This window comes from Capra hircus, assembly GCF_001704415.2.
Source record: "Capra hircus breed San Clemente chromosome X unlocalized genomic scaffold, ASM170441v1, whole genome shotgun sequence".
Classification (NCBI taxonomy): domain Eukaryota; kingdom Metazoa; phylum Chordata; class Mammalia; order Artiodactyla; family Bovidae; genus Capra; species Capra hircus.
The window spans coordinates 13,394,887-13,457,696 of record NW_017189517.1 but is presented as its reverse complement, the minus strand read 5'-3'; the positions used below and the strand labels follow the sequence as shown (position 1 = coordinate 13,457,696).

General features: G+C 41.5%; 2 protein-coding genes across 3 annotated transcripts; one reads left to right on the top strand and one right to left on the bottom strand.

Moving 5' to 3' along the window:
• Window positions 1-2,692: 2,692 nt before the first annotated feature.
• Window positions 2,693-18,884, top strand: TMEM255A (transmembrane protein 255A; the record flags this gene model as incomplete). Its single annotated transcript, XM_018044172.1, is given in 3 exon segments — window positions 2,693-2,855; window positions 9,535-9,678; window positions 16,538-18,884. Coding segments are annotated over 3 exon segments (466 nt in total), but the record flags the coding sequence as incomplete, so codon positions are not given.
• Window positions 18,885-19,144: 260 nt separating this feature from the next.
• On the bottom strand, window positions 19,145-36,163 carry ZBTB33 (zinc finger and BTB domain containing 33). Of its 2 annotated transcripts, none has more exons than XM_005700334.2 (2): window positions 36,094-36,163; window positions 19,145-24,282 (listed from the first exon to the last, which is right to left on the bottom strand). In XM_005700334.2, exons 1-2 carry the CDS (start codon window positions 36,122-36,124, stop codon window positions 22,283-22,285), a joined length of 2,031 nt encoding a protein of 676 aa, XP_005700391.2. In that variant the 5' UTR covers window positions 36,125-36,163; the 3' UTR covers window positions 19,145-22,282. The 2 variants fall into 2 exon arrangements, with proteins under 2 accessions (XP_005700391.2, XP_017899660.1); XM_018044171.1 differs by lacking the exon at window positions 36,094-36,163 and adding an exon at window positions 26,625-27,241.
• Between the last annotated feature and the right edge of the window lie 26,647 nt (window positions 36,164-62,810).

Sequence of the window (62,810 nt, the reverse complement as noted above, 5' to 3'; positions counted from 1 at the left end):
GATAAACCAATGAATCATGAATCTCAAACAGAAAAAAACACATTAATTTGCTAAACCCTTAACCAGATCTAGTATTAATGTTCTTTTGCTTCATGGCTCTGTAAAAATAACATAGTAGCTGCTGAACACACTCAAACTGAAACCAAACATATATTCTCTACAATTATTGAATATTTTTCAACGAACTACTAACCAAGCCCCATGTTGTGGTCTGCGTCCTTAAAGCATCACTACTTTTAAGAACACAATTCAGGGGTTTGAATCATTTTGCCAGAGGCTGGCTCTTGGAAGGGAAAAAAAAGAGCTACGTGTTCAGGTGGGAGAGTACTGCTAGAGTACTTATATTGTGCTGGAATACTACTTTCGTGCATTCACTTGTGAAATTCCCCAGGCTCAGAGAGGTTAAGAAAGTTGCTCATGGTCAGACAGCAAATAAGTGACAGAGCCAGGGTTCAAGTGCAGTCTGACTCCAGAGTCTGCTCACTGTACTGCCCATCTATATATCTACAGGTGTTACCAGCCTGCCCTTGGTGCATTAGGATGTAAGCCCTTCACTACTTTCAAAGATAACTTGGGAGAAGTCAGAAGCTGATTCTTAAACCTCCCCTGCGTCCCTACAACCCTACACTCACCATTATACACAGGGCTCCCCTGTAAAGGGGAGCATCCTTGTAGAGCAGTGCCTTTTTGAGCAGTAAGTCATCTGTGTATCTTCCTTGTCCCATCCCCAGGCCTGAGTACTGTGCCCACTAATAGGAGGCGCTCAGTGTATGCTTCCAGGCGGTGTCCAGCTATGTTCCCCCAAATCCTGAAATCCAGGTCAAATTCTGATGAACTGAAACACTGTTAAAATTCCACTGTGGAAGCTTACTATTTAACACACTGGGTCTCAAAGATCAATGAACTCAGTTAACACAAATCCCAGAGCCTCACCCCCAGTGGCGGGGCCTCAGAGTCTGCATGTTTAACCATCTTTCTCAAAGATGCATGCACACACACAGAGACGCACAGAGACACCCACGAATAACACACTGACACACACAGGCTGGCACACAGACATACAAACACAGATGATTTTGACACAGGCTGTCCCATAACCACACTGGTTTCAATTCTTTAGAGATACACTGGTTTTACAGAATTCTAAGATAATTCATCTGTAAAGTTTAAAAGCCTTGTGTGAATAATCTCTCCCTGATTCATTTTGGAGGTTAACCTTTAATTTTGTTTTGGTCATTTTTGGTGTTCTTATAGCAGGAGAGTCGCATGTAACAACCATCCTGATGCCAGGGTGTTTGATTGTAAGTTTAAGAATCACAGTGTTTGAGATTCGTTATTGATTCCAGTGGCCAAGTTGTAAACTAATTTGCAATGTCCAGAAAGACAGGAACTTTTGTTTAATTAATTTAACAGGTAACACCTTCCCTCAGTGTGTGCAAATGTGTGGAGAGATTTCTCTTCCTCTTTTTGTAAAAGCCTCCAATCCCATCGGATTAGGACCCCACCCTTAGATCTTAGGGGCTTCCCAGGTGGCGCTAGTAGTAAAGAACCCGCCTGCCAATGCAGGAGATGCAAGAGACTCAGATTTGATCCCTGGGTCAGGAAAATCCCCTGGAGAAGGGAATGGCAACCCACTCCAGTATTCTTGCCTGGAGAATTCCATGAACAGAGGAACCTGGTGGGCTACAGTTCATGGGGTTGCAAAGGGTCAGACACAACTGAGCACTTAACAGTATCCTGTACCTTAGACCTTATGATCTAACCTTAATTTATTATCTCCTAAAAAGCCCTTCTCCAAATACAGTCACTTTGGGAGTTAGGGTTTCAATATATGAGTTTCAGAGGGGGACACAATTCAGTTCATAGAAAGTAGTGGGCTAGAGAATGATGGGGCTGGATGGGGGATTATCTTTGGACAGAGTGGTCAGGGAAGGTCTCTCTGAGGAGGCGCTATTCAGATTTTGTGCAGGAACTCAGCTTTAGTACTTTATTGGGACGTTGTTTGTTAGCATTTCGTTTTGTTTTGAGAAAGGACATACTGAAATCATTGAAGCCTGAATTCAGATCCCAGCTCTACTGCTTACAATTTGAGGAAGTTCCTAACCTCTCTGTGCTTCAGTTTCCTCATCTGTATAATGGGAATGGGGGCTAATACTTATGTCATAAATATTGTAAGGATTCACAGTGCTGTCTAATAGAACTTTCTGTGATGACAGAAATGCTCTGTCCAGTATAGTAACCAGCCACTAGCATGACCCTTAAAAGTGTGGCTGTTGAGCATTTAACCTGTGCCTGGTGAGACGGAAGAACTGAATTTTTAACTTAATCTTAATAGACACCTGTTAACTAGGAGCTGCCATAGTAGCACAGATGTGATGAATCCATGTCTGTAAAATGCTTAGCTCCACGCCTGCACACAGCAGGTATTAATAATTGTCATTTAGGATTAACATTAGCGATGGTAACGAGTATTTCTCTGGCAGATAGGAGGGGTTTGGGGGAGGGGGATAAACAGAAGTGACACTTTGATTCGTTATACTATCTTGATCCCCAAGTGCATTCTTGGCTTCCGTGTCTGTTATGATAGTGCCCCACGTGACCCCCTGTCTTTTCACTGGGCTGTGTGGTAGCCAAAGCCCTGGGGGACTGCCTGCTCCCTGGCGACTGACTGGGTGCCCTTCTCCCCTTCCAGCCGGGTAGAAATCACCGGTGGCTACTACGAGTACATCGACGTCAGCAGCTGCCAGGATATCATCCACCTCTACCACCTGCTCTGGTCTGCCACCATCCTCAACATCGTTGGCCTCTTCCTGGGCATCATCACTGCCGCTGTCCTGGGGGGCTTTAAGGACATGGTAAGAAAGGAAGTGACTTTGAATTTCCACAGAGGCCCCTCTTCCTGTAAAGGGTGGGGCAAGGCTCAGCGGGTGGGGCTATGGGGACCCACGTTTTGAAGGGAGGAACAGAAACCATTGCTTCAAGAATGTAGCTGCCTTAGAGGGGGCGGGAGGGCGGGATTTTCTGGTGGTCCAGTGATTAGGACTCTGAGCTTTCACTGTCCAGGACACCGGTTCAATCCCCGGTCCAGAAAGTGAGGTTCCACAAGCCACATGGCATGTGGCACAGCCAAAGGAAAAAAAAATGTAGCTGCCTTCAAACATCTTAAGTCAAAGGAGCCAGGTCTTGTCCTCAGACTGCAAACATGTCTTGTTAACATGAGACATTACCTGTGTTTTTGATGCACATTCTGGGGACAGGTGGGGTTCATGCTGGTTATGTAAACATAGCCTGTCATTACCCCCACTCAACCCACACACACTTCTGGTAGAAAATCTTTTGGGGTAGTTTTTCCTGTTACAGACTTTGGGAGAGCTGGAAGGAAAGACGTTTTTAGCTACAGGTAAGAAGTATGGCTGTCTTTCCCTCCCCAGGAATTTCCTCCTGCAGTTTCTCCAGAAAGAGTGAAAGTGAAAGCCCAGCCTCAGGCTGAGCTGCTTGTCCATATTCACGTGGCTGTGAATGTGCACCCAGGAAGTCCTCCATAGTCCTGGGGGCCTTCCCTCTTTTGCTTTTAAAGCATTTCAAAGCTTTTGTTTGTTTATTTAATAAACCTTGATCTCTAATTATCTCTATTTTGGAGATAATAGCTTTAGAGCTCTGGTTCTCAATCTGGCCTCCTATTAGAATACAATCACCTGCTGCTGCTGCTGCTGCTGCTGCGTCGCTTCAGTCGAGTCCGACTCTGTGCGACCCCATAGACGGCAGCAAAACCTGCCGGCCTGGGCCACTCCTCCAGAATGCCAATTTAATGGGTCTAAATTGAAGCTCAGGCAGCAGTACTTTAAAAAAAGCCCTCCTGGTGATTCCAGTCTGTGGCTACACTGCGTGCGTGCTCTGTCACTCAGCTGTGTCTGACTTTTTGCGACTCCATGGACTGTAGCCCGCCAGGTTCCTCTCCAGGCAAGAATACTGGAGTGGGTTGCCATCCCCTCTTCCAGAGGATCTTCCCAACCCATGGGATCGAAGCCACATCTCCTGCGCATCTCTTGCATTGCCTATGGAGTCTTTACTGCTGAGTCACCAGGGAAGCCCCAAGGTTGAGTAGGGTTGCTTTAAAGGAACGTCCCACCCATGTCTAGGAAATTATTTTGTGTCTTAAAAGGGCTTCCTTTGACCCCAGGAATGACACAGATAACCCTAGGCCCTTGGCTGTTTCTGTCCCATTTGCGGGGTGGCTGAGGAACAGGAGGCTTAAAGTCAGTTTGTAGTTTGGGCCTGGATTGTCAAAAGGATGAATAATGGAAACTGAAAGGTGGAAAAGGACCGCGGAAGAGAAAAAAACTGTAGTTTGTGGCAATAAGTTCCCAGTAGAACTGGGCTGACTGGTAGTATTGAGTGTTCCTGCTGTTGACCCTATGGCCAGAGAGTCTTCCCTGCTCCTATCCAGCCTGTCTGTCTGTCTTTTTCCCCTCCCTCTCTCATGCATGAGGCTTCCCAGGTGGTTCAGTGGTAAAGAATCCACCTGCCAAGGCAGAAGATGCAAGAAACGCAGATTCGATCCCTGGGCCGGGAAGATCCCTTGGAGGAGGGCACGGCAACCCACTCCGATATTCTTGCCTGGAGAATGCCATGGACAGAGGAGCCTGGAGGGCTACAGGTCATGGGGTCGTGAAGAGCAGTTGTGGCTGAGCACACACGCATACACGCATTTATTATTTCCACACCCCTTCTCCTAGTCAGGAGAGCTCAAGCCCTAGGCTTGGTGGAGGCATGGGGCTAGGGTGGGAGCGGCTTGGAGGGAGAAGGCTGTCCTCTCAGTTCGAGCCTGACGGAGCTTTGGCATGAGAGAGTCTTCAGAAAAGCTGTTTCTGGGTTTGAGCTTCTTTGGAGAAAAGAATGCACGTTATCCTTTTCTTTAAAACTTGTATTGGAGTATAGTTGCTTTACGAGGTTATGTTACTTTCTACTGTGCAGCAGAGTGAATCAGCTATACATATACATATATCCCCTCTTTTTTTGGATTTCCTTCCCATTCAGGTCACCATGGAGCACCAAGTAGAGTTTTCCCCAGGGGACAGACGAAGAGAAGCTTCTGGTTGGGGTTGGCGAGTTGAGATGGGACATCCGACGGGTGTTAAGGGTTCTCTGAATTTTCTCTGAGCTCTGAGACGTGGACAGCCAAGCACCCTGAGGCACAGAGTGACTGGCGGCCACCTGCTAGGCTCTGTGGGGCTCCTGCAAGGACCCCTGTCACAACTCAGTTGACCGTTGATGTATAGATTTATTTCTGAACTCTTTTTAAAAAAATCGTTGAGGTATAGTTGACTTTACTATAGCATATTAGTTTCAGGTGTACCATGTGGACTGTTCATTTCACTGTGACCCTTGATCTCTAGGGGAGTAAGGGGTTTGTTGACAGTCAGTCCTGAGAGGTGGCAGTAATGGCCCCTTTCCTCTCTATAAAGGGCTTTTGCACAATCCCTTTCTCTGCTCCTCCCCCACTACTACTACCTCATGAAGTATAACTCCCACCATTAACGGTTGAGGAAAGAGGCCCACAGGAAGTCAAGTGACCTGCCCAGGGCTAAATAGCAGAGCCGGGAGTGGAGCCCAGGTGTGTCAAATGCCAGAGCCTTTGCTCCTACCGCTCCCTCACAGCTGCCCCTGAGGAGCATTCGGCCAGCCCTTTCTGGTTCCATAGGTGTTTTAACAGACATCACCTCCTTTGTTTAGTTTCTTTAATTTTCAAAATTAAAAGCCAGTTGTTTCCAACTGTTGGGAGCTTCTCTGAGAAATGAGGAGAGTGAGGGAAGACCTGAGCCTCATCCAGTGCCAGGCCTGGGAACCCAATCGAGGGCCAGTGGGGAAAACAGAAGATGAAGGCAAAGAGCAGAGGCAGGAGATTTGATTCATGACAAGAGAGGGCAAATATGAGCTATATGTTACGACAGGGCACCAAAGAGGAACCATTGTTTTGATAGCTTTAGGAAAATGAGACATGGTGTAGAAAATCCTGGAACATCTACCAGAAAATCTCTGGCCTATGTCCAGACATGCTTGATGCCTCGTGGTGTTGTGTCTCCACCCTGAGTAGAATGCCTTGGGGGCCTCAGGGAGGCCCAGAGGTGCTGGCTGATGAAAGGCATTCCTGAGGAGTGAGGCCAGGAGCCAAAGGCTGTGAGCTGGCAGCCTTCAATGGGATCAACTCGGAGCACTGTTTCCAGAGTTGTGGGAGCCTGAAAGGAAAAAGAACGTCTTCATTCCCTTGGCTTCGTGCCAAGGATCTTAAAGAAATGTTGGATGACCACAGTGTTTGTGGCTCAAAAATATGAGAACTTGAGATGAATCATAGGAAGTAATACTATCTTGCCATTTGTTGCTATTTAGTGTCTCTGGTGTAAAGTAGGGAGAAATCAAAGTGGTCTTCTTTCCAAAGTCCACAATCATTGTCTTTGAAAGGACTCAGTTCTGTCCTGGTGAGATGGATTTGACCATTTCCTGTGCCTGGAGGAGGAAATGGCTACCCACTCCAGTATTCTTGTCTGGAGAAACCCATGGACAGAGGAGCCTGGCGGGCTACAGTCCATGGGGTCGGAAAGAGTCAGACACAACTGAAGCAGCTTAGCACAGCACAGCACATTTCCAGTGCTTGCGAATCACCGTTTGTTTCACTGGAGCTCAGAATGCTACTCATCAGAAGTGGGGATCTCATAACTTAAGCCCCAGAATTATTGGTGCAGAAACACACATTCCTATATACACACACGAATAGAAACAGAGCCCAGATTTATTGTAAAATCAGAATTATGAATTTAAACCTGTACCCAGACCATGCTCTGGGGCAATCCATTTTGCTCCTTCCCTGCCCCACTCCCAACTTCACCCCCCTTGACACTTTCAGCCTCTGTTGTTACCTTGTCCATTTTCTCTACATCCTCCGCACCTCTCATCTGTGGCTCTCCTGTGCTTATTTCATCTTTCCCCTGTGTTTCTTTCTCTATAATATTCAACTTCCTTTCAAAGAGGATCCTGGACCCCCAGCCTTGCTACACACCAAACACCTTTTCTAGATAGTTTATATTCCCCAATTGCTTCTCTGTGGTTGCGTGTGTGTGCTCAGTCATGTCCCACTCTTTGTGACCCTACAGACTGTAGCCTGCCAGGCTCCTCTGTCCATGGGATTCTCCAGGCAAGAACACTGGAGTGGGTTGTCATTTCCTCCTCTAGGGGATCTTCCCGACCCAGGGATTGAACCTGCGTCCCTTGCACCTCTTGCACTGGCAGGTGGGTTCTTTACCACTGAGCCACCTGGGAAGCCTTCTCTTTGCATAGAAGAGCTGGTTTCGTTTTGCAAGAGTTGGAGGGTGTGGTTTTAACTGGCACAAGGCCAAGGGAACATGATTTCTGGGACTTCCTCAGAAGTGACATTTCTTCTTGGAATCCTGGTGGAGAGGTAAGGGCATTGCTGAACGCTCTGCTTCTGTAATGCGAGCCAGCCCTTGGAATGGTCAAGACCTCAGCCCTCTCCCACACATGAGAGAGGCTGAGAAACATTTCTGTGGTTGTCTGTGAGCAGCATCATAATGACTGAGGTTTGTAGCTCTTCAAACCTCCTAGAGATGTAAACAGTAACCCACTCCAAGGAAGAGAGCAACAGACTGTGTTGAAACTTGCTCTACGGGAGTTTCCTCTGCCAACACCCCAACATGGTTGCCTGTGCCATTGCCAAAGCCTGCCCACACATTTTCATCACTTGAGAGGAAGCTTCTGCTCGCCGTTAACGCAGAGTAGATACAACTAGAAACAAGACACATGGACTTTGTGGACAGCTCTACATTATACGCACGAACAGAGGGGGTGTCAATGACATGGACCATGGAAAGGACATTTCTCCCACACCTTGGGCCATGTGGCACTCATTAGGCACAGTCCTGCTTGGGAACTCATGAGCAGTGCTGACTTCCTCTGGCAGTGTTTTGGCCTTACTGAAATCCAGACTCTCATCCTAGACAAGATTGGCTTTAACCCTTGAAGGGCTACACACACCACCATGTTATAAAAAGGGTATTCAATTCTTTCTGCATTGTTTTATTTTCCCAAAAATATGTGTGTGTGGTGGTGGTGGGGGAGGTATTAATATACTCTACTTGGTCTTTCTTGGTTTCTATGCTAAGGTTTTGCCTCCAGCCCATAGGGCTGAGGCAAAGTGAATACCTTCATGTGTGCCTGCGAGCTCCTTAGCGAGGTTGGAGTCTGCAAGAATCCTTACAGTTTTTCCAAACTCTTCATGATAATCATATTTTAGTCACAGAGAGAGCAGTAGTCTTGTTGGTTTGACATTTTGTATTGGGGGGGGGGTCTTTGTGTTTTTGAAAGTCAAAGATTTCGACTATTGGTTTGAATTTTTCAAAACAGTCAGTGTGGGGAAATGACACAAGTGATACATAGTAGTTGTGAAAACTTTGGCTGTATAATTGAGAATAAAGAGTCCCCATTTACTTCCTAATACCGCTGCCCTCCCCAGAGACAGCCATAGCTAACAGTTTGTTGTGAATCTTTTCAGATTAATTTCATTGACAAGTGTATATTCATATATAATTGTTTGGGTCTTTACATAAACTGGGATTATGCTATAGTAATAGAACATGGTGACTTTTTAAAAGATTTTATTTTTAGAGCAATTTTAGATTCACAACAAAACTGAGATGAAGGTAGAGAGATTTCTCATAAACTTTCTTCCCCAACACACAGCCTTCCCTATTATCAGCCTCCCCTGTTATCAACATCCCCCACAGAGTGGTACATTTGTTGGCAAGGATGAAATCTATACCGACGCATCATAATTACCCAAAGTCCATAGTTTACCTTAGTGCCCACTCTTGATGTTGTAATTCTGTGGGACATAGAATATTGGACAAATGAATTCTATTGGACAGGTGTATAATGACATATATCCATCATTCTGGCAGCAAACAGTATTTTCGCTCTCCTAAGTAGCCTCTGTGTTCTGCCTGTTCATCCTTCCCAATCCCAGCTCCTGACAACCAGTGATCTTTTATTGTCTCCATAGTTTTATCAGTGGCTTGCTTTCTTAAACATTGTTTTTAAATTTAATCTTTGACTGCGTGCAGGCTTTCTCTAGTTGCGGTGACCAGGGGCTACTCTTCATTGTGGTGTGTGGGTTTCTCGTTGCCATGGCTTCTTTTGTTGCAGAGGCTGGGTTCTAGGCCCTCAGGCTCAGCAGTTGTGGCACCTGGGCTTAGTTATCTCGTGGCATGTGGGATCCTCTCGGACCAGGGGTTGAGCCTGCATCCCCTGCTTTGGCAGGTGGATTTTTAACCACTGAAGCACCATGGAAGCCCTGTTTCTGTTTTTTATATTTACAAATATATCCTGGACAATTTCCCTGTCATGAACTATAGGTGCACATCATCGTTTATCAACAGCTCCATAGTATTCTGTAGTATGGATGTCCCGTGGTTTATTTAACCATTCCCCTAGTGATGAACATTTATATTGTTTTTGATTTTACAGAACCCAACTCTCCCAGCGCTGAACTGTTCTGTTGAAAATGCCCATCCAACTGTCTCTTACTATGCTCGTCCTCAAGTGGCATCCTACAACACCTACTACCATAGCCCTCCTCACCTGCCACCTTATTCTGCTTATGACTTTCAGGTACGTTTTGAGACAAAAAAGAACTCTCTGTTACCCTTGCTCTCGCTCATCCTCTCTTATTCTCTCCCTAATTATGGATCCTTCCTAATATACATCAGGTAGCCAGGCTCTCCATCCCGTGGCCTGTGGGTACCCATGAAGCTTAAGGACTGCATAAGCTGCATCACTGCATAAGGCAGTGATGGTGGAGGCTGGGAAAGACACAAGAGGAGAAGCAACAGAGTGATAGATGAAAGGGGGAGAGGAGATAGGATTTAGATGTCCCAAGTGGTGTTGACCTCCCCTGAGGTACTCATGAGTACGTCTCCACAGACCCCTGTCCAACGGTGGCTTTTTCCATTTCTCTGCCACAGGAAGAGGCTTGTCTAGTCCTGTTCCATAGCATAAGGACATGCTGAGTCACACAAGGGTTTGAATCAAATCTGTAATGAGAAAGCAGTCCCTTGTTTTTTTCTAGACTTCCTAACTGGGACTGTACAGAGAAAATCTTTTTTATAACACCCTTCTCCCTTCCTTTTAAATTTTTTTGCCTTGTTATCATGTGGGTCAGAAATAGTGTTACCAAATTTGCACTTTCCCACTTTCCTTTTAAGCTAAGATGAAGCACAGAAAAACAGAACCCCAAAGGTACTTCATTAAAGGGAATTCATTGTATGTGGGCAGAGCGCTGAACTAGACACTTCAGGAAAACAAACGAAATGGTCTTTTAGGCATTTACAGTGATTATAAACCCCGGACCACAGAAGAGTGGGATTCCACTCAAATCTGGTTAATTCAAAATTTGGGGACCAGGGAAATGCCTTTGAAAGGAGGCAAACCCATAATGAATTTCGTTCTATTGACTAAGAGTCCTGAATTTTCCAAGGGGACATAAAAGCATGACTGTTTGGGGGTGCTTCCAATTCACCAGCCAGTTTAGAAAAACAGAGCCCTTGGGAAACCTAATTTCTGCCTCAGATTAACAAAATCATTGAAACTGAAAACCCTCCCCATTTAGTTGAGTAAAGTGTACTTTGGTTTGATTTAGACACTGTATGGGCAGGTCTAGGACTCTATACTGCAATAGGAATACGTCTCTATAGTGTGAACGTGGACTGTTCACTGTCATAAAATACAGCACCAGCACAAAGAGGCATCCATTAAAGCCTGGGGAAAGTGTTAGAACTTGTTTTAAAGCCTACTGTATTCACAGGTAGACAACTCAGGGAACTTGTTCCCCGAATAGATAATATAGACTGGAAAACACAAATAGGCTCTGAAAGGGCATAGATCATTGCAATAGTGACAGGGGCAAAAAGGAATCCTTTAAGAGAATTCAGGGACATTGAACCTAGCATGAGAGGGTCACCATTCTTTGAGGCATCCATAACCAAAAGTCATCCTGGGATAGCGGGGCCATGCATGGCTCCCAAGAGGCTGCTTCCATTTTTTTTTAATATGGAAGCAAATTATATTGATTAGATTGGTTTTTGGACTTTTCACTTTATAACAAACCTCTGGAGTAGGAACAGTAACCCCCTTAGTAATGGCTGCTGCAAACTCTTAAGATAGGAAGTCCCTGTTTATGTAATGGAGCTATCTTTCTGTCCATCATTACTCATTCAAAACCATCCCAGGCATGAAAACAAGGTTGCCCAACGTCAATGGTGGCCCAGACTGTCAGTTTCAGTTCAGTCAGTGTTTACTCTGTGTTCCCATGTGCTTGGAGCTGTGGATGTAGCGACTGAGTGAGACCTAGGCCCTGCATTAAGAGATCAGTCTGAGGACTTGAGTGGGGATGCTCAGGGGCAGCAGCGAGGACAAGGATGTACATCCAGGTCTGTCTGAGGCCAGAGGCTGGCTTGGGGGATTCTTTGGAGAAGCTGTAAATCTGAGCACACTATCAATTTTTTCCCCAGTTAGTTTCAGAATATTTCATGTTTTACTGCTTTATATAATGGACTTTATAGTCATTACTCAGAAAGGTTCTCTTGACTCGCCTTTACCATGTGATTACATGGCTCCCCACTCCAAAGACTGCTGGGCCACTTCTTATACCTCTCCTGGTTCTTGCCAGAGGTTCAAGCTGTCTTTTATATTTCCTTTTTGGAGACTTTCTAAAGTTGTGGGTTTTAAGGGATATGATTGATTTATTTGGCTTCGCTGGGTCCCCAGTGCAGCGCACAGGCTCTTCTTTGAGGTGCGTGGGCTTTCTGTAGTTACTGTGTGGACGTCTCTAGGTATGTTGCATGGGCTTAACTGCCCTGTGGCATGTTGGCATGTGGGAATTTAGTTCCCTGACCAGGGACTGAACCTGTATCCCTTGCATTGGAAGGCAGTTTCTCAACCACTGGACTACCAGGGAGATCCCTAAGGGATATGTTTTTAAGTGGTATTTGTTTCCCTCTAGAACTTATACAGCATTTCATTTTAGTATTTGAATGGAGCTTGCTTTTGTTCACCAAGTTCCAGTCCCTTATCATTTCATACAAGGAAATACCAGTCTTTACCCAAGAAAGCCAGGAGGATTAGGGCCATCTGGTGTGTTCCCAGATAAATGGAAAGCAGTCAGCAAAATGCATACCAGCTCTGACAATAAAAGCAGCAGAAGCACAGACCTAACACCAACAACAAAAAGCCAGAGCTCCCTTATTCTCTTAGATTGTATTGGGGGCCCAAATAATAGCAGGAAAATGGACCTTTCTGGGCTTTGTTCTGAATGATTTCCCCAATTTGATCATTTCCAAATAGAACTATTTATGTCACTTTGAAGACTTCTCTCTCCCTTTTTACCCCTGAGGCTGATGAGATTTATAGGGTGTTCTTTTAACCCCGCTAAGTCACCCCCTTGTTGGGTAGCTGTCCAGTCAGGAAGCTTGGGAAGCATTTCTTGTGGTCAGATGGGATCGAGGACGTGGGTCTGGTCAGGTGGCCCTGAGGATGTTGTGAGGGCTGAGCTTGGAGAAGCAGGATTCTTGCAGACTTTGGACTTGAAGCCAAGGCTGTCGGTGCCTCCTTGCTCACCTTCCTGCACTCACTTCCAGGTAGCCAGGCAGTCCATATCCTGTAGGGTGTGAAACATCAGTTTCTACTTCTGCTGGGGAATTCAACCCTGTGTAGCTTTGGGGTCCACTTCCCTGGGGGCTCAGTGGTAAAGAATCCACCTGCCCAATGCAGGAGATGTGGGTTCAATCCCTGGGTGAGAAGATCCCCTGGAGAAGGGAATGGCAACCCACTCCAGTATTCTTGCCTGGGAAATCCCATGGACAGAGCAGCCTGGAGTGTTACAGTCCATGGGGTTGAAAAAGAGTCAGACCTGACTTAGCGGCTAAACAACAACAGCAAGCTTTGGGGTAAATCCCTTAACGATTCCAGTCTGACCTACTGGGCCAGAACCCCGACTTCACTCTAACCATGTCCCTGTCCTGTCCATTTGGTGAATTGCCAAGTTTAGCTTAAAACAAAAGCCTTTGCAAAATGCCACTGCCTCTGTGGATAGTCTTTATTAAATCACAGAAGGGTACACTGGGTTTCGAGGTAGCCACTGAAAAGGATCCATTATAAATTGGGCCTACTGAATGAGAGAGTGGAGGTCGTCTTGGGGGCGATGGTATAGGAGCAGGTGACTGACAACCTTAGAAGGCTGCCACCGCCATTCAGCCTTCTATTTCTCCTCTCCTGCCAAGCTTCTCCTTGCCTCTCCTCCTCTCTCTTGTTTCTGATCCCTCCCTTTGCTCCCACTCTTCTCTCTGTCTCTCCTGGGTTTGCTTTCTGGGCCGGAAACAGAGGGGGAACGCAAAGAACCAAGAGACCCTGGATTTTACCCTTGGAACACAGCATCTTTTGCTAGTGTAACCTTCGTCACCCGGCCAGTTCCAGGGCTCTTTCGGGAGTCACTGCCTCCCAGCACTTCTGAAGAGAGAAGCACAGGTGGTAGAAATGCGCATGGGTCTTGTAGAGTGTGGGTCCGCCTGGGGCAGGAAGGGGCAGATTGAAGTGGGAGAGGGAGGGGCAGATTGGGGCTGGAGAGGAGTGTCTGTGAGGGTGCTCCCACCTCCTCTGTCCCTGCGATAGCCACCCCAGCCTCTCAGAAGCAGCTCAGGAAGCTCGGAGCCCAGCAGTAGGCTATTTAGATGCTTTTCATGCTTTTCATGCTTTGTGGTGCGAAAGGATTCAAAGCTCTGTTCTTCTGAGTGGCCGTCTGGTCCTGTTAGTCAAGTCTTAGGCAGGAACTAAATGCACTGGGCCTGCTCCCCAGCTGCAACAAAGCCGAAGCTTTCCCAAGGTGCCTGCCTGTTGCTAGGAAACTGCATGCTGGTGCCCACCCCCTCCCACCCCGCCATCCCAAGGGCGGGGGGGGGGGGGTGGACTATGGCCAGTCAGCTCCCTCGCTCTGCCATTTATCCCTAAGACTCCAGCATCATCAGAGGGCAGTGAGAAGCATCCCGCCCCCATCCCCCTAAATACCTTCTTATACGGGAAACTTCCCTGGTAGCTTAGTTGGTAAAGAATCTGTCTGCAATGCAGGAGACCCCGGTTTGATTCCTGGATCAGGAAGGTCCCCTGGAGAAGGGATAGGCTACCCACTCCAGTGTTCTTGGGCTTCCCTTGTGGCTCAGCTGGTAAAGAATCTGGCCTCAGTGCGGGAGACCTGGGTTCAATCCCTGGGTTGGAAAGATCCTCTGGAGAAGGGAAAGGCTACCCACTCCAGTATTGTGGCCTGGAGAATTCCATTGGACTATAGGGTCGCAAAGAGTCGGACACGACTGAGCTTCGCGGGAAACAGAGGTGAAAACCCAAGGTGGCTATACCACCCTCCTTAGGATCAAAGTCTACAACTGCCCCCAGCAGCCTGTTACTGCCTCTCAGGACAGAATGGCCTTTAGCTCCACCTTCGAAACTTGCTTTCCCTTCTGTGTCTGGGGGGCAGAGAACTGGCTTCCTGACTCTATCCTGGAGTGAGATTTAGAAAGGCAGTGTCACATCCCTGGACACAGAGATCTTGTCCCTGGTGGGATTTTGCTCTCCTCTCTGGTTTAAGAGGACCGCAAAAGCAACAGAGGAGGAGGGAGAGAGAGGAGGGATCATGAGATCAATGTCAAAGGAAGCATATCTCTTCCTGGAGGGAGAAGAAATTTGGAGATTTTTGGAAGCAATCTGGTTTGTCTCAAGTCAACTGCCTCAAGCTCTTTTATCTTTTTTTTTTCTGCTGCACCATGCAGCATGTGAGAGCTTAGTTCCTCAACCAGGGATTAATCCCGTGCCCTCTGCATTGGAAGCATTAACCACTGCATTGTAAGCATTAACCACATAACCAGGGAAGTCCCTCAAGTTTTTTCTTTGTCTTTAAAGGCTTTCTATGACCCTGTCATTCCTTCTCTCAGATCAAAAGGGTGGATGGGGTGGGGGAGGATCAGTCCTGACATTATGTGGTAGGAGACAGAGATTTCAATGTCTAAAGCAAGACCTAGAAACCAGGATATCCCTTTCTAAGGAGTATGGAAGTCAGGACTGGGGATAAGGAGAATCAGCCAACTGGTCTCAGGCTCCAGACACCTCATGGCAAGGCTGACTCTAGATTGCTCTAGGCCTGGAAATAACATGATCAGCTTAGACTCCAGGGCTTCCCGGGTAGCTCAGTGGTAAAGAACCCGCCTGCCAAGCAAGAGACGTGAGTTTGCCCTCTGATCCAGGAAGATCCCCTGGAGAAGGAAATGGCAACCCACTCTAGTATTCTTGCCTGGGAAATCACATGGACAGAGGAGCCTGGTGGGCTACAGTTCCTAGGGTATCAAAGAGTCAGACATGACTTAACAACTAAACAGTCAACCACTTTGACTCTGGCCAGCAGAACAAAGTAAAGGTATTGACCTCCCCAAACAGCACTTGAACTCTTGAGAAATTTTGGTATAGGTGAGTCTTTTTTTTAAAAAAAATACAGCAGTTCCTCCTAGAGCTAAGGCACAACAGAAAATTGCCATTTTACAGCCCTATTCGTTGGCTTTTATTGGAGACCCCTCCAGCCTTCAGGCCTCAGCTAAGCTCCACCACTGGAGCAACGTCATGGTACCCACAAGATGTGACTGTAGTCTTTGAAAATAGATTTTATTTATAAAAAACATGCCAAGTTCATCTTCTGTGCTATAAGTGACTGAAGTCTTAGTCACTCATCTAACATTGATTGAGCAACTTCTACTTGCCAATCACTGTTCTGAGCTCTGGGGAAGAGAGCAGTGACCAAAACAGGCCAACTCTCCTTGAGCAGGAAAGTCAGGGTCAAGGGTATACACTGGCTGGGAAAGAGAAGTGGCAGATTGACTCCTAACATGCTGATTCACTGGGCATTTTTTTTTTTTTATCCCATATCTCACTCCCTTCCCCAAGTACCATGCATGCTCCATTGCTCTGTCATATCCAACTCTTATGATACCATGAACTGTAGCCCACCAGGCTCCTCTGTCCATGGGATTTCCCAGGTAAGAATACTGGAGTAGGTTGCCATCTCCTTTTCCAGGAGATCTTCCCAACCCAGGGATCGAACCCATGTCTCTTGTATTGGCAGGCAGGTTCTTTACCACTGAGCCACCTGGGAAGCCCCCTCAAAATAACACAGAAATAGGAGCAACAGGATGACTGACTGACGGAGAGGTCCAAAGGGCTGGGGAAGAGGATTCCAAGGCATTTCTGCCTGAGCTTTGCAGCCTGAGAGAGAAAGTTGGGCCAGCTCCGTTTCATGGCCCTCAATAACCCTGCAAGGTTTAGGGGCTCTTGGTTGTTCCAAACCGGAACACACTGGGTCCATATTCACTTTTAAATAATGACTAATGTTGGGGAATTGCAACCTCATGGTGGAAACTGATGTTTTATTTTGATTGCACAGCATTCCAGTGTCTTTCCATCCTCCCCTCCCTCTGGACTTTCTGATGAGCCCCAGTCTGCCTCACCTTCGCCCAGCTACATGTGGTCCTCGAGTGCTCCACCCCGTTACTCTCCACCTTACTATCCGCCTTTTGAGAAGCCACCCCCTTACAGCCCCTAAAGAGGAATGCCCGCTGGCTGTTGAGATTATTGTGGCTTTTGTATTTCTGCTTTAGTGGAAGTGTGTAGGGTACAAAATTTAAAGTGTGACTCATACATAAAGTTTGACAGTGGCCTGCCAGGCTAGGGAAAGATAGGAAAGAAGTTTATTTGTTATTAGTGCAGAGGAGGGGTGGCCAGGCTGAGCCCAGCAGTTCTGAGCAGGATAGCACGAGGCTGGGGAGCCATCTCAGCAAGAAGCGTGTCTGGTCTGGGCCTGCATTACCCTATGGCCCCACCTCTATAGGCCATAGAAGCGTGGTTGCCATCTGCTTCACTTGGTGTAAAAGGAGTGTTGTCCTCACCCTTGGCAGATTGCCACCCTAGCACCTCAGTTGAAGCGCCTGGCTTAGAGGCCCTCTCTTTCCCTCCCACTAAAGTCAGTCCCTAAGGAAAATTTCCCAGATAGGGCTCTACACGGTAGTTCCAATGCAGAGAGTTCTGGCTAAGATTTTGTTTGCTTGTGTCTGATGCTGAAAAAAGCTGGCCATATCCCTTACTCCTTTCTACTCTGTATTGTAAAAATGGCTGTTGTGATCATTCAGCTCAGCTTTTGTGATTGGTACCTCCCAAAGGGAAAAGTGCAATATTCCTTCGAGTAGTGGGGAACAGGATTGATTGTTCAAGAAGCACTGACATAGACAGAGCAGCATGTGAGATGTTTTAAGTAGGTCCCAGTTATACATCAGGTAACTTAGGAAAACAGCGGTTTACTACATGTTGCATTTGCTGTGGGAGATAGAAATCTTACTGTTAAAACTGAGTTTTAAAAATGCTAGATTAGGTTCTTGAACTGTCACTAATCTTTGTGACTATTTAATCTTCAAATATTGTGCTTCAACCCCAGCAAACCGCACGTATCCTGCACCCTACCCCAAAAGAATCATCTGTATTTTAATGCCACTGCTCTAATTGGTCCTTTTTTCTGTTGAGACCAATCGTGACAGTGTTCAAGATTATGGAAGTGTTACAATGCCGCTTTAAGTCTGCAAAACCTCAAATGTAGCCAACTTGACAAACTCTTAAGTGTTATTGTAGATTTAAAATCCATCTGGCACATTGTGGTAGGTATTTGTACAGTTCTTTTAATTATACATAGCTTTAAACCTCAACCTGATGAATTTAACACTTTGGCACCCATGCCTTCACTTCAGAATGAACACTTTCATTGCGATCTTATGTTAACCTGAGAATTGATTTAAAGGAAGATTGATAATCCTACACTTGTAAAAAAAAAATACAGGGCTATTGTATTTTAGACAGAACATATACAGGAAAAATTTCCAGCCAATTTCGCTACCTCCCAACTTGATGGATTAGAGGTAGCAGGCAAATGCTGGTGCTCCCATCTATCTTGTAGACACCCAGCCATCAAGAATTCTCACGGCACAACAAGTGCACTCACTGTTCACAGTAAATGTTTGCAAAACATTTAGTTTAACTTTTGACATCACCAATGATGTCTCATCTGAATTTCAAATCTGAACAATTATAATCTTTTTGCGTTATATAACACTATTATTTTCTACTGTTCTGAGCATATTAAAATTCTATTGGATTTCAAAAAGGGACTAATAACCAATTGACTTACTATACAAATGTCAACTTGTGATATTCAATGAAATTTCTTGCTGTTTACACTTTACATTTTGCTTTAATGAACGTGTATGAGTATTTAATTTTTTAAAAGGCACCATTACACAGTATATCCTACATTTATCACATTTCTTAAAGTGTTAAGATTCTAGGACTCATTTCTATGTATTTTTCTTACTTTACAAAATAACTTGAAACAGTATAGATTTTGTAACTTAATTTTAGCAGCTTCTTTTTTTATTACATTGAATTATAACAACTGCATGTTACCTTAGAAAAGTTAATATTTGCTGCTTTACTCTTTTGCAAAAACATTTGCTGTAATGAAGGAATTTGTATTTCCAAAATGTACCTTGACTGCATTTTGTAATATTTACCGCTTTATTCCTAATTCTGCTTTAAAGTATTGAACTGGGCATGAAAAATTAAAATATTAATCCAGAACCTGTGTAAACTGGATGTTGCTTAAAATCTGTATCACTGCCATGTTGGAAACCCAGACTGCTTTTGTGATGTTTCAAATTAATAAAACTATCCTCCTCCTTATCAACTTACATGTGTCTTCATGGAATCAACAGAAGTATCACAAATGCTCCAAAGCAACTGATAGCAGGTGACTCACTTCTGACTACTATGGTTCAAGATATAATGGGCATGCAATTAACCAACATATAAAACCTAACAGGAAATTCTATCATACTGTCATCAGAAATATAGTTCCAGTCTCCTGCTATAAAAATTGAAAAACAACAGAACGTAATAGTCTATATAATTAATGAAAGATCATCTTGTAAAAAAAAAAGACACTAAAAAATCAGAATTAAAACATTTTATTTTTGCCATAAGAAGCTCTACGAACTAATATCAGGTAACGGTTAATGAAAAGTAGAACTTAAAGTCATGACAGGGAAGACTGTACAAGTATGAACACTACAGCACTGGGTGGAAATGAACAAGTTTCATATGATTGACAGAAGTGAGAAAGCCAGTGCTGTTGAATTAGTATTTAATTCTTTATAGAGTATGCACGCCTTGACAATACAAAAAACTTTTACCATTTTTACCTTTATCTTTTTGGTACAATGGGAAAAATGCAGCATCGATTCCTCATAGTGGTTGTATGTGGGGGATCATTACCAGCAAAATAATAAAATATATTTTAAAGTGAATCTCTCAAGATTGCTATGGCATATAAAAATCTTTGCTTAGTTTGAGCACTTTCATTTTCTGTCATCTCTTTGAACAAATTGCTATTTCAAACAGTTCCTATCCAGAATATTTAAAGGTAATTTAGCATAGGAGCAAATCTGAAGCCAACTTGAATGAAAAAAAGAGTTCAACTGCCAGAAAACTAAGTATAAAATAGGAAAACACCATGACAGGTTTTGAACAGCATCTTGCTACACATTTCCAACCCCATAAACACTGGGAGTGAAGGGTTTTAACTCCCAGAGAGTATTCCACATGGATTCTGAACTTTGGATATAGAGACTTCTAAAAAAACTGAAGACCCTGACATACGTTCAAGTAAGAGTCTTCTGGCAAAAATACAATTTAAAGTGAATTTTCCAGTTTTCCTCCTCCCAAAAAACTAGAAGATACCTTCAGTAGGTAAAGTTGAAATTTCAGACTCAGAACTTAGATAGAGCACAGCAGCAGCAAATAATTGTATCAAGATAATTCAGAACGGATAGTTTTCCATTATAGAATTCCTTGTTTGTCATAATGGCCTTGTAGAAACCAAGTTTTATTGAAAAAGTGAAAGTGTTTGTCGCTCAGTCGTTAACTGACTCTATGCAACCCCATGGACTGTAGCCTGCCAGGCTCCTCTGTCCATGGACTTTCCCAGGCAAGAATACTCAAGAGGGTAGCCATTCCCTTTCCAGACGATCTTCCTGACTCAGGCATAGAACCCAGGTCTTCTGCACTGCAGGCGGACTCTTTACCATCTGAGCCATCCAGGAAGTTAGCAGTTAAGTCTGAAAGGACTGAAGTATCATTCACACTTGTTGAATTATGTCTAACTGGTGAAACACCATAAATGAAACAAACAAATTTCCACTGAAAACATTTCAGAGTGTACCCTATAGTCAAAGAGTAATGTTATCAATACATATACACAAAGGAAACAGATATTGCAATTCCAGAGATCAGACTTTTAAGCTGTATGGTAATTTAAAAATTTTCCAAGGATTAGTTTACAAAATGGTCTTAAAGTCTTAAGTCACAGAACAGAAAACATAAAAGATGCACATCATTCTAACCCTTGGTAAGCAACAGACTGTATTATTTTTCTTTCTCCTTGTATTACTGCAAACACTGATGCCTGATACCCTCAGTTACCATCTTAAGAAATACTGAAATCATTATCTTCAAGTCTAGCTTACTGTCAGAAGGATGATGTATACATGAGAAATTGATTAAAGCTTTAAGTTCAAAGTCAAGAAATAGACTATTTTCAAAAATACATCATTAAGGAGAAAGAAAATATCTATGTTGAATTAAGAAATACTTAAGCAAGGTTACAAAGGACTAATAACTATGCACAACAATCTTTTTCAGTATCTAATCATATTTTCTTCCTTTGCAAAAATTTACAGAAGTTCAACAAGTCAATCTGTTATAAATGCTAGGCTATATATTTGTTCCAATCTGCTTCCCTTTTAGTACTGGCACTTCAATAAGTTTTGACTTTATTTTCTAAGTATTTAAACATGTGTCATTTTTTAAAAGGGAGAAAGGTGGTATTCACTGTTCTCAAGATAAGTGGGAATCAACAAGCCTATTTAACTTCCTTGTATAGCTTCTGATTGCTATAATACTGCAGCAATTTGCAGATGGAATGGAACTTATTTTAGGAGTAAAAACCTAAAAGGTCTTGCTGAAAGGAAAATACTAGATATCTGATTCAGCTATGTCAAATAAAAACTTCCTATTAGAGATTCTAAGTAATATGAACATTTAAAAATACATGCCAGTGGCCTCCCACCCAAAATATGTAAGAGTCTCATTTATGGAATTTGTCATTTATAAAGATGCATACATAAAGATTAGTTTGGTGGTGTTCAGATTCAAAATTTGAAAAATTTCATGGGAATATTTTTTAACCATAATGAGCAAAAAGGAAATCTCCATTCACTTCCATTCTCTGTCTCTATCATATAAGAGCACAGAATTTAAAGCAAATATGATAAAACTTTTAATCTCTTCCTGTCTGCATTACAAAGATTTCTTTTTTGCCCATAGAAACCACACTGCAAAGGTATATATATACAGTGGTCCAGGCACCAAAGTCTTTTCGAGACTATGGTGATAAAAGTGAAGTTTAATTCTAATTAGCTAAAACTCGTTCATTCTTCAAGTGAGAAACTTGTCTGCACAGCTATTTTCATGAGGGGTGGGAGGCAGGAGGCTGCTATCCATTTGGGTTAGCAAAATACACAACCAAGCAGAGACTTACTCTGAAAATTTCCAGGACAACTTTAGAAGTTCTCATTTACTCTTTATGCCATATACAAGACACAACACACATTTATAGTCTCAATAATAAGAAAATTGAGAATTCAGCAGTAAAGTGCTAACACGGAAGGGGAAAGTTGCAAGATATACTAGGGTATGCTAATAACTCCAGTTATTTTCAAAGAACATTCAAACTGATTCAAATTCTATTCAGGAAACTATCTCTCCAAGCTTTTTTTTTTTTTTTTTGCCTCTTTTAAATGTGCTGAAAGCTAACTATATAAACAGATACTTGGGGGAGGGGAAAGTTCTCAACCTCTATTCAAACTTTCAGAATAATTTGCTTCTAAAAATTATGAACAAATAATCCAACTAGACTACCTTCAGATGACATGGCAGATCAAATGAACTTGTTTTCACCTTTGTTTTACAGGTCTTCTGAAAGCCCTGACCCTTAAATCCAAACCAAAACTTTCTGATATTTCAAAGGAGTTCAATAAGATTCTGGTATTATAAATTCAAACTCAGTACTGCCATCTGTTACATTCTGTTTAAAAATGGAATCATTTTCCTGCTGAATAAAAATATCTTCCCAGGTCATGGGCTTGTTCTGAGGAGCAGATGTGGTCCCTACTGGAGGTTCTTTCCCAGCATCAACCTTATATCCAATACCGTCATCCTTCATTACAGGCATAGTGCCTGACCTATCAGAGAGGTATGCATATTGTCTGATCTGTAAAGACCTGCATGGATGTAAACGATAAAGCTTCGAGTCTCCAGAAGGATCTTGACTATGAACAGACTTTATGTGTGAAGACATAAACTGATAGTTGATGAATGACTTGCCACAGGCCAAACACTGATACCTTCGCTCTCCTGTGTGATGAATTTCATGCTTTGTGCGATATTCTGCAAGAGGAAAGACCTTCTCACAGTAACGGCAAGGATACTTCTTCTCCCAAGAATGAATGTTAAAATGTCTCCGCAAGCTTGTCAGGCAGACATATGACCTTTTGCATACAATACAGATATAATAGACCCTTCCATCTACTATTAACTCATAGTGATCATCATGTTTAACTTTCATACGTTTATTTGCTGTCTCACTGCTAGGTGTTTTTGGTATCTCGTTCCCAAGTCTGGCCTCCCCTTCGTCAGGGTCATCTTTGACAGGGATAACTATATCATAAGTATCTTCACCAATATTTGCATAAACCTTGCAACCCGTTGACAAGCCTTCAATTTCAGTAGCTGTATCTAAAGTAATAATCTTCTGACCCTCCATTAGATGTTTGGATCCTAAACCTGGATCATTAGTGTTTCTCGTAATTATATCTGAAATTTTTAAAGAATTGGAAACTGGCTCTTGCAGAAGTGTAGGAATCTGCATCTTCTGTATCAGTGATCCATCAAAAGTGGTATTTGGGGGGATCTCAGCCTGTGGGACCAAAGACGTATTACTGACAGCGGAATCTGGACTGGAGCTAATAGTGTCATCATCATCATCTATAATTTCCTCCTCCTCCTCTTCATTGGCCTTGTTTCCTGGTAAAACAGCACTGTTTGGTGGCTGTTGATTCTGTACAAGTAAATTGATTGAAGGAGACATATTATTTGGAAGTGAAGAACTGACATTTGGTGGTGTAGTAAGTGGTGTCTGATTTAACAAAATGATGTTTGGAGTCAGATGTGTTGGGGCCGAAGACACCAACAATTTTTCACTTCCCTGTGTCTGGCTCAGAGTTGCCTGATTCACAGAAGTAGGAAGTTTCTGAGTAGGTGTGATGTTTGTTAAAGGGGGAGAGCTATTGCTCACACAAGGTGCATCATCTGAAATAGCAACAGAGCCTGGATTAGGCTGGACCTCTGCCACTGTGTTGGTACTCGGCAAAGTCTCCTTTGCAGGCAGAATCTCAGAGCAGAAAATGACATCATCGTCGTCATCATCTGAATCAGTAACAATGATCTTTTTTGTCTCATAATCTTCAGCAGACAAGGAAAAAGATTCTGTTATAATTGGCATTATAGTGGCCCCATTTTCTTGGGATTCATCTTTTGATTTTTGTATTTCAGGAGGTGAGTTTTCTGCATTACCATCCTGAGCTGTACCTGAGATGCTTTTAACCTGTGACAACGGGACACCAAGCTCTGCTATAAACTTAACTCCTAATAATTGCCCTGATTTAATTAACTCATCAAGTAAATCTGATCTAACACGAACAATTTTAGAACTATAGATATAATTGAGAATTTCTGCAAAGATCTCTGCTCTTATAAAGCTCAGTTCAACAACTTGCCCAGCAACTGAGAAGAGTTGATGAAAGTAAGTACTCGAAGCTGAAAGAATGTTCCTATGGGCTCGGAATTTTCGGTCTTCCACAATAACAGTAACATCACAGAAGAGTCCATGGCCACGTTGCTCATTCAAGGAGTTCAGCAGACTGCCAGAGTATTGAATGTCTGTAGCAGAAATCAGTTTTCTACTCTCCATGCCTATAAGAGAAAGGAGAAGGGGAGATGCATGCATTAGGAAAGAAAAACACAAGTACTTCATTATTTAGAATTTTAGCTACAGCTTCATTGAATAGTTTATTAGCGTTTTAATGGAAGTTTGGTGTACCTTTTGGTTTTTATATAAACTGTTCTTACAGATTTTTATATATAACTGTTATTTGGACCACATGTTAAATCTCATGACTTCCTCCTGAGAAAAGACAAGCAAGTTTTAAATTGATCTACAGATTTGAACACTAATCTCTTCCTTTGAATCTTAGATACATGCATCACCACTAAGCAGTTTTTAAAGACTAAAGTTAATTTTTTTGTTCCAATTTTGGATTTTCTCCTCAAGAGTTTAGAGTTAATTTTTAACTGTCTGAACACTGTAAGAAAAATCTTCATTGTGAACACATAAAAAGTTATTTTACCTGTAAATGAATGATGTGTCAGAAAAGCTTGATGTGTGCAATACTAAGTCCAAAATAGGTAGTCTTCCTAAACGTTTAACTTATCTTTAACAACATATTCAACAGCTACTCCCTGTAGCCACAGACTGAACCAGCATTCATAAGCACTGGCGACTATTACCTCTGAAGTTTTTATGTTCTTATTTTAACAGGGATGCTTCATCTAGATAAACTATGAAACACCTTTTTACCCTCTCCTCTTTTCTTCTTCCCCTCACCTGTCTACTCCCCACAATCTCCAGAGATGGAATGTTAGAATGTCAAATGAAGTCAACAAATGCTATTGTGAAAAACAAAACAAGGGAAAAGTTTACCATTTCTTAAAGCTCAAATGGGTGAAAACACAAAACATTTCATTTTGTTGGGAAAGAATTATGAGCACTGATATGAGAATTTTCTTCACACAGAATGATTTAGTGAAAACTTCAGACCAGACATCACTCTAGAAAAGGAGGAGAAGGAATGTCAACAGATAGTATTGCTGTGTACCACCCTCTAAACAATTTTCAGCACTTCACAGAAGAGATTTCTGGTAAAAATTTAAATACATAAAATGATACATGTATATATAATTTAAAATTAGTTGGTAAGTACTTTTGGTAAAGAGACACTTCTATTGCTAGTATATATTCTTTCCCTTTAGAGTTACCAAAATAGTACAACTGTCACAGTGCTTAAGTTATACACATGTGGAAGGCAGGGCGTCTCAAATATCTTCTAATTTTTTCAAAATTATAGCTTAAAGACAAAAAAAAATAGGAGAAAAGTCTAGAAATCAAGGATTTAAAACATCATGTTATAAGGCATTGCTTGTTAACAGTACCAGGGAATTTCAGGTTACCATAAAAGCATTCATCAGAAAGGGTGACCTTTGGACAGTGAGCCAGCTACCAGCGCTTCCGAAATACGGGCATTTCGACACAAGCCACTTTTCAGTGGATAGACAGGTTTTCTGAATACGGTCCCACTACTTTTGTCCTTTGCAAATGGGTTTTCCCAACGGGGCAAGGATTTCAATGTATGCGTCCAGGTGACACCAGGACTTGGTTTCATTTTGTTGTTTCATTTTGTCTTTCCCGTCCAGTTGGACCCAGGATCAGCACAAATCGGTCTGAACCCATCCCAACCCCAGATCCGCGACCTGACCGTGGAAAAGCCATTCTGCACGCCCGTGAGACAAATCCTTGACCGAGGGCAGGTGACGTTGGAAAAGAGAGACGCCACCCGCAAGAGTGAAACAACCTACACGCGGCAGCTGAACCCCATCTCCCTCTGTCCACCCCCTCTTCCCCATTCACACCCGGCCGGCTGCAACCGAGGTTTTCAACCCGGATTCACGTGGAAAAGCAGTTTCTTGCAAATACAGAAGGAAGGCCGGCCAGCACGGTCAGGGCGGGGGTAGTCGGGCGAGGCGGCCGGCCAGGGAAAGTAGAAGGTGGCGAAGCGGAGGGTGGGGTGTTGGGAGGGGATGTGGCCAAGCAGGCGGCATTGTTATGCCCTGGGAAGGGGAGGATGGGCCTGGCCGAAAAGCTCTAAATCAAAGTCGGGGTGAGGAGGGGGAACTGGCGCAAAAAGGCAGGCGAGGGCCGTGGAAAACGCCGAGTGGTTCTCCGCGGTGGGCTCCCCAAGCTCCGGGCCTACCCCGGGCCCTGACGGCCCCTGACGGCGGAGGAGACCGCGCCTTGGCCCTCCCGGTTCGTCTCCTCCTTCGCTCCCGAGCCCACACAAAGAAAAGGGCCGGAGGAGCGGAGCCTCCGACTCCGCCGCTTCCTGGTTCAAGTGAGGAGAAAGCGAAGGCAGGCGCGGCCCAGAGACGGAGGAAGCCGGCGCGCTCCCTCGCCCCCTCACGGGTCGCAGCCGGCTCCTCACCTGCTTCCCGGCGCCGCCGCTTCTCGTCGTCGGCCCGCGCGGAAGGGTGGGAGTCCTCCAACAGTCAGAAGCCGGACTCTGCGGCGATTCGGCTCCTTCTTTAAACGTCGCTCCAGTCTTGGTCAACGTCGACGCGGCTACCGCCTCCCGCCGCCACCGCTGCCACAGCTGCCTCACGCCGCCGACAGAGGGCACCGCGCGGGGGCGAGACGCCGAAGACGAAGGAGCCCTCCTCTTCCGAGCGCGGTTCGGCTCTTTCCGGAGAGGCCCGAGCGCTAGGCCGTCCCACTTCGGCGCCCCGCTCCGCCTTCGGCTCCTTCCGCAAGGGGCGGAGGAAGACTGGGAAGCGCCGGGAGCGCTCGGCCCCTTCCGGAGGGCGAAAGGGTGGGAAAAAGGAAAAGGAAAGGGAAAGATGGGGTAACGCGGCAATAACGGTTGGGATGCGAGGGATACTAGTCCCTTTCCTCTACGTTCCGTGTAAGCTTCTAGGGCGTAAAAACTTCGAAAGACTAATAAGGTTTCATTTCTTTTGAAAGTTCGAGACTGCCTTATTTAATAGCTTGTTGTTAGATGACAAACCAATCCTAATGGAAATCAGTCCTGAATATTCACTGGAAGGACTGATGCTGAAGCTGAAGCTCCAATATTTTGGCCACCTGATGCGAACAACTGACTCATTGGAAAAGACTCTGATGCTGGGGAAGATTGAAGGCAGGAGGAGAACCCGATGAGAGAGGATGAAATGGTTGGATGGCATCACTGTCTCGATGGACACGAGTTTGAGTAAACTCTGGGAGTTGGTGATGGACAGGGAGGCCTGGCGTGCTGCAATTCATAGGGTCGCAAAGAGTCGGACACGACTGAGCGACTAAACTGAAACCACCCTGACATATAATCAGAATGAATATAATCAAACATAATGAATCAAGTCATGATTTATAATTCAAGTTGAAGGATAACAAGCACATTCTAACACCTACTTTGAAGAAATAAGTTTTTGGGTAAGTACTATCTTCTCAACTGAATACTGAATGATGCAATATTGTTAATTCCTTCATTGCAACTATTCTTTTCTGACCACCTGTTTGATCTGTACCAAATCTTATGTTAGACTGTGTGGAATACAAAATGAATAAGCCAAGGTCTCTACCTTTTCAAAGAGCTCAGTAGATAGGTATACAAACATCCACAAAATACAGAACACAGAGAAGGAACTAGCAAACTGAATTAGAGCTGCATCTTGAAAGATAAATAGTAACACTTGCATTGTGTGTGTTCATTACTTTTATTTACATAGCATTTCCCGCACAGAGGGCTTTACTGTCCACACATAGTAGGTGTTCAATAATTGTTAAGTGAATGAATACATGAATGATTTGTAATTTGAAAAACTCCTCTGGTAATCCACTTCTGACTGAGTACCATGATGAATGAAGTGACAGGATGGGTGGTTGAAGAGCCGGATATTTCCCTTCAGGCTGGTTATTGATCATATTCAACTAAGGAGCCAAAATAGTAGCATTTTCTTCAACAATTAGAGCCATTCACTATGTTCATTTTGTTCTTTTTAAAAATATATATACAGGATAATATTGCATCAGTTTCCAAAAACTTGAATTGGCACTTATTTACCATTCAGTTGGAATCCTTCCATGTCTTTCCTACAAAAATCCTGGAGAAAATGTCCATCAGGATATTCCAGAATAAAAACAGATCTACTAACTATATTTAATTTTCTTCAACATAAAAGCAGACAAGGATGTCATCATCTATCGACCTCTAATCTATTCTACATTGTCCTCAATAAAGTCAAGTCACATAGTAAAATATCAAAGTAGTGTAATACAGCTGTATTTTCACATGGAGATAAGAAATCCATACAAAATTCCCTAGGTGTTTCTCCAGAGTTTTCTATTGTGGTAAAAAAAACTTATGTGGGAATCACTGCATTATTAATATAAACACATTTCATGGAAAATAGAAATGTGCTGTTGTAAAAGAAGGTAAGACAGATGATAGTGTTTTCCTGGCAACTGAGCACTTAATTACTTAGAACATTAATGACCATTTTTCTGAGTCATCCTCTCACAAAATTTAGTAGCAAAAAAATATTTAGGAAATAGGACAAAGTACATCTTGAAAGTTTAGGATCTATTTATCTTTCAGTAGCTTAGTTGACAAAAACTAAAACAAGATATTTCTTTGAAATATAGATCATAGTAACTGCCACTCTTGCTATCAAATAGGTGTTGGTTACATCTCAGTAAACTGTAAGATGCAATACAATTTCTTTTACATCAGCACCAACAGCACCAAGACCTCCAACCAAATTGCCTAGCCTTTGTCCCTTTCCTGAAAGGGCTTTCAAAGTGTGGAACCCCAGCTGAGGTATGATGAAGGCCTGTTACTTCAAAATGTAGAAAACTGCCTCTTCCCTTCTGTCCACGTGGCTCACTCCCTAACTCAGCAAAAACTAAGCTAAAATTAAGAAACTGCCTATAACCCACACACCTACGGTCAATTAATCTATGACATAAAAGTCATATACAATATACAATGGAGAAAAGACAGTCTCTTCAACAAGTGGTGCTGGGAAAGCTTGCTACATGTAAATCAATGAAGTTAGAATACTCCCTCACACCATATACAAAAATCAACTCAAACTGGTTTAAAAACTTAAATGTAAGACATGACACCATAAAAATCCTAGAAAGGAACATAGGGAAAACATTCTTTGACATAAATCATTGCAATATTTTATTAGCTCAGCCTCCCAAGGCGAAAGAAAGAAAAGCGAAAAGAAACAAAAGGGACCTAATCAAACTTAAAAGCCTCTGCACAGCAAAAGAAACCATCAACAAAATGAAAAGACGACCTATGGAATAGGAGAAAATGTTTTCAAAGGATGCAACTGACAAAGGGTTAGTATCCAAAATACAAAAACAGCTCATACAACTCAATATCGAAACAATTCAATATCCAAAATACAAAAACAGCTCATACAACTCAATATCCAAACAATTCAATCAAAAACTGGGCAGAACACCTAAATAGACACATACAGATGGCCAACAGGCACATAAAAATTATTCACTAATAATTAGAGAAATACAAATCAAAACCAGTCAGAATAGATATCATCAAAAAGTCTACATATAATAAATGTTGGAGAGGGTGTGGAGAAAAGGGAATCCTCACACACTGTTGCTGGGAACGTAAGTTGATGCAGCCACTATGAAAAACAGTATGGAGGTTCCTGAACAACAACATTCTATAAAGCAACTATCCTTCAATTAAAAAGTAGATTAAAAAAAACAACCCTTATGCTATCATTTGTGACCAGAAAATCATTGTATAAATAATATGTAAACTTGAGAACTATTGGATCATAACATTACACAGAAGCATTAAAGCACAATTATACCCTAGCAAAAATAAAAGTAAAAACAACTAAAAATAGAATTACTATATGATACAGCAATTCCACTCCTAGGTATATATCTGGAAAAAACACAAACTTTAATTCAGAAAGATACATACACTTTAATGTTCATAGCAGCACTATTTACAAAAGCCAAGACATGGAAACAATCCAAGTGTTCATCAACAGACGATTGACTTAAAGAGATGTGGTACATATATACAATGGAATATTATTACTCAGCCATAAAAAAGAATGCAATATTGCCATTTGTAGCAACATGGATGGACCTACAGAGTATTTTGCTTAGTGAAGTAAGTCAGAAAGAGAAAGACAAATGCTATATGATGTCATTTATATATGGAATCTAAAAAATAATACAGATTAATCTGTATACAAAACAGAAACAGAATCATAGACACAGAAAACAAACTCATGGTTACCAAAGGGGAGAGGGAGAGAGGGAGGGACAAGATGGAAGTATGGGATTAATGGATATAAACTATTATATATAAAAGATACACAACAAAGATTTACTGTATAACACTAGGAACAATATTCAATATCTTATAATAACTTATAATGGAAAATAATCTGAAAAAATTAATATATATAACTGAACACTTTGCTGTACACCTGAAACTAATACAATATTGTAAATCAACGATTGTTGTTTAGTTGGTAAGTTGTGTCTGACTCTTTTGCAACCCCATGAACTGTAGCCTGCCAAGCTCCTCATTCGATGGGATTCTCCAGGCAAGAATACTGGAGTGGGTTGCCATTCCCTTCTCCAGGGGATCATCTCCACCCAGGGACTGAACCCGTGTCTCCTGCATTGCAGGTGGATTCTTTATGAGCCTCCAGGGAAGCCCGTAATCAACTACACTTCAATTAAAAAAAGAATTTAAGGCCTTCCCTGGTGACTCAGTGGTAAAGGATCCACCTATCCCTGCAGGAGACACAGGTTTGATCCCTGACCCAGAAAAATCATACGTGCCACAGAGCAACTGGGTCCATGTGCCACAACTACTGAGTCTGTGTTCTAGAACCCAGGGCTGAGCACCCTAGAACCTGTGCTTGGCAACAAGAGGAGCCACTGCAATGTGTCATGCTGCAACTAGAGGAAGTCCATGTAGCAACGAAGACCCAGCACAGCCATAAATAAATAGATAAATAAAATCATTTTTAAAAAAGAATTGTAAAAAAAAAAAGTCACCTATAATTAAAGGGGATCTAATAATCCTGAAAGGTGAGTTCGATCCCTGGGTTGGGAAGATCCCCTGGAGAAACAAATGGCAGCCCACTGCAGTATTCTCGCTTGAGAAATACCATGGACAGGGGAGCCTGGCAGGCTACAGTCCATAGGGTCCCAAAAGAGTCAGACACGACTTAACAACTAAACAACAATACAACAATAATAATCTGGAAAGGACTTTTGATAGGAAAAGCAGGTCAGACCAAGAAATTTGAGTGGCCTAAACAGTTGCTTTGGAGACAAGATATTTGGAAAGTCACTAATTTTCTGTTTCTCAACAAGTTATTTCACCTTTCACTTTCTTTTTATCTCCAGGCATAACCTTACTTCAAATAACCTAGTAGCTTTTTTTTTAAAAAAAAAAAACTATTTATTTGGTGTAGTTTTCAAAGACAAGAACCTTTATCAAATGGATTTGGAGGTATCAATTGTTTCACAGTCTAGAAAGATTTTTGATTGGCTGATAATGGAGTCAGGTTTTAAAACTGCGTGCCCGTGTTTGTTTGTCTTTGCCTTTTTTGAACTTTATTATGAATTCCATGAAGCCAGCAACTGTCCTCTCCTATGTTAAAACACCAAGAAACTTGTGGATGCTTAATATGTATTAATTGATGATGATAAAAGAGAAAAAATGATATTTATTCAGTCCTATAGCCCTTCCCCTGAGTTGTACTTAGCTATACAAATTTAGAAAGGTCACTGCATGAGTACAAGAAGAAACCACAGTAAGGTATCATGGAAAAGGTATCACTTTTTGCAGCAGTGAAAGCATTGGGATTCTGGTACTTCCACTTCGCTGTGTGACCCTGAGCCTGATTCTTCATCTGTAAAATAAAGATAATAATACCTTCCCATAGAGTTGTTTTGAGGATTAACTATGGATAGTGTCAAACTGCTTATGATTTCCATTTGTGAGGCCTGCCTTGACCCAATAGATGGTAGACTGATATGGTTACTTGAATTATTAAGTGAATGAGTGTCTAGAACCTTATAAGTGCTAAATATGTTTGCTTTTTCATCACTCTCCCCTTTTCTGCTTTATCCCAACAATTCTGTCTTTAAGTGACTTGCTTGATAACTGCTGATTCTCTTTTTCTTCTTAAAACCTTACAAAGGCAATTGCATAGGGATATATAAGCCTCCTACAGGGAAAGAGGAAGTGGACATTGCTGACAATAATACAATCTACTCCCCCAAAAGCCACAGGTAGACTATTTCAAATATGAAAAAAGTTGAGAGAATGCACTACCCAGGCATCCTTTGTGAAAAACTACTCGGCAATATGAAATCAAATCTGATAAGAAATGAGTCAAAATAAATAATTAAGAATAGACATTTTGTAATGAGCCAATCTACTTAAATGGAGGACTAAGACCAAACAACAAGGTTGATTATGAATATGTGATAGAAGAAACTATTAGTATTATATACACCCTGACACAATAAAAATCCATTCATGTGTTCATTAAATTCATATCACTTAGTACCTACTCTGTGCCAGGAAATGCTCTACACACTGTAGATACAATCATCGTCAAGATGAAATCCTAGTGGGATTTCCCTGGCAGTCCAGAGGTTAAGATTCCACCCTCCCAAGGCAGGGGACATGAGTTTGATACCTGGTTGGAGAACTAAGATTCTGCATGCCATGTGGCATGGCCACATTAAAAAAAAACAAAAAGAAGGTAAAGTCCTAGTCTTCAGGAAACTTAGATTCTAATGGGATAGACATGCAATAAACATTATCTAAATATATAATATAATATCAGATAGCAATGAGTGCTATGAAGAAAAATGACCAGCATAAAGGGAGAGAGAATGATGAGGGTAGTACTGTAAATCTTTTCAGGGACGACCTCCCTGAAAAGATGATGCATGAGCAAAGAATAGAATGAACTAAGGGAAAGAATCATGCAAATATCTGGGGAAGCATTCTAGGCAGTGGAACATGTCAATTCCCTTCTAACAAAGACCACCAGGATTATACTCACAGCTGACAAGTTGGGTTTATTTTTCTTTGCAGGGAGGAAGAATGAACACTATAGGAAACTGTAGAGGTGTTTAAGTAACAGAATGTTAGTAAGAACCTACTATAATATTTGGATGATTTAGGGCATCAGGCATCTCAATGATCTCATCTGTAGGGAGGACAGACTAGTGCAAGGATAAAGCTGTAATGGATAAAGAAGCAGTCACCCATGTTGGTGAAGAGAGGGGGTGTTTGGTGTTTTGTGGGTGGTAGAGCAACCTTTTTTTCTGGTCTCAGCTTCCCTGGTGGCTCAGACGGTAAAGCGTCTGCCTGCAATGTGGGAGACCCGGGTTCGAGTCCTGGGTAGGGAAGATCCCCTGGAGAAGGAAATGGCAATCCACTCCAGCACTCTTGCCTGAAAAATCCCATGGACGGAGGAGCCTGATAGGCTACAATCCATGGGGTCGCAAAGAGTCAGACACGACTGAGCGACTTCACTTTAGAAAAAGCAAGAGAGTTCCAGAAAAACATCTATTTCTGCTTTATTGACTATGCCAAAGCCTTTGACTGTGTGGGTCACAATAAACTTGTGGAAAATTCTGAAAGAGATGGAAATATCAGACCACCTGACCTGCCTCTTGAGAAACCTATATGCAGGTCAGGAAGCAACAGTTAGAACTGGACATGGAACAACAGACTGGTTCCAAATAGGAAAAGAAGTACATCAAGGCTGTATATTGTCACCCTGCTTATTTAACTTATATGCAGAGTACATCATGAGAAATGCTGGACTGGAAGAAACACAAGCTGGAATCAAGATTGCCGGGAGAAATATCAATAACCTCAGACATGCAGATGACACCACCCTTATGGCAGAAAGTGAAGAGGAACTAAAAAGGCTCTTGATGAAAGTGAAAGTGGAGAGTGAAAAAGTTGGCTTAAAGCTCAACATTCAGAAAACGAAGATCATGGCATCTGGTCCCATTAGTTCATGGGAAATAGATGGGGAAACAGTGGAAACAGTGTCAGACTTTATTTTTTTGGGCTCCAAAATCACTGCAGATGGTGCTTGCAGCCCTGAAATTGAAAGACGCTTACTTGTTGGAAGGAAAGTTATGACCAACCTAGATAGCATATTCAAAAGCAGAGACATTACTTTGCCAACAAAGGTTCAGCTAGTCAAGGCTATGGTTTTTCCAGTGGTCATGTATGGATGTGAGAGTTGGACTGTGAAGAAAGCTGAGCGCCGAAGAATTGATGCTTTTGAACTATGGTGTTGGCGAAGACTCTTGAGAGTCCCTGGGACTGCAAGGAGATCCAACCAGTCCATTCTGAAGGAGATCAGTTCTGGGTGTTCTTTGGAAGGAATGATGCTAAAGCTGAAACTCCAGTACTTTGGTCACCTCATGCGAAGAGTTGACTCATTGGAAAAGACTCTGATGCTGGGAGGGATTGGGGGCAGGAGGAGAAGGGGATGACAGAGGATGAGATGGCTGGATGGCATCACCGACTCGATGGATGTGAGTCTGAGTGAACCCCGGGAGTTGGTGATAGACAGGGAGGCCTGGTGTGCTGCGATTCATGGGGTTGCAAAGAGTCGGACACGACTGAGTGACTGAACTGAACTGAACTGCTTAGAAAAAATAATGAAGTCGTTTCGTTTTGTCTCACGTTGTCAGTCATCTAGACTGGTGTACTGTAAGTTTATGTCCAACAGGAGAAACTGGCCTGAGTGCTAGCCGACTTCCAGATATCAGGGGCTGCTTTCCAACCCAGTGTCTCTAACAGCAATTGAAAAACCTTAGAATATCAGGAATAAACTTTAGAGGTGATGGGAGAGGAGGTATAATAGTGGCCATTTCCTTATCTTTACTAGAAAATAGTTAGTTGATAGTGCATTACTACTGTATGGGACATACTTACGCCTGTGTGCTAAGTCACTTCAGTCAGGTCCCACTCTTTGCTACCCTGTGGACTGTAGCTCGCCAGGCTCTGCTGTCCATGGGATTCTCCAAGCAAAAATAGTGGGCTGGGTTGCCGTGCCCTCCTCCAGGGGATCTTCCTGACTCAGGGATAGAATCCAAGTCTCTGCATCCATAGGCAAGTTCTTTACCACTAAAACCACCTGGAAAGCCCAGGACATACTTATACTAAAACATTATTCATTGTTTAGTGAACTTCAAATGTAATCAAGCCTACTATATATTTTTTCCTGCTAAATCTGACAGCACTAAAATAAACACACAGTCAGTTGCATAGGAAATACTTTGACTACTTTGTGCCTTTTCTTTTCTTCCCACTTAGATTTTTATTTTAAATCAAGATAGACTCAACAAAATAATATAACTCGATTTGGGCCATTCCTATATATTCTGTATGTACACATATACACACATCTGTGCATACATTGGGCTTCCCAGGTGGCACTAGTGGTAAAGAACCCACTTGCCAATTCAGGAGACATAAGAGACCCAGTTTGCGTCCCTGGGTCAGGAAGATCCCCTGGAGAAAGGAAAGGCAACCCACTCCAGTATTCTTGCCTGGAGAACCCCATGGACACAGGAGCCTGGCAGGCTACAGTCCATAGGGTCACAAAGAGTCGGACACGACTGAGCGACTTAGCACGCACCTGCATATACTATGTATATGTACACACACACACACACACACACACACACACACACACACACACACACACACACACACACAGGAGAAACAGTAAGCACCCAATAATATAGAGTATAACGTAACACACAGGCATAGAAAGCACCTGAAACACAAGCAGAACTGGCTGTGTTGGTGATACGGCCACTCTGCAATGTACCTTGTGGTGTGTCATCCTTCCTTTCAGTCATTTCAAGGACCAGGCTGAGGAAGACATGGTCACTGATCCAACTTAGACCTGGCGAGCCTCCTGAGGAACCAGAAGGACGCGCGGAACCGGTTGCAGCGGCGGCTTTTTTATACGGATGTACACGTCGTTTCACTTCAGCTGGACGCCACGTAGGCCTGGGGAAGGGTTTTGCCGACGTACCCGGAAGGTTTCCGCGGTTTCCTCGGCGTTGGAGGGCTTGTGCAGCGGCGGGTTCTGGGAGCCAAAAAGACCAGAGATCTTCCCCGGCTCTCGAGTGTGCCCTCTTTCGTGGCAACAATGGCTCTGGTGTCTGGCTCGCGCAGCCTGGAGTGGAACGCCTCGCAGTTCCTGGAAGAGCCCCGACCCCGCCGAGCCGACGCTCTCGCCTGCTCTCGGCCTGGGGACCGGAATGGCCTTGGTCGTCAGGTGGGTGTCCTTAGCCGAGGCCCCCAAAACCAGCCCTGCGACCCCGGCTCGCGGTGTCGTCCGCGAGAGCGGCCTTCGGCTCCTCGGGGCGGACCCTCCTCCGCTTCTGCCTCCTAGTCCGCCAAGCGTGGCAGCCAGGATCGCGGCTGCCGGAGCAACGAGCCGGGACGATCTCTAGGACAAGGACCAGGAGGAGGTGAGTGATACGGCCGCACCTTCGCTCTGAGGAGCCCACCTGCCTTCAGAGTCCGCTTCATCTCTCGTCCCGCTTCTGAACGGTCTCAGTTAAGCATTTCTATCTTCCTTGCACCCATGTCCATCTTTTGCTTCTGTCCTTGACAGCTCCTTATTCACCCGTTTTCTCCCTTAATTCTCACTCACCCTTGGGCGCCTTCATGTGGGCCCCTGACCCCTCCACCCGCTTTCAGCTCTGGTCTGGCAGCAGACATGGCCAAGGGTCCCAGATCGATTTATAGTGTTTATTTACTTTGTCATTTGTGAGCAAGTTTTTATTCTCCACTAGACTGAATTCAGTGTTCTTGCCTGGAGAATCCCCAGGGATGGCGCACGGAGTCGGACACGACTGAAGCGACTTAGCAGCAGCAGCAGCAGACTGAATTCCCGGAAAGGAGGAGCCCGGTTTTATTCATCACAGAATTTGCAATGCATAGTGCTTAGTAAGAGCTCAACCATTGTGTGCTGAATGATCAGTCTGAGATGATAATGTGATGTGTAAGTGGAAATTCTTTGTAGGGAGTTGGAAAGGGTTGAAATGAAAGAATTTAAATTGGAAAAGAGAAAAGTGATGTGTGTAACAGCAGATAAAGCTAAGATTGAGACCACATTTTTTGTGAAGTGATCTCAGTCTTAACCTTGAGGAATGAAGGAAGAGTGAGATCAATTTTCCTCTAATGAAAGTGAGTATTGGAGTGGGAAAATAGTTTAAGAAGTTGTTCAGTTGCCCAGTCATGTCTGACTCTGTGACTGCATGGACTGCAGCCCTCTAGGCCTGCCTGTCCCTCACCATCTCGGTAAATTTGCCCAAGTTCATGTCCATTGCATCAGTAATGCCATCTAGCCATCTCAACCTCTGACTCCCTCTTGTCATTCTGTCCTCAATCTTTCCCAGCATCAGGGACTTTTCCAGTGAGTCAGCTGTTCGCATCAGATGACCAAAATACTGGAGTTTCAGCTTCAGCATCAGTCCTTCCAATGAGTATTCAGGGTTCATTTCCCTTAAGATTGACTGGTTTGATCCCCTTGCTGTCCAGGGGACTCTTAGGAGTCTTCTTCAGCACCACAGTTCAAAGGCATCAATTCTTTGGCGTTCTGCCTTCTTTACAGTCCAGCTCTCACAACTGTATGTGACCACTGGGAAAACCATAGCCTTGACTATAGGAACCTTTGTCGGCAGAGTAATGTCTCTGCTTCTCAACACACTGTCTAGGTTTGTCATCACTTTCCTGCCAAGAAGCAAACGTCTTCTGATTTCATGGCTGCAGTCACCATCCATAGTGATTTTAGAGCCCATGAAGAGGAAATCTGTCACTACTTCCACCTTTTCTCCCTTTATTTGCCATGAAGAAATGGGGTTGGATGCCATGATCTTAGGTTTTTTAATATGTAGTTTTAAGCCGGCTCTTTCACTCTTCTCCGTCACCTCTTTAGTTCCTCTTTGCTTGCTGCCTTTAGAGTGATATGATCCACATACTTGAGGTTGTAGATGTTTCTCCTGCCTATCTTGATTCCAGCTTATAACTCCTCCAGCCCAGCATTTCTCATGTATAGATTAAACAGGGTGACAGCAGACAGCCCTGTCATACTCCTTTCTCAGTCTTGAACTAGTTCCATACATGTTCTAACTGTTGCTTCTCGGCCCTCATCCGGTTTTCTCAGGAGACAGGTAAGATGGTCTGGTATTAAGATGGTATTCCCATGTCTTTAAGAGCTTTCCACAGTTTATTATGGTCCACACAGTCAAAGGCTTTAGCGTAGTTGATGAAACAGAGGTAGATGTTTATCTGAAATTCCCTAGCTTTCTCTATGATCCAGCAAATGTTGGCAATTTGATCTCTGGTTCCTCTTCCTTTTCTAAATCCAGCTTGGACATCTGGAAGTTCTTGGTTCACGTAATGCTGAAACTTAGCATGCAAGATTTTAAGCATGACCTTACTGTGTGGGAGATGAGTGCAGTTGTCCAATGGTTAGCACATTCTTCAGAACTACTCTTCTTGGGTACTGGGATAAGGATTGACCCATCCCAATTTAAGAAGGAAAAGTTCTAATTATTGCTCTATAAGTATTCATACCTGCTAGGTGCCTTGAATGTGTTAAAAATGAGAAACTTACAAATGTTACAGGCATTGAGGGGCAGATTGACAAGACAACAGCTGGGAGATGTCTCAGTTCAGTTCAGTTCAGTCACTCATTCGTGTCCGACTCTTTGCAACCCCATGAACCGCAGCACGCCAGGCCTCCCTGTCCATCACCAACTCCCGGAGTCCACCCAAACCCACGTCCATCGAGTCGGTGATGCCATCCAACCATCTCATCCTCTGTTGTCCCCTTCTCCTCCTGTCCTCAATCTTTCCCAGCATCAGGGTCTTTTCACATGAGTCAGCTCTTTGCATCAGGTGGCCAAAGTATTGGAGTTTCAGCTTCAGCATCAGTCCTTCCAATGAACACCCAGGACTGATCTCCTTTAGGATGGACTGGTTGGATCTCCTTGCAGTCCAAGGGAGTCTTCTCCAACACCACAGTTCAAAAGCATCAATTCTTCGGTGCTCAGCTTTCTTTATAGTCCAACTCCATACATGACTACTGGGAAAACCATAGCTTTGACTAGACAGTCCTTTGTCGGCAAAGTTGACCAGAATGATTATTAACACAGAATTAGGAGAGAGAGAATATTGAGCCCAATTCTGTGATCAAAACTTTAAGAATGGAACTATTCAAGAGGGCAGAGTGCCTACTTCACTTGCTCTCTGCACAAAAATTGAGTAACAGTGAGTTCAGGGCTTTCCTCTGCCCCCTTTATTATAGTCCAAATTAACCTCCTCTCTAGGGCTGTGATTATGGTGGAGGAATAACATGCTGAAAGCAACAGAATGAGAGGAGTAGAGTGTGCTTATTTTGCCTACGTGACAAAAAAGTGCAAATACTTTAAAATAGAGGGAAGAAATAGAGTAAGACAAATTTTGATTTTAGAAAATTCAGAAACTTAAGTTTTGTGTTTTAATAGAATTGAAATGGAGTTTTTTTCCTCCAACAATCTAGCTAGACAATGCCCTCACCCACAAGCTTTACTAGGTATAGATAAATACACTCACCAAAAAGCATCTCTTTCAATTACTAGTTAACTTCATTAATGCCTCTGTATCTCACTTTCCTCATCTATAAAATGGGAATGTTGGTAACACCATCCTTGTAGATTTTCTTTTTAATTAAATGAAGCAGAGCATGTAAAACACCGAGGACATTTCTTAGTAGAGCTAAGTAACATACTTATTTTTTAAAATAATATTGAAATCGAGTTTTTTTTGCCCCAACAATCTAGATAGACAAACCCCTTTCCCACAAGTTTCCTAGGTATAGATAAATACTCTCACAAAAAAACATCTTTTTCACTTATTTGTAAATTCATTAATGCCTCTGCACCTCAGTTTCCTCATCTGTAAAATGGGAACATTGATAACACTTTCCTTGTGGAGTTTCAATTTAATTAAATGAAGCAGAGCATGTAAAACACCCAGGAAAATCACTTAGTAGATCTAAGTAACATACTTAAGTTTTTTTTTTAATAGATAGAATTGAAATCAAGTCCCCTCCCCCAATAATCTGGATAGACAATGCCCTTTCCCCAAAAGTTTACTGTCGATAAATACGCTAACCAAAAAGCTTTGATTTACTAGTGACTTCATTAAGTCTCTGTGCCTCAGTTTCCTCATCTATAAAATGGGAATATTGACAACACCTTCCTCATAGATTTTCTTTTTAATTAAATGAAGCTTAACATGTAAAACAGCCACCATTGCTTAGGAGATCTAACTAACATACATAATATTGTTTTTTTTAAGAGGGTTAAAATCTTTATTTTTTTCTCCACAGCCTTGTAGATTTTATTTTACCTGACTGATTTTTATTTTTAATTAAATGAAACAGAGCATGTAAAATACCTAGGACATGCTTAGTAGAGTTAAGTAACATACTTAATTTTTTAAATAGAGTTGAAATTGAGTTTTCCCCCAAAATCTAATAGATAGTGCCCTTACCAACAAAGTTTATTAAGTATAGATAAATATACTCACCAATACATCATCTTTCACTTACTAATATCTTTCTTAATGCCTCTGTGCCTCAGTTTCCTCATATATAAAATGGGAATGTTGATAACACCTTACTCGTAGATTTTTTGATTAAATGAAGAAGAATGTGTAAAACAACCAGGACATTGCTTAGATCAACACATTTAATTTTTTTTTAATAGAGAGAATTGAAATTGGGTTTTTTCCCCAACAGTCTAGCCAGACAATGCCCTTTCCCACAAAGTTTACTAAATAAATAAATACGCTGACTCAAAAGCATGTATTTCCCTAACTAGTAATGCCATTAATGTCTCTGTGTCTCAGTTTCCTCATCTATAAAATGGGAATGTTGATAACACCTTCCTTGTACATTTTATTTGGAATTAAATGAAGCAGAGCATGTAAAACACTGAGGACATGCTTAGTAGAGGTAAGTAACATACTTAATTTTGTGTTTTTTTTAATAGAATTGAAATCAAGTTTTTTCTCCCCAAACATTCTAGATAGACGATGCCCTTTCCCACAAAGGTTACTAAGTATAGATAAATACGGTTAGCAACAGCATCTCTTTCACTTACTAGCAACTTCATTAATGCCTGAGTTTCCTGAAGTATAAATGGGAATATTGATAACAATTTCCTCATAGATTTTGTTTTCAATTAAATGAAGCAGACCCTGTAAGACACCGAGGACATTGCTTAGTGGTCTAAGTAACATACTTAGTTTTGTTTTTTCTTTTTAATAGAGATAACTGAAATTGATTTTTCCCCTGCAACATTCTAGATAGACAGTGCACCTTCCACAAAGTTTACTGAGTGTAGATAAATATGCTCTCAAAAAAAAAGGATTTCTTTCACTCACTGCTGCTGCTGCTGCTGCTAAGTCGCTTCAGTCATGTCCAACTATGCGACCCCATAGACGGCAGCCCACCAGGCTCCCCCATCCCTGGGATTCTCCAGGCAAGAACACTGGAGTGGGTTGCCATTTGTTTCTCCAATGCATGAAAGTGAAAAGTGAAAGTGAAGTTGCTCAGTCGTGTTCCGATTCTTGGCGACCCCATGGACTGCAGCCTTCCAAGGTCCTCCGTCCGTGGGATTTTCCAGGCAAGAGTACTGGAGTGGGGTGCCATTGCCTTCTCTGCTTTCACTCACTAGTAACTTCACTGATGCCTCTGGACCTCAGTTTTCTCATCTATAAAATGGGAATGTTGATAACATATTCCTCGTAGATTTTATTTTTGATTAAATGAAGAAGAGCGTGTAAAATACCCAGGAAATTGCTTAGTAGATCTAAGTAACATACTTAATTTTGTTTTTTAATAGAATTGAAATCTAGGTTTATTTCCTCACAATCTAGTCAAAGCCCACTCTCCTGAATTTTGCAGTGTCAATAAATACTTCACCAAAACGTATCTGTTTCACTCACTAATAACTTCATTAATGCCTCTAGCCTGTTTCCCCATCTGTAAAATGAGAATGTTGCTAACACCTTCCTTGTAGATTTTATTTTTAGTTAAATGAAGCAGAGCATGTAAAACACCCAGGACATTGCTTAGTAGATCTAAGTAACATACTTAATTTTGTTTACGTTTTTAATAGATGGAATTGAAAACGAGTATTTTTCCCCAACAGTATGGATAGTCTTTTCCCAAAAAGTTTACTAACTATAGATAAATATGCTCACCAAAAAGCATCTCTTTCACTTACTAGTAACTTCATTAATACCTCTGTGCTTCAGTGTCCTCATGTATAAAATGGGAGTGTTGATAACACCTTCTTGTAGATTTTTTAAAGTAAATTAAGCAGAGCATGGCAAACGCCCAGGAGATTGATTTGTAGATCTAAGTAGTATACTTAATTCTAGTTTTTTTTTTAATAGATTGGAAATTGAGTTTTTTTCCTGACAATCTAGACAGACTTTGACCTTTCCACAAACTTTACTTAGTATACATAAAAATCGCTGACCAAAAAGAATCTCTTTCACTTATTATTAACTTTTTAATCGCTCTGTGCCTCAGGTTCCTCATCTATAAAATGGGAATGTTGATAACACATTCCTCGTAGATTTTGGTTTTAATTAGATGGAGTTAATCACATAAAACACCAAAGATATTGCACAGTAGATCTAAGTAACATAAGAGTAACTTAATAAGTAACATAATAGGTAACTTAGGTATTTTTTTAAAGATAGAATTGAAATTGAGTTTTTTGCCAACAATCTAGATAGCCAGTGACCTTTTGTGAAAATTTTACTAAATGTCCATAAATACGTTCACCAAATAACATCTCTTCCACTTACTAGTTAAATCGTTAATGCCCCTTTGCCTCAGTTTCCTCATCTATAAATTGGGAATGTTGATAACACCTTCCGTGTAGTTTTTCTTTTTAATTAAATGCAGGCAAGCAGGTGAAACAAGACGGACTTTGCTTAATTTTGTTTTTTTTTTTTCTAATAGAGTTGACATTGAGTTTTTTTCACCAACAATCTAGAGACAGTGCCGTTTCTGCATATTTTACTGTGTCCATAAATAAACTCACCATAAAGCATCTCTTTCACTTACTAGTAACTTCATTAATGCCTCTGTGCCTCAGTTTACTCATCTATAAAATGGGAGTGTTGATAACACCTTTCTCTTTGATTTTTTTTAATTAAATGAAGCAGAGCATATGACACATCCAGGATGTTACTTCGTAGATCTAAGAAAAATACTTAATTTCTTTTTTTTGTAAGAGAGAGTTGAAATTGAGTTTTTTCTCCAACAATCTAGATAGACAATGCCATTTTCCAAAGTTTATTGAGTGTAGATAAATACACTCTCAAAGAAATTATCCATTTCACTTGTTGTAACTTCATTACTGCCTCTGTGCCTCAGTTTCCTCATCTGTAAAATGGGAATGCTGATAACATCTTTGTTGTAGATTTTCTCTTTAATTTAATGAAGCAGAGCATATAAAACACCCAGGGTATTTCTTAGCAGATCTAAGTAGCATAGTTAATTTTTTTAAATAGAATTGAAGTAGAGTAATTTTCCCCCCAAAATCTAGATAGACAATGCCCTTTCACACAACGTTTACTAAGTATAGATAAATATGCTCACCAAAATAATTTCTTTCAATTACTAGTAAATTTAATAAAGCCTCTGTACCTCAGTTTCCTTATCTATAAAGTGGGAATGTTGATAACACCTTCCTCGTAGATTTTCTTTTTGATTAAATGAAGAGCATGTAGCTTAGTAGATCTAAGTAACATACTTAATTTTTTGTTTTAATAGAGAGAAACGAATTTTTTCCCCCATCAATCTAGACAGACCTACCTTTTCATAGTTAAATACGCTCACTAAAAGCAAGCACTCTTGCATTCTCCTGTTTGACCATTTCCAATTTGCAGACTTTTATTTTTGGGGGCTCCAAAATCACTGCAGGTGGTGACTGCAGCCATGAAATTAAAAGACGCTTACTCCTTGGCAGGAAAGTTATGACCAACCTAGACAGCATATTATAAAGCAGAGACATTACTTTGCCAACAAAGGTCCATCTAGTCAAGGCTATGGTTTTTCCTGTAGTCATGTATGGATGTGAGAGTTGGACTGTAAAGAAAGCTGAGCGCCGAAGAATTGATAATTTTGAACTGTGGTGTTGGAGAAGACTCTTGAGAGTCCATGGGGTCCCAAAGAGTCAGCCATGACTGAGCGAGTGAACTGAACATACTTCATTTTTGTTAATAGATAGAATTGAAAATGAGTTTTTCCCCCCAACAATTTGGATAGAGAATACCCTTTCCCACTAAGTTTACTAAGTATAGATAAATAGGCTCACAAAAAAAGCATCTCTTCAAATTGTAGTAACTTCATTAATGCCTCTGTGCCTCACTTTCCTCATCTATAAAATGGGAATATTGATAATACCTTCCTGGTAGAGTTTCTTTTTAAGTAAGTAAAGCAGAGCATGTAAATACCCAGGACATTGATTAGTAGAACCAAGCAAGATACTAATTTTGCTTTTTTTTAAATAGAGAGTATAGAGGTAAAATTTTCCCCCCAACAGTCTAGATAGATAATGCTTTTCCCACAATGTTTACTTGTATATATGAATTTGCTGACCAAAATGTGTCTCTTTCACTTACTTGTGACTTCATTCATGCATCTGTGCCTCAGTGTCTACATATATAAAATGGGAATGTTGATATACACCTTCCTTGTAGTATGTTTCAAACTAAATTAAGCAGAGCATGCAAAACACCCAGGACATTGCTTCATAGATCTAAGTAACATACTTAATTCAGTTTTGTTTTTAATTGACAGGTTGGAAATCGAGTTTTTTTTCCTCCAACAATGTAGATAGACAATGCCCTTTCCACAAGCTTTACTAAGTATACATAAATTCTCTGACCAAAAAGAATCTCTTTCACTTATGATTACCTTTTTAACCCCTCTGTGCCTCAGTTTTTTAATCTATAAAATGGGAATGTTGATAACACCTTCCTAGTTGAATTTTTTTTAATTAAATGAACCAGAGCATGTACTAAGACATTTCTTAGTAGATCTAAGTAACATATTTAATTTTTTAAATAGATAGCACTGAAATAGAAAATCCTGTAAAAAATTATCCTTCAATTGAAGAACTAAAAAAAAAAAAAAAACCAGGAAACAGAGTTAAGTCAGTGTGCACAGCAAGGCTTAAAATGGCAAGGGGGCTTAGTGTGTTTGCAGTATAGTAAAGAAGCCAGCTTAGGCTGAAGGGAACAAAGAAATAGTAGATAAAATCAGAGGGTTAGCTAGGACCTAAAAAAAAAATGAATTGAAAGCAGGTTATTTTCCCCAACAGTCTAGATAGAAAATGCTCTTTCCAACGAAGTTTTCTAAGTATAGATAAATACGCTCACCAAAAAGCATCTTGTTCACTTGCTATTAACTTCATTAATGCCTCTGTGCCTCAGTTACCTCATCTTTAAAATGGGAATGTTGAAAACTCCTTAATGTAGATTTTTTTTTTCATTTAAATGAAGCAGAGCATGTAGAATACCCAGGATATTGCTTCTTAGATCTAACTAACATACTTAATTTTGTTTATAAACAGAGAGAATTGAAACCATGATTTATTTTGCTCACAATATAGACAGTCAAAGCCCCTTCCCACAAATTTTACCAAGTATTGATAAATACTTAGTAAATACTTAGGAACCAGAGATCAAATTGCCAACATGCGCTGGATCATCATAAAAGCAAGAGAGTTCCAGAAAAACATCTATTTCTGCTTTATTGACTGTGCCAAAGCCTTTGACTGTGTGGGTCACAATAAACTGTGGAAAATTCTGAAAGAGATAGGAATACCAGATCACCTGACCTGCCTCTTGAGAAATCTGTATGCAGGTCAGGAAGTAACAGAACTGGACATGGAACAACAGACTGGTTCCAAAAAGGAAAAGGAGTACGTCAAGGCTGTATATTGTCACCCTGCTTATTTAACTTATATGCAGAGTACATCATGAGAAACGCTGGGCTGGAGGAAGCACAAGCTGGAATCAATATTGCTGGGAGAAATATCAATAACCTGAGATATGCAGATGACACCACCCTTATGGCAGACAGTGAAGAAGAACTAAAGAGCCTCTGATGAAAGTGAAAGAGGAGAGTGAAAAAGCTGGCTTAAAGCTCAACATTCGGAAAACAAAGATTATGGCATCTGGTCCCATCACTTCATGGCAAATAGATGGGGAAACAGTGGAAACAGTGGCAGACTTTCTTTTTCTGGGGGTCCAAAATCACTGCAGATGGTGACTGCAGCCATGTAATAAAAAGCTTACTCCTTGGAAGAAAAGTTATGACCAACCTAGACAGCATATTAAAAAGCAGAGACATTACTTTGTCAACAAAGATCCGTCTAGTCAAGACTATGGTTTTTCCAGTAGTCATGTTTGGATGTGAGAGTTGGACTATAAAGAAAGCTGAGCATTGAAGAATTGATGCTTTTGAACTGTGGTGTTGGAGAAGACTCTTGAGAGTCCCTTGGACCTCAAGGAGATCCAACCAGTCCATCCTAAGGGAAATCAGTCCTGAATGTTCATTGGAAGGACTGATGTTGAAGCTGACATCCCAATACTTTGGCCACCTAATGCGAAGAGCTGACTCACTTGAAAAAACCCTGATGCTGGGAAAGATTGAAGGCAGGAAGAGAAAGGGACAGCAGAGGATGAGATGGTTGGATGGCATCACCGACTCAGTGGACGTGAGTTTGAGTAAACTCCGGGAGTTGGTGATGGACAGGGAAGCCTGGCGTGCTTCAGTCCGTGGGGTCGCAAAGAGTCAGACAGGACTGAGCCACTGAACTGAACTAAACTGAACTGATTGATAAAAACGCTCACCAAAAAGCATCTCTTTCCCTTAGTAGTAACTTCATTAAGGCCTCTAGCCTCAGTTTTCCCGTCTATAAAACGGGAATGTTGACACCTTCCTAGTTGATTTTTTTTTCTTGATTAAATGAAGCAGAGCATGTAAAAACCCAGGACATTGCTTAGTAGGTCTAAATAAATATTTGTATTTTCAAATAGCTAGATATGAAAGCAGGTTTGCTGCTGCTGCTGCTAAGTCGCTTCAGTCGTGTCCGACTCTGTGCGACCCCATAGACGGCAGCCCACCAAGCTCCCCCGTCCCTGGGATTCTCCAGGCAAGAACACTGGAGTGGGCTGCCATTTCCTTCTCCAATGCAGGAAAGTGAAAAGGGAAAGTGAAGTCACTGAGTCGTATCCGACTCTTAGCGACCCCATGGACTGCAGCCTACCAGGCTCCTCCATCCATGGGATTTTCCAGGCAAGAGTACTGGAGTGGGAGGCCATTGCCTTCTCCAGAAGGCAGGTTTATTCCCCCAAAAATCTAGATAGAAAATGGCCTTTCCCACAAAGTTTTCTACGTGTGGACAAATAGTGTCAATAAAAAGCATCTCTTTCACTTGCTATTAACTCATTAATGCCCCTGTGCCTCAGTTTCCTCATCTTTAAATTGGGAATGTTGATAACACCTTCCTCGTTTATTTTCTGTTCGATTAACTAAAGCAGAGCATGTAAAACACCCAGGATATTGTTTATGGGATCTAAGTAACATACTTAATTTTGTTTTTTTTTTTTTAAAGAGTGAATTGAAATTAAGTTTTCTGTCTCCCTCAGTCTAGATAGTTAACTCCCTTTGCCACAGATTTACAAAGTTTCAATAAATATGGTCACTTAAAAGCTTCTCATTCACTTTGGTAACTTCATTAATGCCTCTGTGCCTCAGTTTCCTCATCTATGAAATGGGAATGTTGATAGCACGTTCCTTGTCAGTATTTATTTAATTAAATGAAGCAAAGCATGTGAAACATCCAGGGCATTGCTTCATAAATCTAAGTACCATACTCAATTTTTTTTTCATATAGAATTGAAATCAAGTATATTTACCCAACAGTCTAGATTGACAGTGCTCTTTCCTACAAAGTTTACTAAGTATAGATAAATACACTCACCAAGAAGCATCTCTGGCACTTACTAGGAAATCATTAATGCCTCTGTGCAGTTTCCTTGTCTATAAAATGGGAATGTTGATAACACATTCTTTATAGATTAAAAAAAAATTAAATGTAGCATAGCATCCAGCCAGTCCATCCTAAAGGAAATCAGTGCTGAATATTCATTGGAAGGACTGATTCTGAAGTTGAAACTCCGATACTTTGGCACCTGATGTGAAGAAATGCCTCTTTGGAAAAGACCCTGATGCCGGGAAAGATTGAAGGCAGGAGGAGAAGGGGACCATAGAGGATGAGATGGTTGGGTAGTATCACCGACTCAATGGGACATGAATTAGAGCAAGTTCCGGGAGTTGGTGATGGACAGGGAGGCCTGGCGTGCTGCAGTCCATGGGGTCACAAAGAATTGGACACGACTGGGCATTTGAACTGAACTGAGCATGTAAAATACCCAGGGCATTGCTTACTAGATCTAAATGAATTGCTTTTTCTTTTTTTAGATAAAATTGAAATCGAGTATTTTTCCCCAACAATCTAAATGAACAATGGTTTTTCCTACAAAGTTTACTAAGTGTAGATAAATATGCTCACCGAGAAGCATGTCTGTCACTTACTAGTGAATTCACTAATGCCTCTGTGCCTCAGTTTCCTCATCTCTAAAATGGGAATGTTTATAACACCTTCAAGTAGATACATGTATTTTTAAATTAAATGAAGCAGAGCATGTAAAACACTCAGGGTAAGCTTAGTAGATATAAGTAACATACTTAGTTTTGATTTTTTTATAATATAGACCTGAAATCGAGTAGTTTTCCCCAACAAACTAGACACACAATGCCCTTTCCCACAAAGTTTACTAAGTATAAATATGTCCACCAAAAAGCATCTCTTTCAGTTACTAGTAATTTCATTAATGCCCCTGTGCTTAGTTTCCTCATCCATAAATGAGAACGTAGATTTTCTTTTAAATTAAATGAAGATGAGCATATAAAACACCTGGACATTGCTTAGATCTAGGTAACATACATACTTTTTTTGTACAAAGAATTGAAAGCAAGTTCCCCCCAATAATCTAGATAGATAGTGCCCTTTCCCACAAAATTTACTGAGTATAGACAAATACACTGTCCAAAAAGCATCTTTCAGTATCTTGTAACTTTAATAATGTCTCTGTGCCTCAGTTTCCTCATTTATAAAATAGGAATGTTGATCAAACCTTCCTCATAGATTTTCTTTTTAATTAAATGAAGCAGAGTATATATACACCAAGAACATTGCTTAGTAGATATAGTAACATATTTAATTTTTTAAAATAGAATTGAAGTCAAGATTTCCACCCCCAACAATCTAGATAGACAAGGCCCTTTCCTGCAAAGTCTAGTTGAATATGCTCACCAAGAAGCATCTCTGTCAGTTACTACTAAGTTCACTACTCCCTCTGTGCCTCAGTATTCTCATCTATATAATGGGAATGTTGATAACACCTTCCTAGCAGATTTTAAAAAATTAAAACAGAGCATGTAAAACACTGGTCAAAGTAACATACTTAATTTTGATTTCTTTTAATATAGACCTGAAATTGAGTGTTTTTCTGAAAAAAAAAAAAAACTAAATACAGAATGCCCTCTCCCACAAATTTTACTAAGTATAAATAAATATGCTCACCAAAAACACCTCTTACACTAACCAGTAACTTTATTAATGCCTCTGTGCCTCAGTTTCCTCATCTATTACTGTGAATTTCATTTTAATTGAATGAAGCAGAGCTCGTAAACCACAGTCCATTGCTTAGTAGATTTAACAAACATACTTAATTTTTCTTTTATAAGAGAGAGTTGAAATGATGTTCTTTCCCTGAACAATCTATATAGACACTGCCCTTTCCCAGAAAGTTTATTAAATAAAGATAACTACGCTCAGCAAAAAGCACCTCTTGCACTAACTAGTAACTTCATTAACAACTCTGTACCTCATTTTCCTCTTCTATAAAATGGGAATGTTGATAACACCTTCCTCATAGATTTTCTTTTTAATTAAATGAAGTAGAACATGTAAAACACCCAGAACATTGTTTACTAGATCTAAGTAGCATACTTAATTTTTTTTAATAGAATTAAAATAGAGTTGTTTTTCCCCATTAATCTAGATAGACAGTGCCATTTCCCACAAAGTTTACTAGGTATCCATGTATATGCTCACCAAAACGCATCTCTTTCAGTTACTAGTAACTTCATTAAGGCCTCTGTGCCTCAGTATCATCATCTATAAAATGGGAATCTTGATAACACCTTCCCCGTAGATTTTCTCTTTAATTAAATGAAGCAAAGCACGTAAAACACCCAGAACATTGCTTAGTAGATCTAACTAACATACTTATTTTCTTTTTTTAAACAGAATTGAAATCGAGATTTATTTTGCTCACAATCTAGATAGTTAACACCCTTTCCCAAGAATTTTACCAAGTATTGATAAATACGCTCAGCAAAAAGCATCTCTTTCAGATACTAGACTCAAGGCTTAGTTTCCCCATCTATAAAATGGGAATGTTGATAACACCTTTTTTATAGGTGTTCTTTTTAATTAAATGAAGTATTGTAGGTAAAACACCCAGGACATGTTTAGTAGATCTAAGTGACATACTTAATTTTGTTTTTGTTTTTAATAAAGAGAATTGAAATCCAGTTTTATATCACCTGCAATCTAGATAGTTAATACCCTTTACCACAAAATATACAAAGTTCAGATAAATACACTCACCGAAAGCTTCTCATTTCCTTTGATAACTTCATTAATGCCTCTGTGCCTCAGTTTCCTCATCTATGAAATGGGAATGTTGATAGTATCTTCCTTGTCGATATTTTATGAACCAGAGCACGTAAAACACACAGAACATTGCTTTGTAGATCTAAGTAATGTATTGAATTTTGATTTTTTAAAAATATATAATTGAAATCAAGTATATTTACCCAACAATCTAGATAGACAATGCTCTTTCCTGCAAAGTTTACTAAGTACAGACAAGTATGCTCACTCACCAAGAACCATGTCTGTCATTTACTAATAAATTCATTAATGCGTCTGTTCCTCAGTTTCCTCAAGTATAAAATGGGAATGTTGACAGCTTCCTCATAGATTTTTTAAAGTAAATTAAACAGAGCATGGAAAGCACCCAGGACATGCTTCATAGATCTAATTAACATACTTAATACTTTTTTTTTAATAGATGGATTGGAAATTGACTATTTTCCCACTGACAATCTAGACAATGCCCTTTCCACAGAGTTTAAAATGTGTACATAAATTCGCTGACCAAAAAGAATCTCTTTCACTTATGAACTTTTTAATCCCTCTGTGCCTCAGTTTCCTCATATATAAAATGGGAATATTGTTAACACTTTCCTTGTATATACTTTTTAATTAAATGGACCCAATCATGTGAAACACTAAGGACATTGAATAGTATATCTAAGTAACATACTTAATTTTTTTATATTGAATTGAAATTGAGTTTCTTTCGCAAACAATCTAGATAGTCAATAACCTTTTGTGAAAATTTTACTAAATGTCCATAAATATGTTCATCAAATAGCGTCTCTTTCACTTATTAGTAAATTCATTAATGCTCCTTTGCCTCAAATTCCTCATTTATAATTTGGGAATGTTGATAACACCCTCCTAGTTGATTTTTTAATTAAATGAAACAGCATGTAAAACACTGAGATTATTGTTTAGTAGATCTAAGTAACATACTTAATTTTGGTTTTTTTTAAATAAAGGGAATTCAGATTGAGTTTTATATAGCCCACAATCTAGACAGTTACTGCCCTTTACCACAAAGTTTCCAAAGTTCTGATAAATACACTCATCAAAAGCATCTCATTCACTTTGGTAACTTCATTAATGCCTCTGTGCCTCAGTTTCCTCATCTATGAAATGGGAATTTTGATATACCTTCCTTGTCTATTTTTATTCAACTGAACAGAGCATGTAAAACACATAGGACATTGCTTAGTAGATCTAAATAGCGTACTTAATTTTATTTTTTTTTAGTATGGAATTGAAATCGAGTAACTTTCCCCAGAAATCTAGATACACAATGCCATTTCCCACAAAGCTTAATAAATATAGATAAAAAACGTTCACCAAAAAGCATCTCTTTCACTTACGGGTAACTTCATTAATGCCTCAGTACCTCAATTTCTTCATCTATAAGTTGGGAATTGTTGATAACAGCTTCTTGTAGATTTTCTATATAATTAATTAAAGCAGAACATATTAAAGACCCAGGACATTGCTTGTTAGAACTAAGGAACAGACTTAATTTTGTTTTTTTCAAGAGAGAGAATAGAAGTCAATTTTTTTCCCCAACAATCTAGGTGGACAAACCACTTCCAACGATGTTTACTTGTATACATAAATACGCTTACAAAACGCATCTCTTTCAATTACTAGTAACATCATTAATGCCTCTGTGCCTCAGTTTCCTTATCTATAAAATGGGGATATAGTTAACACTTTCAAGTAATTTTTTTTTAATGAAGCAGAGCATATAAAACACCCAGGAAAAGCTTAGCAGATCTAAGTAACATACTTAGTTTTGATTTTTTTTTAATATGGAATTGAAATCGAGTCTTTTTCCCCAACAAACATGATACACAATTCCCTTTCCGACCAAGTTTAATAGAGAGTATAGATGTCGATTTTTTCCCCCAACAATCTAGATAGATAATGCCCTTTCCCACAAAGTTTACTAAGTATGCATGAACATGCTCACCCTAGAGCATCTCTTTCACTTACTAGTTACTTCATTAATGCCTCAGTGCCTCTGTTTCCTCATCTGTAATATGGGAATGTTGATAACACTTTCCCTGTAGATTTTTGTAAACTAAATTAAGCAGAGCATATAAAACACTGAGTACATTGCTTAATAGATCTAAGCAACATGTTTAATTGTTTTTTAATAGATAGGAAATTGAGTTTTATTTTCCTGACAATCTATGTAACAATGCCCTTTCCACAAAGTTTATTAAGTATACATAAGTTTGCTGACCAAAAAGTAGCTCCTTCACTTATTATTAACTTCTTTAATACCTCTGTGCCTCAGATTCCTCATCTATAAAATGGGAATGTTGATAACACATTCCTCGTAGATTTTCTTTTATTAATCAAATGAAGCAGATCATGTAAAACACCCATGACGTTGCTTAGTACATCTAAGTGAAATGCTTAATTCTTTTTTAATAGATAGAATTCAAATCGAGTTGTTATCCCCAGCAATCTAGATAGGCAACTCAACCTTGAAGAGTGGGGCAAGGGGCCATTCCTTTGACTGTGAAGGTAACTGTGGACCTCTGCATACGGGGCTGGATGCAGCTCCCCACCTCTGGCTGCAGGCACTCTGCAATGGGGCATGTTTGCCCTTTACTGGGACTGTGTTGTAGATCAGGAAGAGTTTCCATCTTCTCCATCGCTGCCTTTTTCTCCTGCACCTCATCTCCCTCCCCTCCCTTCTCCCCACTCCATCCTCCCCCTCTGTCTCTCCTCTAACTTCTGGAATTCCCTGTCTCCACTGAGAAGTGCCAAATGAAAGCCAGGCCAGACTGAGGGTTGTATGGTTGTTCAAGAGGTATTTACACGTGTCTTGAGGCATGTGAATATCCTGAATATTAAGAATAGCTCCTATGAGTCCTGTGCTTGACGTTGTACTTGATTTATCCTGTTTCTACCTACTCCCTCATCATCCCCCTTTTAAAAGAAGTCAAACCAGGGTGGAATTGCTCAGTGTCACTCCGTGACAAGCTCTGCACTGCCCTGATGATGAAGCGGTTCCACTCACTGCACTTTCACATGTGGCCCCTCTTCTACCAGTGGGCTGGAACAGAGAAGCACGAGTAGGTGGACAGAGCCCTGGCTGCTCTATCAGCCAGCCTGCCTTTGAGGGCGACAGGGATTCAGACAGCCTCTTAGGTACCTTTATCCTGGAGGACATTAATCATTGTCATTTATCCACATTAATTCTGTTGATAAATTCTTTAAACCTCTTTTCTCTTTTTTTTCTTCTGCCATGCTGCATGGCATGTGGGATCTTAGTTTCCCCCACCAGGGATTGAACCAGTGTTCCCTGCAGTGGAAGTGCAGAGCTTAACCACTGGACTGCCAAGGAAGTCCCTCAACTATTTCATTCTTAATGACACTTTAGTGCAGGTGTGAAGGAGAAGAGGTGACATTTGTGTGTGCATCACTAACATACTCCTTGGAAGCTTGTCTTTGGGAGGAGTAGTTGCTTACATCGTGGGCAGTAACACATTGGCATTGAAGATTTCCAGTAAAACTGTATTTATATTTTATGCAGAAGAAAAAAAGAAAAGAAGTCTGGTTATTCAAAAGAAAGGTCCAAGGAAAGGAGGATGAAAAAGTCATCTAAAAGAAAACACAAGAAGCATTGTGCCGACAGTGACAGTGACTCTGATTCCCACACAGACTCCAGTGGTAAGAAAGCCAATACCATTCTGCCTGCCTTGCTTTCAAGTTTTACTTCTTGAAAGCAGACATTAGAAGAAGGTACTTAATAATAGCCAAGAGTTGTTGGTTTTTTTTTAACAGCCAAGAGTTTGGAACACTCACTGACTCAGCGTCAGGGACCCTGCTCGGTGCCTGATTTGCACTATTGCTGCTTAGTCAACGCAGTCACTGTAGGACGCATCTTCGAGCTGGGGAGACAGAGGACCCGAGCAGGTTATAAGAACCGCCTGCACCCAGGGTCACGCAGTTGGGATTCAGAGCTAAGCGGTGTGACTCCAGAGTGGTTGTGTGTAGCTGCACAAGGCCCGTGGCAGAGAACCAAGTTGGGGTCAGTCTGTGAGACATGTGGTGCCAAACCAGGCCATAGGGGGGCTGCATCAGCCCAGTGGAGCGGCTCTTTTGTGAGATACTCACACTCAGTGGGCACCTTTGTGCGATCCTCAAAGAGGCACAACATAGGGGACCCTTCAGGCCAGCAGCTGATTTCTGGAAGACACTTCCTGTGGGGCTGCATCACAACACAGCCCCCTTTTTGTGCCCTCCCCGGCTGGTGATTGACAGAGGGTGCCTCCTCTGGGACACATTACAGGCAGGCCCCCTTCCTCTGATGTCACCTTTCTTCCTCCCTGCTGGAAGACTGAGCTTTCCTGAAGCACAGATCTGAGCATGGCAGTCCCTGCTTAAAATCCTTCCAGAGCTCTCCTTGGCTCCAGGGTAAAGTCAGATCCCTGGTGATCACTGGCTCTCTCATCACATGTACACCGTCGCTGTCCTGCAGCATCTTGTGCGGCCTCCGAGTGACGTTCATCTCCTCATATTGCATGTCCTTTCTCCTGACTCTGCCATGTGGTACAGAGTCTGGCTGCCTACAGTCCAATCTCTCCTCGCACACAGCTTGGCCTACTGGCTGCAGAGATGGACGTGCATTACTCTTGTAATAAAGCTGACTAGAGGCAGAACTGGCTTAAGAGTCACCTCTTCATGGTCAACCATTCCTCACCCACCCTCCCGAAATCAGCCTGATGGTGAGACTCCTCTGTGTGCCTAGGTCACCCCCTTCCCTCCCCACTTCCCTGTCACTCAGATTCTACTGACCCCCTTCCCTCTGTCTCCTCCACTAGACTGACGTATCCCCGCAAACACACACATCACGAAGATACTCAGACATCCAGAAAAGTGAAGGGAGTAGTGTCATTAATGCCGTATACAGTGCTTGTCACTCACTCAGGTGTAACATCTGTTAGCATTTTGACATTTGCTTCAGATAGGGATTTTTTGTTGTCATTGAGATATTCCAGGTAAAATACACTAAGTATTTCAGTATGCACCTCATTGAAAAAAGGACATTTTCTTAAATACAATACCACTATCTCACCCAATTAAGTTAATAATTCCTCATATAATCTAATACCCAGTGTAACTTTAATGTCTATGCTTCTAATGCCTAGCATGGTTCATGACATAAATGTTGAATGAAGAAATCTCTGTGATACAACAAATGGGACAGCAAAAGCATGTCTGCCTGGTCAGAGATGTTGATGTTTAAGGGCTAAACATTTTATCAATTTTCATGTGTTTTTCTTTTCATATGAAGATAACAAAAGCAAGACAAAAAACAAGCCCAGATAAAGGAAAGGAAACACAGATGACCAGGTGTTTTCCTATCATTTTTATTATGGAAAAAGTCAAATATATACACAAGTATAGAGAACAGTGTAATGATCTCTCATTTACATACCAACTTGAAGAATCACCAACTTATGGGAAGTTGCCACCATCCCCATTTATTGTGAAACAAAACCCAGATGTCATTTCATGTATAAACAAATCAGCATGTATCTCTAAAAGAGAGACATTCTTTTTTCAACATAACCATATTACCATTACTGTGCCCCAAAATTTGACAGTAATTCCTCAGTTCATTTTTCCTTTTGTTTGTAGCCTGACAGTTTCACATGAGGAGGACAGCATGAAGAAAGCCGAGGTCTCATTGCTTCTTTTCAATGATCCATTCATCTGGAATATTAAGCAAGGCCTCCGTCTTGCTTCCAGCAGCACTCAACGGAAAGGTTTCCTTTTAGTGTTTAATCATCAGGAACTGGGGTCCTCTCAAGGATTCTGAATGAGACAGAATACATTTGAAGGCATGGTTGTCACTCCCGAGCCAGGGATGACAATAATATGGCTCCTGTGGCGGGGGCAGGGGAGAAAAGGGACAAGAGCCTTTCTGGACTTGATGGAGTCTCCTGTGTTTCCTTTGGGCCAGAATGGTTTGTTCGTCTCTATCCTCCACAAAAAGAGAGAGCAGTGAACAGAATTTAGAGCATCTAGAACAAAAGTAGGGGAATGTTTGGATGCTGCCTTCCCAGAAAGCCCTATGAATAGTAGGTTCTTAGGAAGATTCCTTTAGAGTCCAGGCTCGTGCCTGAACTCCTCATCATGCATGGAGCTTGGCCCATTCTGCTCACAGCATTCTCTCACTCGAGACTTTCCCCACCTCATCTTTCACCTCTATGTGCCTGAGAAGTGCAGAGCCCAGTCATAGTGACTCAGGATGTCACCTCATGAAAAGGGGACCAGCTTGACATTCCTTACCAATTCTTTTTTTTTTTGACACCAGTTTTATTTACTTTTGGCTGGGCTTGGTCTTTACTTCCCATGGACTTTCTCTAGGTGCAGCAGGCAGGGGCTACTCTAGTTGTGCTGTGGAGGCTTCTCATATGGTGGCTTCTCATTGTGGGGCACGGGCTCTAGGGCGTGCAGGCTTCACTAGTGGCAGCCCTCAGGCTGGGTCGTTGCAGCACATGGGGCTTGTTACTCTGCGGCACATGGGATCTTCCCAGACGAGGGATCGAACCCATGTTCCCTGCATTGGCAGGCCAATTCTTAACCACTGGGCCACCAAGGAAGCCCTCAGCAATTCTTATCCATACAATACTAACCCCATTTCACATATAAAAACAAGTATACAGGAGAATTCACATCTTTCCTGAAAATACCCCCTAAACGCCCTATAAAAAGTGTTCTGTTTTCATTTTTTCAGTTCATCTATCAGGCATTCAGTGAAGTGCTCTTGCTGAGGTGCTATGAAAAATCTGAAACTGGCAGAAAAACACCTTAGAAAAACTGTCATAGGAAACAGGTCTTACAAGACAGAGGCTACAAAATGAATGCTGTAGACGGGCCCTTGCCAGGCCAAACCAAGCTAACACAAAGGAGGGCACAGGTGGAGGGGCAAGGGTGGCGTGGGGGGCCTGGGTGTTTGGGGCTGCAGTGGCAGCAGAGGCAGCCAACTCCAGTTGGGCCCAAAAACAATGTGGCCCTTTGGGGTCCATACAGGACTATGACGAGAGCGTGACCCAAGGCCACAGGGGACATGCTGTCAATGCTTTGCCTGGTAACAGGATAAAGAAATGTTCGTGCTCTAACAGCAGTCCAGCTGCTGTGCCCCTCCTCACTAGGGACAGTGTCACCCTGGTCTTTGGAGCTGCGCATGGTAAAAACTCAACCCCTTTCAAAGTCATAATGAGGGAAACAGCACCAATTTTAAAAAAGGCCATCTTCAGTCTGAACTAAATGATTAATAGGAAGGAACGTGTTGGCTTTTTAGACAGAACAGTACTGAGGGGGGCTTTTATCCGTCTAAACTTCTGAGAGTTAGAAAGGTGGTCTGGCAAGGGGGCCCAGGGGGCTTGTGACTTGTCTTACTGGGACATGAGAGTTGTTGAAGCTCTGGATACTGCCTTAATATTTTAGTCTTGAATGCTAAGGAAAGTTCACCTAACTAGGTTCAACTTCATTCTAACTCAGTTTCTGCCCAGCCAATAATTGGAGGGAAAGAGGCAGACCACCGTCATTTCTGCATTCGCCAACCTGTCCCCACCCTCCAGCTTTTGTGGGCTCAGGACACTGTCAGCTGATTCGGTTCTACCCTCAGGTTCAGGATTCTAGATGGACGGTGATGTTGCCTGGAGTGGGGAAACACCATAGTCCTACCAGCCCTTCACCTCACCTAGGAGAGTTCAACACCATCAGGTGATCTAAGGCAGGAGAGTGGAACTAGGCATTTTAGAACAAGGTCAGCCACAGTGTGGCACCCCCGTGTTCACTGCAGCATTACGTGCAACAGCCAGATAAGGAAACAACCTCACTGTCTATGCACAGATGCATGGACAAAGAACACGTGTATACAGGCACGGCTCGGAGATACCGTGGGTTTGGTTCCAGACCACAGCAATGAAGCAGATAGCACTACACCGTCATCCACACGAATTTCTTGTTTTCCCGATACATATAAATGTCATTTTACACTGTATTTGCAGTCTATTAAGTGTATAATAGCATTATGTCTTAGAAAACTGCATAAATACCCTAATTTAAAAATACTGCTAAGAAATGTCAACCATCATCTGAGCATTCAGCAAGTTGGAGTATTTTTGCAGTAGTAACAGATCACTGATCACAGATTACCATAACAAATATAACAATGATGAAAAAGCTTGAAATATTGCCAAAAGGACCAAATTGTCACAGAGGCAAGAAGTGAGCAAATGCTTTTGGACAAATGGCACCACTAGACTTGCTAGATGCAAGGTGGCCACAAACTTCAATGTGTAAAAAAGAAACACAATATCTTCAAAGTGCAGTAAAGTCAAGCACAATATATGAGACATACCTGTATATAAAATGGAATATTATTCACCCACAGAAAGGAAATTTTGAATTTGCTACAACACAGATGAACCTTGAGAGCACTATGCTATGTGAAATAAGTGATAAAGATAGACACTATATGATCTCAGTATTACATGGAGGACTCTGAAAACAATCCGCCAAAAAAAAAAAAACTCACACAAAAGAACAGATTGGTGGTTGCCGGAGGTGGGAGAAATGGTGAAGGGGTTCAAAGGTACAAACTCAGGTCATAGGGGGATGTGTAATGTATAGTGTGATAACTATAGTTAATAATATTTGTATTTTCTATTTGAAAGTTGTTAAGCAAGTAGCTATTAAAAGTTCTCATTATAAGAAAAATTTTGGTGTGATGACGATGTTAACTAGACTTTTTGTGATCATTTCACAGCATATAAGATAACTGAATCACTGTGTTATACACCTGAAACTATTATAATGTATGTCGGTTCCATTCAGTACAGTCGCTCAGGCGTGTCCAACTTTTGCAACCCATGGACTGCAGCATGCCAGGCTTCCCTGTCTATCACCAACTCCCGAAGCTTGCTGAAACTCAGTCCATCGAGTCGGTGATGCCATACAACCATTTCATCCTCTGTTATCTACTTTTCCTCCTGCCTTCAATCTTCCCCAGCATCAGGGTCTTTTCCAATGAGTCAGTTCTTCGTATCAGGTGGCCAAAGTATTGGAGTTTCAGCTTCAATGTCAGTCCTTCCAATGAACACCCAGCACTGATTTCCTTTAGGATGCACTGGTTGGATCTCCTTGCAGTCCAAGGGACTCTCAAAAGTCTTCTCCAACACCACAGTTCAAAATCATCAATTCTTCTGTGTTCAGCTTTCTTTATAGTCCAACTCTCACATCCATACATGACTACTGGAAAAACCATAGCTTTTACTAGATGGACCTTTGTTGGCAAAGTAATGTCTCTGCTTTTTAATATGCTGTCTAGGTTGGTCATGGTTTATCTTCCAAGGAGCAAGTGTCTTTTTCATGGCTGCAGTCACCATCTGGAGCCCGAGAAAATAATGTATGTCAATTGTACCTCAATAAAAAAATTTTTTTAACTGTAGAGGTGGGGTCACACAAAGTCTTTTCCCAGAATATCTGGCAACTATTAACGAACCGTGTCAATTAAACAACACCGTCCACTCAGCATCTTAGTTAATGGTATTTACATTGCATTTAATCATTTTGGAAGTTCCCAGACTACAAACTGTGACAGTGTAGGCCTTCTCTCATTGCCTGACTCCTCATTTTTGCTCTGTAATTTTAGGATTTAGGATCTTTCCTCTACATGAGTATATAAAGAAGACCAGTGTAATAGAGCTCATTTTTAAAGTGAAAGTGTTAGTCACTCAGTCATGTCCAAATCTTTGCAATGCCGTGGACTGTAGCCCACCAGGGTCCTCTGTCCATGGAATTTTTTTGGTAAGAATACTGAGTGGGGTGGCATTTCCTCCTCCAGGGGATCTTTCCAATGCAGGGACAAAACCCAGGACTCCTGCATTGCAGGCAGATTCTTTATCATCTGAGCCAATAAGAAAGCGCAATAGAGCTCATTTCGGGAGGATTCAAATGGACCGGTGGTACCAACCAAAACGTACCAGAGCCCACAATGGGGTATGTGGGCCAGCATTAGGTCTCTACTCCCAACAGTGGTTACACAAAGCAAGTCTGTTATATTTGCAAAAGACAAAGGGGAAAACAATAAGAGTTTCTTCTTGGGAGTTCCCTCAGGGTCTAGCGGTGGGGATTCTGAGCTTTCACTGCCATGACCCAAGTTCAATCCCTCGTCAGGGCACTGAGATCCTGAAAGGCACATGCTGTGGACAAAAAAAAAAAAATGAGTTTCTTCTCATCCCTAGAAAAAATCATCTGTAACTGTATGGTGATGGACCTTAACTACACTCGCGGTAATCATTTTGTAATGTATGCAAACAACAAATATTATGTTACACACCTGAAACTAATGTACATCAGTTATACCTCATTGGAAAAGAAGAAAAAGAAAAGGAAGGAGGTTCTTGGGTATTCATGCTGTAGTTTGGTCATAGATGAGAACATTTTCTCTTTGCCCTTGTTTCTTGTTGCCCTTTCGCCCTTCAGAACTCCTCTAAGAGACCACTGTGTAAAGCCAGGAGAAGCAAGTCACCAAAACGTCAGGTTTTCTTTCCCTGTGAGTTTTCTTTGCCTGTGTGACAGAGCAGAGGCCTGGGCCTCCCAAGGCCTGGCCAGACTGACTGTGAGCCCAGCCCCTGGCCTTAGGCTCCCAGCCCAGGTTTCCAGACCCGTCACTCCAACCCCTATCAGGTCTGCAGCCCAGGTCCATCACAACCCTCACTCAGGGGCTCTGCAGCAACGCTAATAATAAAACTTTCCTGATTTTTCCTCCTACTAGAGCTTCTTTGACACAACTTAAGGTTTTCTGTGGTCTCCAGTATTCACCTGCTGATCTCATGACCTAGAAGTAAGTCATCACTACTTGAGGAAATGAAAAAGTACTTCAGATTAACACAGGTCCAAATCTACCCTGAATTGACCCCACCAACACCAAACAAATTCCACAAAACCCACTTGTTCCTAACTGTACCACAAAAAGTGGTTTAAAAAAATCCTTAGATTAGAAATACCTCAAGAGCATATTCATTTATGTATTTGATAGTTTCATAACATTGAATCTGTGTGATATCTTCAAGGCATAAGTAGACTATATATTACAATTCTAATTTTTACCCTTTTTGGGTCACTGGAAATTTGTCTGTAATTGTTCAGTTTTGGTTTTGTTTTCACTGACAAATTTAGCGCTGCCACTCCCCACCTTGCATTACCAAACGCTGAAAAACAACAGCAGGAAAACTTGGACTTTAAGCTTTCAACCCCATCCATCTCGGTGCAACTAAATGCATGCTGGTTACTCCTATAGTGTGTTCTCTGAACCAATTCCTCCCTTGTACCAGCACTGAAATATTCACAAAATCACTCATTTTACCTCAGAGATTATGCTTGGTTTTGAATATTTCAAACAGTACAGTTGAACCCTCTTATAACCCAGCTCCTCAGTGCATTAAGTACTTTCAGGTCATATTGAGTCCCAGTACGAACTACTCATAAGATGGAAGTATTGCATTCAGGAGGGCTAACTTCCTCCCTAAAGGATATTTGTGTTAGGAGGACCTGAACTTTATCAGAAGAGACTGTATCTATATATATTTAGATAGACTAGATGGTAGATAGGTAGGTACCACAG

What these genes read in the sequence shown, in the direction of transcription:
- ZBTB33 (XM_005700334.2), bottom strand. Translation starts at nt 36,124, where the DNA reads ATGACTGAAAGGAAGGATGACACACCACAAG. An exon ending in GAAGGATGACACACCACAAG is followed by an intron (nt 24,283 to 36,093) that starts GTACATTGCAGA and finishes TTTCTCTTATAG; the next exon opens with GCATGGAGAGTAGAAAACTG.